A 72089-nucleotide genomic window follows, 5' to 3' on the forward strand; every position below is an offset into this window, starting at 1 on the left:
TAACATCTCTCCTTCTGCTTCCTTGCAGCCACTGATCCCAGCTCCACTTGCTTGCAGAAATGTTAGCCCATCTGGCTGCTACCAGCCACACCTGGCTGATCTTTTTCCTAGTCCTCCCAACTGACTCCTGTGTTAGGATCCTTCCATGGAAAAGCAAATGGTCACAAACACAATATCTCCTGCGCTTGGAAAAAGTGCCCGCTCCAGATGATTAGGCTATATCTCCATCCTGGTTCTATACGGATAAGTACGGTCTTGCTGCCCTCAAGGACTGGGGAGGTCTGGAACACTGAAATCACACAAAAGAAACAAAGGGCACAACGACCTAGTGCATTATCCTAAGACCAAATGTTTATTAAAGTAAAAATGTACAAGTACAAAATGGCTATTGTTTAAAAGCTCATCACAAAATCCCGCATGGTTCAATCCATGATTCATTAACTCATGTGACAGAAAATGAAGGTCCAATAGGCTGACTGGTTTCGAGGACTAGCCTCTTCCTCAGGCTCAGGATTCTTCCAGGCCTGCTCTCCCGATCTCCCAGCCCAACCCAGAGTGGGGTTTGGTAACACTGTATTGCTCTGGTCATTGTATGTAAAAAGAAAATTGTAAAAAAAGAAAATAAATGTGATAAAGAAGAAAATAAATATTCAAGAAAAAGGAAAGAAAATATATACAATTTTTTTTTTTTTTTACATAAACCAGTCAGTGTCCCTGATCATCACCACACCAGTTATATGATGGTACTGTAATGCACTAGTGACAATATGTAAAAAATAAATAAATAAATAAAATTGGGAAAAAACATGTTTTTTAACTTCTTCATTTTCCAAAAAATTGTGACAAAAAATTACAACTTCAAAACAAACTTGCCATGCCTCTTACTAAATACCTTGGACTGCCGTTTCAAAACTGGGTCATTTGGGGGATATTTTTACTTCCTTGGCATTTTCAGGCCTCAAGAAATGAGGCTGTCAGTACGTCAGGATTGATCGATTTTCAGATACATATACCATAGTTTGTGGACTCTATAACTTTTCTACAGACTAAATAATATACACTGATTTGGATTATTTTCACCAAAGAAATGTAGCAGAATACATTTTGGCCTAAATTTATGAAGAAAGAATATTTATTTGCAAAATGTTATAACAGAAGCAGAAAAAACATGCTTCTTTAAAGTTGTAGGTCTTTTTTCCTTTATTTAGCAAAAAAAAAAAACCCACTGAAAGAAAGCTCTATTTTTGTGAAAAAAATTATAAACATTTCATAGGGGTACAGTGTTGCATGATAGTGCTGATTGTCATTCAAAGTGTTACAGCGCTGAAAGCTAAAAATTGGCCTGGGCAGGAAGGGTGTAAAAGTGTCTGATATTTAAGTAGTTAAAGTTGAACTATAGGCAAACTTTTTTCATTTTGGATAGAGTAAGGAAGGGTTTTAACCCCTCAGCTTCTCTTTTGCCATCTGTGACCCTTTGGGGAGATTTACCTTCACTTCCTGTCCGATAGCCAAAACAAGAAGTGAGAGGAAATCCCCGTAAATTAAGGGAATCCATTGGGGGCCCCCCAGGTCACCAGGACTAGTGTTCCCATTGCAAGATTTCCCCTCTATTCCTGTTCTGTGAACAACCCAAAATTTGGGATTCTCCTTAACTTTAACTTTCAATTATAATGGTAAATAGAACAAATAGAGAGGGGGGCACAGCCAGTAATAAAAATATGACAGGTGTTCTAACCCATTTCTGCTCTAAAACGAAAAAAAGTTTTGCCTTTAGTTATACTTTAAGCTATTTTGTCTATTGGTCAAATGTTATTTAAGCCTTCTGGTTGAATGTTCTTAAGGCTTCTTTAGGATTGAATTGCCCTGCTAAAGGCAATAGAAACTCAAATTCTAAAGAAGTAGTTTCCCCAGGGGTTTTAATGCAGCAAAAAATGGATCAAACAAATACCTACATACTGTACTTATACAAATTCAAAATGTTATTGTTACAAAAGTTAAAGCCAACAGTTGTTTAAAACATGAGCTCTGGTAGCATAATAACCCCAATCAGACACAAAGATGATGATAACCCTAGTGAGGGCAGGTGTTGACTCTAATATAGGGAATTTCCTCAAGCAGGCATGTGGTCGTTTTGGTGCTTGTAAGGCCCATAATGGTACACTTTTTTGGCTCTATCCTTAGACCAGCCATTCTCATCTCATTTCAATATGGAACCTTCAAAGACAAATTGTCCACATTTCTAAGATGTGCCTTGCCTCTTTCCCCTTCGTGACACACAAATGCGTTGTCACCTGCAAGTCTAAATGGTGAACCTCACTGTCCTGGTGGTCAGAATGACTGAGGAATAATCCTGCTTTTCATTTAAAATTGCTCTGGTTTCAACTTTGCCCCCCATTGACTAAAGATAACCTAACCCCCTGAGGAAGATTACAATTTTTATAATCAAAGCACATTGGGGTATTGTTGGCAGGATCAGTTTTGAGGAAGTTCCCTATATTAGAGTCAACACTTGCCCTCACTAGGAATATCATCATCTTTGTGTCTGATTGGGGTTATTATGCTACCAGAGCTTATATTTTATTTCAAATGATTTATTGAGATTTTCAAAGTATGATACAGAGATATAGGACAACAAATAATACAATCTATGACATGCAATGTACATTCAAGAAGACCGAGCAGTCTAGAATAATAACAATCATTAGGAACCACTAAGAGAAGGGTATTGAGGGGAAGGGGGAACAGGGGCTGGGGGAAGTACAAGTGACACAAACAATCTAGTTGTGAAACCATTTGTTGGTTGAATCTACTCTGCCTGTTAAGCATTTGGAGGAGGTTGATGACTGTACCTACCCTGCCACCCCGGATGGGAACATACTGTGGCAGAGTAGGAGCCATCCACCATATCGTTGTCAAGCATTTTGTTTCTATCAAGTTTTGTTTTTGGGGTAAGACAGATATGAAGGCAGAGCCCAGATAAGATTAGGATTGTATTAAAGGAGACCATGAAATTGTTGACCGTCTCAGCCATTGTAATCTAAAAGGGGAATATGGAGAAGAATGAGCAATTAGGGTGTATAGTGACCTTTTGTCTGGTGTGTCTGAGGGCGGGTTTAAACTTTACTCTATAACTTGACTTGAGGGGTGAGCCGCTAACGCAGTCTAGCACTTGAGGTTGTGGATTTTTCATGCCCCCCCAAGTAATGCGGTTGTGAAATCAGGGTGTTTCCCTTTTAAACCCTTTGTTTCCAAGGGTTAAGCTCTCATTAACTATTATCACTTTGGGAGTTTAGCAATTTGTGACCTTCCATTGAGTCTACGAAGTTCATCCAGCATGCCCAAACTTTATAAAATTTGCCTGGAGTCTCTTTGGCTTCATGCACCATGTCTTCCATTTCAGAGAAGCCATTCCGCTATAGTGGGGGTGGGGGGGTGAGGTATTGTCTCTTCAGTGAGAGGGAATGCACATTTTAGCTGGATTTATTAAGTGAAGGGTCAGGTATCTTTTATAGGCTGACTGGGGTATAGATGTATGGTGGATTAGGTATTGTGCAGGCGAGTATTCAGGTAAATAGGTGGTGTGATGTGAGGCGATGAACCTCTTTCCAGAATGGCTGTATTAGCGGGCAGTTCCACCACACTTGAAGTACGGAGCCTATTTCAGAATTGGATCTCCAGCAAGTGGGCGAAATCTCAGGGTAGAGTTTGTGTAATCTATCAGGTGTTCTGTACCATCTGGAGTATACTTTAAATTCATTTTCTTGTGCAGAGACGTTTGTCCACCCTTTGTGTATATGTGTGTATACCGGTTCTCATTCCTCTGCTGAGAGGTTTGGAGCTAAGTCTCGTTCCCATTGCTGACCGGTTTTATTTATTTTGAGGTTACAGTTGGAGAACATTTGAGTATATATGTCGGAAATCAGATGATTTTGAGGTTCGAATCTGCAGCATAATGATTCGAAATAGGACCAATCTCTGTACCACGTGGAAGGGGATCTAGAGCTGAGCAGAAAGTGTTTAATTTGTAAGTAAGAATAGAATGGAATGGATCGGCCTGGGAGTCGGGAGGACACGACGCTATACGGGATAATCTTGCCTTTTTCATAGAAATCTTCGGCAGGGCTGGAGATATTGGAGTCTGGGTAGAATGTAGTGGAGTTGGAGAGGTGTAGGGGAACTCCGGGTTTCTATCAATAGGGGTTAGTGGGCCAGGGGAGGAAGAAATGTTCAGTTTCTTACAAGTTGCCTGAAAGACCTGTAATGTGGGGTCTATTAGAGGATGATTGGTGCTATATTTCGGGATCATGTTCGGCCTGATCCATGGAAGGTGGCGAACCGGGATCTAGGAGAACGAGTCCTCCACAGAGCTCATATTTTAAATGATTGTTGGTTTCAACTTTTGTAACAATAAAATGTTGAATTATTCCAAGTATGTTAGTATTTGTTTGATCCATTTTTTGCTGCATTAAAACCCCTTTACTTCTTTTGCGTATTATTTGGGGTGAGCAGCAACGTAATCTCTATGTAATCTATATAATCTCTTATCTCAGTATAGAAACTAACATTTTATACATATTACAAACATTACGGGTATTATTCCTAAATCCTGCATGAATGCTGAGACTTTCGCAAAGCAAATTTTTAATATTTAAACTCCCAAGACTTTAGCTGAGATCCAGATGAAATGGAATATCTTGAATGTTTTAGCTTTCAGTTATCACCATCCGTTTACATCTAAATGATTTGTTATCGATGTTCAGAAGTCTAATTAGGCACTTATTGTCTCCAACTAAATATGTTGTTCTATTAAAAAGTTTGGCAGTTAAGCAAACTATTCAGCCAGGCCAGTCCTATGTGAACTTTCTCACAGTTTTCTCCATCCAAATTTAACAAGTGAAGAAAAAAGCACTGTAATGAATGACAGAAGGCTAAAACTGAAAGAACGTGTAGAAGAATTAGAGATGCAGATTCTGTGTTCTCCTCAATTCTCATTCGGAGTTCTTTTGAGCCTCCATCCTCTGCTTCTACTGCTCCATTCAGATGTCAAATGCAGCAGTTGTAAGAGGCTGAATGGGACTCCCTGGTGGGAATTGGATGGCCTTTTAACCTGAAGGCTCAAGCTGTTCCTCTTTAGTGCTTTTTTTTTTTCTTTCACCATTGCAACTTCTCAGCAGATGTTTTGTTAGAGTGAAGGAATGAACTTTCTTCCACCTGGTCCCAGCCGTGGCTGGAGAGTGAAATCATTGCTCCGGCCTCTGTTAGGCAGCTCCTTTCAAGGAAAATGGTTTCCCAGGCACATGTTTATAGGAAACAAATGGAAAGAATAACAAAAAACTAACTTTTTAATGATTTTTTTTCCTCCCCCTTAAAAAATGTCATTCCAGTCCCCAACTGTGGAATTCTCAGCAGGAAAAATCCACATAAAACAAAGAGGCCTAGACTGTTTGACCAAGGTGGAAAGTGATGGGAAATGCTAATCCACGGTATCCCTAGGTAGGGTTAAGCTAGGCATCCCCTGCATATTAAGCAGGGGGTAGGTGAAACACGTTGCCACTAATGTGGCAGAGCAAGCATTTATTGAATTTTGCTAACAAACTATATTGTTTGACCAACTGGAGCACCACCATATATTATCTTTAACAGATAGTAGTGTTTTGAAGACACTAGGGATGCACTGATACCATTTTTTCAACACTGAGTACGAGTACCAATACTTTTTGTAAAGTACTCGCCGATACCAATTACCGATACCTTTTGCCTAGGAAGTGTAGGTAGAGGGGTGGTTTGGAAGGTGAAGAGGGAAGGGAGTAATTGGTGAGAGCAGGCTAGTTGAGGGTAGTTTGGGATAGGGGTTGTGGGATGGGAGGGCTGAAGTGGTTGGGATGGAAAAGGCTGTGATCAATGGGGGGGGGGGGGGAGAGGGGGACGTGAGGGTCATTGGAAGATTTCTGGATGGCCAAAAGCGACCTCTGGATAAATTGGGGTGGTAGAGGATAGAACATGAGGGCTGGGCTATATATTGGTGGCTGTGGATATGGTGTATGGTCAGCCAGTTATCCATTTGCAGCAGTGGATAAGAGTAGGAGAGTAGGAGGGCAGAAGTGACAGCTGGCAGAGTGAAGGAGGGAAGGAGGAGACTGAGAACCTAAAACATTACTGCCAGCACTGTTCCTCCCCACAAACAGCTCTGCACACTGTACCCCCTCCTACACCTGCACGCCTATGCCACCCATGTGTCCTCTGCCACCACTGCACTTCCCCTTTCTACCACTGCCATCAATACTCCTCTTGCATACCTCTGTACCCCTAACAAATCCTTGTCACTCCTGTACCCCAGCAACATGTCTTTCCACAATACATGTCGCTTTTACTGCCTGCAATTACTTTGAGACTTACAGTTAAGAGATCATCTTTCTATAGTTAGACCACCGAAAACAAACTGTGCTGCTGGGAAGAGGGCGGAAGCAGGGTGTGGTTTTATGCAGGCTCCTTGCAGGGATTGGAGCCTGTCTACAGACCTGCTCGCTGTCTCGCCACAGATCAAATTCGATCCTTAGTGTCCGGTCACCATGGTGACCAGGAGAAACAGCAAGAACGGCACATTACTGAAAATCAGGACCCAGCCCACCGGGACACAGACATCCCGGGACAATGGACTAAGGCTAGGCTGATGTGTGCAAGATGAGGGAAAGGGATGAGCAGCTACAACGAAGATCTGACCAAGCTGATGTCACTTCCGGTATCGGTTTCTGGTATCGGTGAATTTTCACGAGTATCAATACCCCCGAAAATGTAAAAGTATCAGCACTGATACCGATACAGGTATCGGTATCGGTGCATCCCTAGAAGACACCTATACTTGCACAAGGGAAGGTACTGGCACAGTTTTCTAGATGCAACCAAGTAGACAATCAGTTTTCTAGAAATTGGTAACATGAGTGTAGCATGAAGTATATAATGCTGCATGGCATAGCAATTATAGTGGTTTCTGGCATAGCAATCATAGTGGTTCCTATTGAATTGATAACCTGCATTCTCAACCACCTTACTCAACCTTTTCAACATAGAGGAACCCTTGAAATAACTTTCTGGCCTTGAGAAAGCCCTGCTAAAAATGTATATATCTACAACTCATGATACATTAGTGATACATTAGTGTGATGGTCATTGGGAAGAATGCTTCTTGCACTTGTGGTTATTGGGAATAATTACCCCCTTACAGATAGTTGAAAAGAACAATTGTGTCAATAGGAACTTATCTAAGAGGCAGAAATTGCTTATTGTTAAGGGACCCCTTGTAACCTCTGGAGAAACCTTCAGGCTCCATGGAACCTTGGTTGAGAAACCCTGCTCCAAAACATCCCTTTGAAACCTTTCTACCCCAGAGGAACCATCAAAATACTTTTTAGGTCTCAAGGAACCCTGTTAAAGTGGAATTCTAGGCTCTAACTAAGCTTAAAACTGATCCCATCCTCCTTCTTACACTGATAATAACTACCCTGTAGAAGAAAAATGCTTATACCTACCTATTGTCAGGGCACTCCAGTCCCATCATTTGATTGGCTCTCAGTGGCTGGCTTCAGGAGAGAGTAGGGAGTAAGACAGCAAACCACGGATGCCCCATAGTAAGCCTATGAGTGATGCTTTCCCAGCATTCTTAGGCATTGCCAGTATCTCTCTCCTCTCCTGTGAAGCTAGTGGCTGGGGTAAGTATAGGCATAGAATAGGAGTTAGGAGGCGTGGGAGCAGTTTTAGGCTTAGATAGTTAGAGCCTGGAATTTCACTTTAGTTCTTCGGGGTTCTGTGGAAAGAAGGCCCTTACATTGGTGGTCTGAATGCCACCCTTTCTAACAGTTAAAATGATTAGTAATGTCATGCCACTGGATCTGTCATGGAATAATTAAATTAGAACTATGTAGGCACCATCAGATGGGAGATCAGTCAGAGTCAGCTTAAGGAACCCTTAGCAACCTCTCTATCTGCTCTACAATGTTGCACCACCCTGCAAAATGTTTGCCTCCATTGTATAGACCAGTATTTCTCAACCTTTTTTCAGTCAAGGCACCCTTTAAAATGATGGACAGTCTTGAGGTGCCCCACTCTAAAATGTAAAAAACTATTGTGATAGTTTTACATAATGCAGCAACATCAATACACAGAGAACATCCAACATTAAAGGTGATTTATTCTTACAAATCAAAAACACTTTTGCAAACCGGTACTGACTAGTTTTCCAATGTTTCTCTTCTCCCTCAGTTTTTCTCCATCACTTAGCTAATGAGACCCCAAAGCTGATGGAGAGAGGCAAGGGAGGCTCAAACAAGGATAATATACAAGCAACTGACATCCTCCTTATCAACTTATAATGTCATTGGTCGTTAGGAGGTTGGTAGCTGGAAGGTTGTAATGGTGTACAATGAAAACCAGTGGCTTTGTGTACTTTAACGGCAGGCTTCATCCACCCACCAGCTTGTAAACAATTTTGGGGCAATTTTTAGGCATTTTGCCAAGGCACCCCTGAAGAAACCTGAAGGTACCTGGGCACCCTGATTGAAGAAGGCTAGTCTTGACTACAGGTACATTATCAAGAATTATAAATAATGTATATACAGGCTGTTCCTTACAAAGCATCATAGTGCATTCCTGCCCATTTCCTTACTGTACTATGACTTAAAGGATCCATAGGAATGAATGGTTCCCCATGAAAACACAAAGTAACGTGCTCTGCAACTTTATACCTCAATCTACCTGGCTATCTCCTACTCTATCTCTCTCTTCTCTTCAGGGGTGCCTATTACGCATTCAACTAACTGAACTTTTATCACTTTCATCAGCTCCTCCCCCACAGATATACCCTTCTGTACCACTTGCCCTACCCTATTAGATTGTAAACTCTTATGAAGTCCTCTTGACCCCCTTCAGGGCCAGGAGTTGGGAGTATACGGCATAGAAGTGGCCAAAGGATTGGTGGAAGTGCAGGGTGATGGGGTTGGGCCTGAGCTCAATAAAATGACTGCCCCCAGGGAATTCTGGGCCTTTTTTGAGGAGCACGTGGCCTAGAAGAGCTGCCCACCCTCCTGCCCCCCATTTTTGGATGGTCTATCACAGCTTTAGCAAATTTTTCTTTTACCTTCCCAGCATTTAAAGTTGCTGTAATGGGCTATGCCCTTGATGGGAAATTGAAATTAGGCTGTCTGTCCAGCACTTATGGTAAGGACAGGCCCCCCCTTTGGAATTTGACTTCCTAATATTAAAGCGTGCTCACAGTACAACTGAGACTGGCACTGGTTTAACTGGTTTAAAGTGTTTACATGTTCTCTGTTAAAAAATGAAATAAAGCTGTGGCCTTGCCCCTTTTCCAACGTAACAGTTGTAAGTGTGGTTTCTTATACGGGGGCAAGGAGTTGTGCTTATGTTAATAGTAGATGGTTTTATGCCTAGGCCTATGTGCCTCAGCAGTCACGAGCAGAGCCCTCTTAAAGTGATTGTAAGGTTTTTTTTTAAAATAACAAACACGTCATACTTACCTCCACTGTGCAGTTCGTTTTGCACAGGGTGGCCCCGATCCTCGTCTTCTGGGGTCCCCCAGCGCTCTCCCGGGAGGGGGTTAGCTTGCGGGCGCGCTCCCAAGTCCAGCATTCAGCGTCCATAGACGCCGAATGTAGAACTCAGCCCTGCCCGCCGGCGCCTGCATCATTGGATTTGATTGACAGCAGTGGGAGCCAATGGCTGCACTGCTATCCATCTATCCTATCAGGACACGAGACACTGGCCGGAGCTGGTGTGCTCGTTCCCGCCGTGCAAATTTCGGGGCTCAGGTAAGTATAAGGGGGGCTTGGGGGCGCTGCTGCTGTAAAGAAGGTTTTTCTCCTTAATGCATAGAGTGCATTGAGGTGAAAATCAGCGAAGGGTTTACAACCCCTTTAACCCACTTGTATTTTATTGTATTGTAACTGTACTGTCTCCCTTTAGATTGTAAAGTGCTGTGCAAACTGTTGGAGCTATAAAAATCCTGTACAATGATAATAATAATATGCTCTTGTACTGCACATTTTTTTTTATCTAAATATTCCAAAAAGACACAATGAAAATTCATGTCCAAATAATACAAATCAGCATTTGACAAAAGTGTACCTGAAGGAAAAAAAACAAGAAATTGACCAGCAGTAGTTATAGCTACTTGGTGCACATAGAGAAACTGAGAGGTGCCTCCGATTACATATGCAACTATGGGAACTCCTACCATTATCTTTATTGTTTCAAATACAAGTAGATTACAACTCCAGGAACAACACGTATCACTTTCAAATCTAAAAATCGAAAGTTTCGTCCTTGTAGAGTGATAATGGTCATGTTCTGTACAAGCTGGCATGTTAAATGTCTTCAAAGAAATGTACTTCTTTTATTATTGGTAAATGTATCTGGGAAGCTGGATATGGAATGAGAAGGGCTTTCTCTATTGAACATAGAACAATGTGCTGAGAATCTAACTAATAGGGCTATCAGCAGTGCTGGTGTTTAACTACTTCAATACCGGGCACTTACACCCCCTTCCTGCCCACGCCAATTTTCAGCTTTCAGCGCTGTCGCTGTTTAAATGACAATTGTGCGGTCATGCTACACTATACCCAAACAGAATTTTTATTATTTTGTTCCCACAAATAGAGCTTTCTTTTGGTGGTATTTGATCACCTCTGCGTTTTTTTTTTTGCTAAACAAATAAAAAAAGTTTTTCTTTTGCTTCTGTTATAAAATTTTGTAAATAAGTACGTTTTCTCCTTCACTGATGGGCACTGATAAGGCGGCACTGATGAGGTGGCACCAATGAGGTGGCACTGACAGGCACTGACAATGGGCACTGATAGGCGGCACTGATAGGCACTGGTAGGTGGCACTGATATGCAGCATTGATGGGCATTGATGGACGGCACTGATGGGCACTCATGGGTGGCACTGGTGGGCACTGATAGGTGACACTGATGGGCACTGAAAGGCTGCACTGATGGGTACTTATGGGTGGCACTGATAGGCGGCACTGCTGGGCACTGATGGGTACTGATACGTGGCACTGATGGGCACTGATATGTGGCACTGATAGATGGCATTGTTAGGCATCACTGATGGCACTGGCATGCATTGGGGATGGGCACTGATTGGCAGCTGCCTGGGCACTGATTGGCAGCTGCTTGGGCACTGATTGTCATTTCCCTGGTGGTCTAGGGTGGCATACCTGGTGGTCCAGTGTGGTGGCCATCCCTGGTGATCTGGCGGCATTCTGGCGGTCCTGGGCGGGCATCCGAGAGGGGGCTGCACTGATAAACAATCAGCACAGACCCCCCCTGTCAGGAGAGCAGCCGATCGACTCTCCTCTACTTTCGTCTCTCAGACGTGAGTGAGGAAAAGCCCATCAACGGCTCTTCCTGTTTACATCGTGATCAGGGTAACTCCACTTTCGTGGGGAAAAAAAATAGCAAAAAAATAAAATAAAAAAATATAGTGTATACAATTGTGACTCAAGTCATATTGTAATTGAATGTTATTAAAAATTACCTTTCCTTTTTAACCACTTCTGGAGCGCCCCACACGACCCTCCTGCTTCACGTACCTGTATGTGATTTCGTGCACTGGGTCTGGGGTGCGCGCACCGCCAGCGACCCGCTTCTGCTGTGGTTGGACACAGCATGAGCCAATCAGCGGGTCCGGCATGTACCCGCAACCGCGATCGCTCGTGACAGAGAAAGAACCGGGATCTGTGTGTATAAACACACAAATCCCGGTTCTCTCAGGGGAGAGGCGACAGATCGTGTGTTCATATTAAGTATGAACCCCGATCGGTCTCCTCCCCTAGTCAGTCCCATCCCCCCACAGTTAGAACACACACACTAGGGAACACAGTTAACACCCCCTAGTGTTAACCCCTTCCCTACCAGTGTCAATTATATAGTAATTAGTGCATTTTTATAGCAATGCCAATGGTCCCAAAAATGTGTCAAAAGAGTCCAATTTGTCTGCCGCAATATCACAGTCCCGCTAAAAATCACAGATCACCGCCATTACTAGAAAAAAAAAATAATAATAAAAATGCCATAAAACTATCCCCTATTTTGTAGACAATAACTTTTCAGCAAACCAATCAATATACGCTTGAGATGCTAATTAATAGTCCTGTAAGCCTCCAGGTGGTTGACCAAATCAGGTCTCCAAAGTAGTATATCTTACAAATGATCAGCTGCTAACGTTACGCATGTCTCATATACCATGCAAGATAATCAAATTTAAAACGCTGCGCTATCAAAATGATAAATATAAATATATAATTAATAAAGTGGTATTGTGCTCTCTCGTGACATGTATAAAATGTCCAAAATACTATACATTAATGTGCAATAAACTTCAATAAATACATGAATTAATAAGAGTGCTTCAATAAGCCTGTGAAAAATATATATAAATATTCCAAAATATTTGTGCAATATTCAAACAAATAATAAATAAATATTTCAAGAAAAAAATCATCCATGTGATTCAGTGTTGCATCCATGCAATGCAGTGCTGTATCTCTGTAATTCAGTGATAGTGCAATGTTCAAACAATATTAAATAAAAAATTCCAAAGAAATATCATCCATGGGATTCAGTGCTACATCCATGTAATTCAGTGTTGCATCTGTGCGATTCGGTGCTGTGTAGCTTAGTGCGATGATCAAATTAACAGTCCATAAACATTCCAAAATCCATCCATGTGTTTCAGTGAACACAAACTAAAGTGCTGTGTGCTCATATAAGTGCTCCCCCCCAGGTGGTAGCCAATCACCTTAGGGCGTGTGACCTTGCGATTAAGCTTGGTCAAAATGCGCCTTAGAACTTCTATGGGTTTGGTATTATATGCTGGATCCTGGATAGGTTACACTTGTGCCTCTGTTCCTCACAGCAGTTCAGTTTATACCTCGGTATATTAATATAAAGTGAACTTCATGGTGCAGTATGTATTACCATTATTTAAAATCACAATAAAAACCCACAGTTTAGGCCGATATGTATTCTTCTACAAAAAAAAATTGCAATAAGTGTATATTGATTGGTTTGCGCAAACCTTAAAGCATCTACAAAATAGGGGATAGTTTTATGGCATTTTTAATATTAATTTATTTTTTATTAGTAATGGCGGTGGTCTGCGATTTTTATCGTGACTGCAACATTATGGTGGACACATCGGACACTTTTGACACTATTTTGGGACCATTGGCATTTATACAGCGATCAGTGCTAAAAAAAGGAACTGATTACTGCGTAAATGACACTGGCAGGGAAGGGGTTAACCACTAGGGGGCGATGAAGGGGTTAAGTGTGTCCTAGGAAGGGATTCTTACTGTGGGGGGAGGGGCTACCTAGGACATGACAGCCATCACTGCTCCCGATCATAGAGAGCAGTAGATCTCTGTCATTACACAAGGCAGAATGGGGAAATGCTTTGTTTACATAGGCACTTACCCGTTCTACCTTTCCACACCGCAATCGCGGGCTGCCGGAGAACATCAAGTTCCCGGGACCCGCGGGTACGCCCCCTCAGCATGCAGCAGGCGCTTGCCAGAAAGGTGGCAATTTTAAAGGGACGTACTTGTACGCCCATTTGCCTGCCTGTGCCATTCTGCCGACGTACATCTGTATGCGGCGGTCAGCAAGTGGTTAAAATCTTCTCATACTGTTGATAAGGTTGGAAATAATAGGTTGGAGTTCTACTTAAGTTGTTTTTCATTTTATGTATAATATGTGCGTGTCAGTTGTAAGACGTAGCTTAAGTCTTTCCAGATGTGTCCAGCGTCATGTATGTTGAAATTATACTGCTTGTTACCTTATATGGAAATTTGCTGAAATATGCGATCCTGTAACCAGTCTATAAAAAGCCCCAATAAAGAGCCGACAAGTTCAGTTGATAGTACGGGACCTTTAAGGCTCGGATCTGATATACAGAAATCTATATTCTGTGTCTTATTTCTTTGATAGCTAAATTTGGCAAAGCAATATAAACTAGAAGCAGTTAAGTTGAAAACTGCACTTATCATTTCTGGCGCCCGGAAGTAGGGACACACCGATGAAACTTCAAGAGGTGGATGAATTGGACTGACGGAACAAAAGCACAGGCATTCCGGGAACCACAGATTGAAAAACCTGGCCAGGTAAGAAAAAGCTTTATTTTTCTTATATTCTGTGCTCCCCTGATTTGTGCCTATCCGTTCTGTCAGTTATGGTTCTCCTGGTTTTAAAACACCAGCCTCTGTAGTGGTGAGTCTAGAATTACTGCATATTGTGGTTTATATTGCTGGAATTAATTGTTGTTTTGTTTTCTGTCTGTCTTGTTGAGAAAGTGAATGAGCCTTGCCTAGGTTGGTATGAATTGAAAGAATATCATCCCAATGAGCAGTAGAATGCGTCCTTAACCTCGCAAGAGGACTTTGGGGGTCTGCCGCTTAAGTTTGATATTCAATTTAATTCATAAACCATAGACGGGTTGAAAGTATAAGCCCTGTCTGCTCCATAAAGCAGGGATAAGAGTGTATGAGAGGGATTCCCAGATACAGGGGGAATGAGGTCTCCATAAGCCCGGAGATCTAGTCGGTTACCTGGTCACTTAAAGGAATGCTTGTATATGTTGTAGCTGTCAGTCTGGTCATAATATTTGTCAGTTGGCTAGCATATAAAGTAATTCGATTTCAGAAATCTCATCCTGGAGAGGTTTTTAGTATTCTGGCACCCTAGGAGGAAGGCAACGAGGAACTAGTGTAGCTTTTTTAGCATTTTGTATTGTACACTAAGTGTCCCACACGCTACCTAGGCACGGACTGTCAGAATGGGCCAGCAGAACACGAAACCCCGTCAGGGAATTGTGGCGCATTATACGGTACCACAGATAATTAAAAACATCTATGGGAAAGATGAAGCGCGGGACTTAAAGGATGTCCTTCGTAAATTTAAGGTGAAAGGAGCAGCGGGTTTAGACCCGGATGTATGGAGTGAAATAAAAAGGGACAGACAAGGAGAGGTGTTAGAGAAGCAATGGATGCGTCAGGTTCAATGCTTAATTAAGGTCTCAAATAGAGCGAAAGAAGAGGGGTGGAAATATAATCCAGATTGTGATGGTTGGGATATGAAAGATAGAAGAACAAAAAATGTTGAAATTTTAAATAATCTTAGTTCAACCATCCCACCCCCATATACTGACATAGAGCAAAATTCGCATAAGCCAGGGTTATATCCTGTACTTGAGGGGAGAGGATGGGTTTGTCAGGTTTGTGGAACACAGAATCCAGAATGGGCAATAGAATGTGTGCATTGTGGGGCACAAAAACCTCATTCAGAAACTGTAGCCCCCGTACGCACTGATACACGCATTGTACAGGTAAATAATCCAGAATTTGGACAAGCAGCCCATCCAAACGCCCCACCTACTATTACTCGTAGGATGCAAATAAGGACTTGGAAGCCTTGGTCAGCAGACACTCTTATGGCATTAATACAGAGCGCCCCAGACCCGGTAGCAAAGCCAGCTGCTTTCTGTAGATTTGTGACACAGTTAATGAATACACATGAAGCAACCTGGCAGGATGGGGAGGATTTATGCAGACACAAAATGACTCTGACCCTGTTTAACCAGTTTATGACTGAAATAGGTCCGCACCGACCTGCAGACCGAGCTGACGGGGATGGCAATCTAGAGGCAGGACATGTCAGACACATAGACTCAAGGGCCCCTTTTATTGTTAGATTAGAAGCTTTCTGTCAGACAAAACAACAGGAGAGGGGGTCCATATCACCCATGAAACAAATGCCAGGACAGACTGTATCAGAATTTTACTTATCTATGGAAAGTATGATGGCAGATGAGGGATTGGATTTGGCTCTGCCAGTCACGATCCGAGCCTTCAATAGACAGTTTATGGAAGGATTAAATCCACAGATAAGTGAAAGACTGAAAGCCTGCACACCAGAATGGAGGGCAATTAGAGATAGAGGGTCGTTGTTACAGAAGGCACAAGGCATAGAGGCGGACTTGGCAGAAACCAAAGGGAGGAAACATCATGCAATCAATGCGATTGTGGGTCCCCAAGAGCAAGGTAGAGGTTCCTCTCGCAAACCCCTTATCTGTTACTACTGTAACAAGATTGGTCACATCAGACGCCACTGCAGGAAAAGAATAAGGGATGAAGGAGATGAAGGTGTTGATTCTCCAGTTAATCAGAGAAGAAACCAGCCCAGGGGCAACAACAATAATGGTGACATAAGGCGACAGGGAGATGATCCACGGGCATGACTCGCCCCGGTTTTAGAAAGATCCAAAACAAAGATGCTTAAGACCACTATAACGGTTGGTAATAAGAAAATTTCTTGTTTAGTTGACACAGGAGCTTCACGCTCGTTACTTTCTGATTCTGAACTACTCCCTGAGCAAGAATCACCTGACACTATATTGATAACTGGATATGATGGCATTTTAGCCGACGCCCCGCTGACAAAACCTCTAAAAGTTAAAATAGGGAACCACATGTTCCTTTCACGTTTTCTGGTATCTAGAGGAGCCCCCACTAATTTGCTAGGAGCTGACATTTTGCAGAAAATAGGAGCTAACATTACCTATCACCCAGATGGTACTGTCACCTTAGCTATAGGGGATAATCAAGAACACATGGAGATGTGTAACCTGATACAATACCTGGAGGAGGAATCGGAACTGTCCGGTCCATCTCCTCCAGATTTGGATCAGATCTTGTCATCCCTTCCGGAAGAACTATGGGAGAAACATCCAGCTGATGTTGGACTTTTGCCCATACCTCCGGTTACCCTACAGCTGATTCCAGGAGCAGTGCTTCCCCAACAAAAACAGTATCCACTCAGTGCACCCCAAGAGGCAGCCATAGAAATGCAGGTCCAATCCTTGTTAAAAAGTGGAGCTCTAAAAGAGGTAAAATCACCGGCGAATACTCCTTTGTATCCGGTTAAAAAGAAAACAGTAGCCGGTAGTCCGGTTAAGTACAGAATGGTCCAAGACCTCAGAGCAGTCAACAAAATACTAGCCCCGATGACACCTTTAGTACCCAATCCACATACGTTATTGTCACAAATACCATCAACCAGTATGTACTTTATGGTTATAGATTTGGCCAACGCTTTCTTTTCCGTCCCGCTTGCGGAAGAATGCCAACCATGGTTCGCATTTTCCCTCAAAAATCGACAACTAACCTGGACACGCCTACCTCAGGGTATGGCGCATTCACCTACCTTGTATTCGCAAGCATTGCAAACGGTGTTGGGAGAATGGGTACCACCAGATTCCTGTGTGTTGTTACAATATGTGGATGATTTATTGTTATGTTGCCCAGACAAGGAAACTTGTTTGGCTATCACCCTTAATTTGTTGCGATTTTTGGCAGAAAAAGGTTGCAAGGTTAATAAGAAAAAGTTGCAAGTGTGTCAGAAAAAAGTTATCTTTTTGGGACATTGTATATCACAGGGTACAAGACATCTCACTGAGGAGAGGGTTCAAGTGATAAAGGGAATGTTACCCCCACAGAATTTCAAACAATTGCATATGTTTTTAGGTATTGTGTCATATTGTAGACAATGGATACCACATGCTAGCGCTTTGATGCAGCCATTATACGATTGTTTGAAAATTGTACCGTATATGCTTACAGAAGTAGCTTATGAGTCGTTTGTCACTTTGAAAAGGTTGTTGATTTCTGCCCTGGCTATTGATATTCCAGATTACACCAAGATATTTTATTTGTACATTGCTGAAATCACTGGACACGCCACAGGTGTTTTGACACAGGCACATGTAAAACAAAGACCCGTTGCTTACTTTTCAGCAGCATTAGATCCAGTGTCCAGAGGTTCACCGTCCTGTGTACGGGCGGTAGCAGCGGTGTCGATAATCCTAGATAAGTCATCAGAGATTGTTCTAGACAATCCGGTTGTAGTGCATACCACACATGACATACATGCAATCTTGTCTCAAGTACAGCCCAAACACATTTCCATGGCTAGGCAATTAAGGTTACAGTGTACTTTACTCTTACCTCCAAATGTCACTTTTCAGCGCTGTACAACCTTAAATTTGGCCACCTTTTTGCCTCTTCAGTCACCAGATTTGGCAAGGGGGAATAATAGTGCTAATAAGGAAGGAGATGAGGAAACTGACACCCTTCTGTTTAAAGAGATAGATGAGCACGATTGTTTTCAGCTCATGGAACAGGAAACAATGGGATTCCCACATGTTACAGATACACCGATTTTAAATGCTGAGCACACTTTGTACATAGATGGCAGCAGGTTTGCTGATGACAAGGGTAAATATCACACAGGGTATGCCGTAGTGACTGATACACAGGTGATTGACGCACAGCCCTTACCAGCCCACATGTCAGCACAAGAAGCAGAATTAAAAGCTTTAGAACAAGCCCTAGAATACTTAAAAGGACGAGAAGGGAATATTTACACTGACTCTGCCTACGTTTATGGCGTAGCACACGATTATGGCCATATATGGAAGGCTAGAGGTTATCTGACAGCAGCAGGTACACCTGTAAAACATGGAGAAGGGATTAAGAGAGTTCTGAACAATCTTTAAAAAGTTAAACGAGTGGCAATCATGAAGATAGTGGCACACACGAGCGCAAAAACAATTGAGGAAAAAGGAAATGCATTTGCAGATTTGACTGCAAAACAGGCAGCTCTAGGGGAAGGAAGCCCTGAGACCTTAGCAGCGGTAGAGGTGAGTATCCCAGAACCAACATGGCAGCAGCTGAGTAAATTACAGGAGCAAGCAGGGGAGAGCGAGAAAGATAAGTGGGTCAGGATGGGAGCAGCACCAGACCTTGACAATGTATGGAGGGAAGGAGGCAAAGTATGCCTGCCTGCCTCTCTGTACCCAGCAATGGCAGCGGCAGTTCACCTACCCACACACGTCAGTTCCAATTCCATGTATAGGATTGTGAACCAAGGATGGCTCGCCCCTGGATTCAGTAGTACTGCAAGAAACTACTGTGCAGCCTGCCAAATCTGTCTCCTGAATAACCCAGGATAGAGAGTAAAAACCCCACGGAAACACCAGGTTCGGGCCCAATACCCCTTCCAGAGACTGCAAATTGACTACATACAAATGCCTAAGAGCGGCCCCTTTGAATTTGTCCTCGTGTGTATCGATTTATTCTCGGGTTGGCCCGAAAGCTATCCAGTAAAATCAGCCACAGCAAAAGCCACAGCCAAGAAACTGATCACTGAGTTAATACCTAGGTTTGGTCTTCCTGAAACTATAGAATCAGATAGGGGGACACACTTTACAGGAGAAATCATGCAGAATGTGATGACCATGTTAGGAGTTCAACAAAGTTTCCACACCCCTTATCATCCACAGAGTTCAGGATCAGTGGAAAGAGTAAATGGGACAATAAAGTTGAAAATACAAAAAGCCATGCAAGAGTTAAACAAGCCATGGCCAGAATGCCTGCCTTTGGCTTTGTTCTCTATAAGATACACTCCAACAGGGAAAACAGGATTATCCCCATATGAAATACTTTTTGGGAATGCACCTAGATTAGGTCTGTACTTTCCACAGAGTATGCAATTGCAATGTGATAGTTTGACTGCATATGTGATACAATTACAACAACGTCTAACTAAGATCCACAAAAGTGTGTATTCTTCTCTTCCAGACCCTAACTCAATAGCAGGTACACATACACTGCTACCAGGAGATTATGTATATGTTAAGAAACACACAAGAAAGACATTGGAACCTAGATTTGAAGGTCCTTATCAAGTGCTTTTGACCACAGCCACTTCAGTGAAATTGGAAGGAAAAGCAGCCTGGATCCACGCATCACACTGCAAAAAGAGTCTTGAACCAAGAGAAACAGAATGAAGATCCTTCTAACTATGATAATAGTGCTTGAATGTTTTCAAATGTTTGTTTATACATGGACTCCGGGTATCAATGTAACAGTTCATGAAAATAGTACTGATCTTAGATGGGTAAATCAGGATAAGAGTATAACACAATATCATTACTACGAATGGTATTTTGTACTAGTAAGGAAATGGGAAGCACAACAGGAGGATATATACAATGGCAACATTATGGTTTCAATATAAAAATAGAAGACGCTCTACCCACCATCTTCGAATCCTCTGTATTAACTCCTATTCCTAGATCTTGCATAAATGTTTCGGTATCACAACAGAAAACAAAAATCAAATTTAATGTAACTTTTCCCCAGCTACCAGAATGTAGGTATCGCCGAGAATGGTATGATACAGTTCTGGGAGCTGCAGGAACTGGAATGGGAATAATGAATGGGATACAGATGGAAATGATACAAAATAAGTGGAACCGTGCAGGAAGTCACATAGCTGATAGTTTAATAATTACAAGCAAATGGTTACCTACAACATTCGAAACACAAATTAGCCAGGTACAATTAACTAAATATCTCAATATTATGGTTAATCACACAGCACTAGCCAGTCTGGAGTTGTGGAAAGAAAATCAGGAGTTTATAAACATTACTCAATGTGCTTTTTCTACACTATCTTATCACATTCAAATCGCACTTGGATGAACTATTTTAAGGGTTTAAATTTAGAAAGTACATGGTTTGAAGTACCAGGAAAAGAAGTTGAATGTGAGGAAAGATGGTGTGCTGGAAGGTTTGATGTATACAAAGTGGAGGAGGTCCAGGTAATGTGTAAGTTAATAGTGATGCCACTCCTGATAGGAAAGGATCTACCTGAATTTTGGTATCCTGAGATTTATGGACACTATGTAGATACACAAAACATGACTCATGATCTAAGTCTATGTGCTAAAACTAATAAGGGAATAGTCTGTGGAAGAAGTTCTCCAGTCTATGAACCTTGCTTATTGAAACATCAATCTAACATATGTAAGTTTCAGAGACTACCAGTAGGTGTAGGAAACAGATTTATGGAGATAGGAACACAACATATTTGTTTAGTCACAAATGATCAGGAAACTATGGAAAGTTTAAATAAAACGGCCCCTTTTTCAGGATGCGTAAAGAATGTTAAAATGCTTAAATGACAAAATGACACTTTCCTTTTTGAACCAGATGCACATAGAATATTTAATCTAGAATGGACGGTAGATAATCTTACTGATACTACTCCTTTTATAATATCATTAGAGCCCTTACAGCAAATCTTAAATGAGTCCGAAATACTTAGAAAACACATAGAGACACAAGAACATACCCTTCAAAATAATCTAATATCTGCGGTTATAGATAAAGGGAAATTAATACATTTATCCTCACAAATAAGAGATGAAACAACACATCATTGGTATGATGTATTTGCTGGATGGTCACCCACTGCTACGGCAATTTTTAATTGGATGCTCAATCCGATACTTATTCTAATTTTAGTTTTTGTACTGCTTACCGTGATAAACTGTTGCTTATATAGGAAGATTAAGGCACGAACAGATAGAATGGAAAGAGAAAGGTATTAGGAACTCCAATGACAAAAAGGGTAACTTGACATCACCCCTTTTCTATTCTCTTTGCTTATAAGATGCTGGTATGGATTTGAGGGATGAGGGTAAATAAAGAAGACTTATCCTCCTCTGACAACCCGCGGTCAGGGATAGCACTCTTTGAAGTATCGGCTGTTCACTTGTTTGCAAGGACCCAGAATCGTGGAGGGGATGATGTCAAAGGGGGAAATTGATAAGGTTGGAAATAATAGGTTGGAGTTCTACTTAAGTTGTTTTTCATTTTATGTATAATATGTGCGTGTCAGTTGTAAGACGTAGCTTAAGTCTTTCCAGATGTGTCCAGCGTCATGTATGTTGAAATTATACTGCTTGTTACCTTATATGGAAATTTGCTGAAATATGCGATCCTGTAACCAGTCTATAAAAAGCCCCAATAAAGAGCCGACAAGTTCAGTTGATAGTACGGGACCTTTAAGGCTCGGAGTTGATATACAGAAACTTTCTGATTCTGTGTCTTACTTCTTTAATAGAGCTAAATTTGGCAAAGCAATATAAACTAGAAGCAGTTAAGTTGAAAACTGCACTTATCACTGTATAATGCCTTCATCTTGCTATATACATGGTCATCGTCCCACCTCACTGTTGGATAGTGTGGTTGAATCTCTCGGATTTAGCTTACACTGGTATGGAGAAAGTTGTGATCCACCGTCTCTGTGGTCAGACCAAACAGTTAGTTCAGAGACATCTATAAATAGACATGAGAAAAAAATTAATTAAATAGCGAGTAGGACACTCTCTTATTTTACATAAGCACTTTATTCAGACAATCACCAGGGAATTAATGATAAAAGATCTGTTATGCTGTTAGTATGTTAGATTTGTTTGTGCGTCATTACTGGAAATGACTCCATCTCCCTCCCTTAATATGTGGCGTTCTGCAGCCTTCTAATAGTCCCTCCCTATGTTCTCACCCCCACGCACACCTGGTTGTGGTCGGGCAGTAATGTGCCTACACAAAGAAATAATACGTCCTGTTATGACCCTCCAATTACTCTGGCCATGTTCGATGTCAACAACATTAAGGCCCTTTGCCCTACACACAGGATCAAGTCTGTGAACTGAACGTCTGGTGTGTTACAAAGACTTGTTGTTGGAATACAGTACCACAGTTGTTGAGCTGAAGAGCCAAATTTTCCCCCAGGAGAGCACGGTTACGACACTAGATGTGGTTTTAAGACTCGCTTCTGTTGTTTTCACAGTTTTTTTTTTTTTTTTTTCAACTTATTTTAATTTTCAGCATGGCGGTTTCAAATTAGCATCTCATAATTGAATTCCAGACTTTGACAGCTGCTCATTTTAAGAGTTTGAATCAGGTGAGTCTGAGCACAAGCCCCAATGGTGCGAAAATATACCCTTGTAGTTAATCCTTAGCCGTTGTGTATAAAGCTCCTTCAAAGAGGAAATCGTAGTTTCAACCAATAGAGACATTTGAAAGTAAGACTAATATTTAAGTTGCAAAGGGCATTTTAATTTCAAATATAAATTAGAAATGCAGAAAGAGAAATACAGCTTACTAAGATCAGTATGGAAGAACAAATAAATTAGGTAGCGATCTCGCCCATTGTAAACAGCCAAATGCTAGCTTTCTCTAACCTATATGATTGTTTGCAATAAGCAACACCGTGATGTTCCTCTCTTCCAGGAGTTTTATGTCACCTAAAATTCAGATTGATCTTAACCACTTGCCCCCCAGAAGATTTACCCCCCTTCATGAACAGGCTATTTCTTGTGATACGGCACTGCGTTACTTTAACTGACAATTGCGCTGTACCCAAATAAGTTATGTACTTTTTTCCCCACAAATAGAGCTTTCTTTTGGTGGTATTTGATCACCTCTGTGAATTTTATTTGTAGCACCCTGGAGTTTAGGCAGGGCTGCACCTCACAAATTTACTTGCCAGGAGTAGTTATCCTGGTTGATTGATAGACATCTATTGATTTCTCCCTAAGTTTGGCCTTCTTGCACTTCTATCTTCTACCACTAGGTGGCCGGGTACTTGGTGGTACTAGATATGAGAAGGGCAAGGCAGGGTCAGGTTATGGGTATATGGGGTATCTCAGCCAATGGGTAGGGGTTTTCTTGGATTCCTTGGCCTGCTGGGAGAGCCTATATATTTGGGTGGAGTCAGATGATCTATGTTCTGTGCCACCTGGACGGCTGTCTGGGTGGATATGTGTTGTATTGCCTGGGTTGCTAGGCTGGAGATGGGGCCTATCCCGCGCACATCTGGCTGCTGGGCTGTCTGAAGGCCCATCCAGAAGCAAGAGAGCAGCGTAGGGCTGGGACTGTGGCTTGCAGTCCAACCAGAAGTGACGGTTCTGCTGGCTGGAGAACCTTTCGTGGTTGGAGGTTGAGGGGAAGCTGTCGCCAGTAAGGGATTATCCGCCTTATTACCAGGGACCACAGTGAGTAACCGAAGCAAAGTGAACATTCTCACCAACCGGGGTCGGTGAAGAATCAGGAACCTTCACTGGGAATCAAGCCAGGGACCCAGCCAGCAGAGGTGACACTTGCAGAGCAGCCTTGTGTGTCAAGCCAGCGGCCGAGCAGGCCAGTGGGGTGAAGCTTCAGAAGTATCAGGAGTGCCAAGCTTGGGACCTGGGAGAGAAGTGGAGGGTGACGCTTGAGGAAGATATCACCGTGAAGATTGGAGGAGCTTAAGGGATTCAGTGGCAGTGAATAATTGGGTCTAGTGAGAAACCAGGAGCTCAGTGGGCTAAAGAACTATAAGGAGTGATTGTAGTGAAAGAGAAAGGAACTGTTACGTTTGTGTTAGGAACTGTTAAAGACTGTTGCCATTCCTGCACATGTAAATGTGGCGTCTTGCTGGATGCCTTTCCCTGCATGGCTGTCCTGCCATTGAAGTCTCGGAGTCTGCCAATTGATCTTGTAACTACCTAAGGGTGTCCTGGCCCAAACCCTCTCTCCCTCAAAAAAGATTGTTAAAGGAAATAAACTTTCTTTTGCATTCAAGAAGTGTCTGGCGCCCAATAACTTTAATAACCCTGCATCCCCCATGCCTCAAAACCCACTACATACAGAAGGATGTCAGCTATCTCTGGCCCTGGAGATCCTCATTAGACCAAAGGAGGCCTGGGACCTTGCTACATATTTTTTGCGCTATAAACAACAAAAGATCAAAAATTTTGAAAATAAGAATACAGTATTTTTTATGTTCTGATATAAAACATATCAAATAAAAACATTTTAAAAATTTAATTTCTTCATCAATTTAGGCCAATATGTATTCTGCTACATATTTTTGGTAAAAAAATCCCATTAAGCCTATATTGATTGGTTTGCACAAAAGTTATAGCGTCTACAAACTATGGGATATTTTTATTTATTTATTTTTCTGTAATGGAGGCGCTCAGCGACTTCCCAGGTAGCAAGGATAACTTGCCACAAATTTGTGGCAGTGTTGAATTGTAAGTCTGTTAACTTGCTGCACATTTTCACTGGCAAGTTGTACACTTGCAGAGCACTTGAAGCACAAGTTCTAGTTGACACTTTTCCAATTTGTAGTAAAGTTGAAGTGGTGAGTCTACAGAAAGAGCTCTGCAAGTCACAGTGCCCTCCTGTGGTGGGATGACTATTGTACAACATAACTGAACCAGAGCTTGCAGAATATTCGCAAAGAAAGTTGATCTGGAGTCATGCAATGCAGACTTGCTGCAATTGTACAACAAACTTATGAAGCCTGGCAAGTCTAGCAATAGGTTAGAAAGTCATTTTAAGACTTGGAGCACAATTGCTTGCTATCTGGGTTATAGCGAGACTGCGATATTCTGGTGGACAAATCAGACACTAACTGACACTTTTGACATTTTTTTGGGGACCTAATGACACTGGCTGGGAAGGGGTGAAGCATCAGGGACAATCAAAGGGTTAAATGTGTTCCTAGCCAGTGTTTGTGTACTGTGGGGGAGGTGCTTTTACTAAGGGAAGGCATGGATTCGTGTCCCTGCATTGCAGGAACACAGGATCAATGCCTTCCCTACTGACAGAACTGCGATCTACCTATGTAAACATGTGCCTGCGTACTGAACAATCAGCGGGTGCCAGCGGATATCGAGTCTGCGGTACCAGCCTCTGGGCTCCCACTGTGTGTGATCACAACGGGAGTGAGCCGCCGGAAGCGCACAAGTGCACCCCAGACCCGGATGTGTCAGATCATGTACTAAGCATGCCGTGCCACTTTGCCACCATATATCTAAGTTATACAATCGGTAAGTGGTTTAACACCAAAGGCTATAGAGTAAAACCCCTTCACACTGGGACGATTTTCAGGTGCTTTAGCGCTAGAAATAGCCTCTGCTAACCGCCTCAAAACCACCTCCTATTCATTCCAGTGCGTCTTTTCACACCGCGGCGGTGCGCTTGCAGAACGTTCCAAAAGGCCTGCAAGCAGCTTCTTTGGGGCCGGTTGGAAGCGTTGTATTTAGCGCTCCAAAAACACCCTGCCCATTGCAATGAATGGGCAGCACTTTCAAAGCGCCTTAAAAACTCTTTGAAAGCGCCGCAAAATGGGAGTTTTTAACTCTTTTCTGGGTTAAAAGGGCCCCGCTAGTGGCTGAAAATCGGCACAAAAGTGCCACTTAAAAGGAGCGGTGCTTTAGCGCTAATGGTGGGCCCTTCCAGTGTGAAATCAGCCTTAGTAAAAACATTAAACAGCCATTTAACACATGTACCTTGGTAAATGCATAGCACCATGTTTGATATCTCCCCACAATCTGGTTGTCCAGCAATCAGCACTGGGAACTGCTGACCATGAGTGCAGATGGATTAGAACACCTGTTAGGTCCTTATTACTACCTCTGCCCCCATTAGAAAAATTCACCCTCTTTATTTGTCCTGTTTACTGTTATCATCAAAAGTAAAAAGAAAAGAAAATCACAAATTTTGGGTTGTCCCCTGAACAGGAATAGAGGGGAAATCTTCTAATGGGGACACTAGTTACCTGGGGGCCCCCAATGCATTCCCTTAATTTGCAGAGATTTGCTTTCACTTCCCATTTTGGCTATGGGACAGGAAGTGAAGGTAAATCTCCCCAATGAGATCATTATGTCATTCAGTCAGGAAATGTTTCTCAGTCAGGCTTGTAGATAGCATGGGAAACGGGGTACCGTTTCCCATGCTATCTACAAGCCTGACTGAGAAACATTTCCTCCCGGTGCTGTCAAACATGTAGATAGCATGGGGGGGGGGGGGGGGGGGGGGGGCGGGCTGATCGACACCATTAGTTGCATGGTGTCTTTTGTAAATGGGTGTAAAGCTGGCCATACATGGACTGAAATTCAGCCAGCTCAGCAGGGACTGGCCAAATTTGGATCCATGTATGGACAGGTTGATTGTATGCAAGTCAATCTATTGATAAATGTGATTGTAAGATACTAAAGCGCTGACGTGGATACCTTCAGTATGGATACTAGGTAATTAACAAGAGATGACCAAATAATATAGCTGCAATAAATATGTGATTTGATCAGTGAATAGTTTAAGTGATTAATTGCGCTGATATTATCCTCTTATTACTACACCTAAGTGAGTGCTTAAACCAGTGATTGGCTAAATCAATCCTACTAACCAGTAATTTGTCATATATAAACACCTCAAAATAATCTGAAAAATCTTAAAAAATCACTGAAAATAGATACAGTTATCACAATAACTGTATCTATTTTCAGTGATTTTTTAAGATTTTTCAGATTATTTTGAGGTGTTTATATATGACAAATTACTGGTTAGTAGGATTGATTTAGCCAATCACTGGTTTAAGCACTCACTTAGGTGTAGTAATAAGAGGATAATATCAGCGCAATTAATCACTTAAAGTGGGGTTCCACCCAAAAAAACAAAAATACCTGAAAAATTCTAAAAAAAACAAAACAAAAAAACATTTGGATATTTTTTTTTTTTTACTTACCTCTAAATGCCTGTTGCTAGGTGGTCCCTCGTAGTCTGCCTCTTCCTTTGCCTGGGCTGGTGACATCACTTCCCCCTCGGCACAGGAAGGGCTCGGCTCTGCTTCCTCCCTCCTGTCAATCATCTGGGACCCATTACAGGTCCCAGGTGATTGAGCGGCCAATCACGGCGCGCGGCGCCGCTCGCGCATGTGCAGTGGGTGCCAGGCTGTGAAGCCACAGCCCGGCGCCCACAGTTGAAATGCCGGCGCCGACGAGCGGAGGGGGGGGCGAGCGGGGCTTTGATCCCCCGCATCGCTGGACCCAGGGACAGGTATCTATACAAAAATGTTTTGCCTTTTATACCTATTTTAAACTGAATGGGTTGTTTTACAAGGTGATCGTTTAAAATCACTGTAATATACTTAGCAGTAATTCCATTACACTTACATGATAAGACATTCATCAAAATACATTTCTAATATGGTGCTAATCTGACAGTGCTTTCCTGGAAATGAAATGAAAGGCACACTGATTTTCCAAATGAAAGACTGTCCGGTGTGTGTGTGTGTGTGTGTGTATGTGTGGGGGGGCGGTCAGCACAAGTCTTATCAATGGAAGAGAGCAGGCTGAGTTCCCAGCATAGCTAGAGAACTGACCACACTGTGCTCTCCTGCTTAGAGTGGTCAGTTTTTGATAGGAAAGCAGAGGGTCTGGCAGGAACACCAGGCATGTCACATAATGGAAGCAATACAAAGGGAGTAGGATACATTTCCATATAAGTACATGGTACAGCAGGCACATACTGTATCAGGAATATAACATTTTGGGTTTATTATTATTATTTTTATTATACGGAATTTATATAGTGCCAACAGTTTGCGCAGCAATTTACATATTCTTTAAAACCGTTTGTAGCAGGTGACTCACAGTCAAAACTTGCAATACACTAGGAGGACTAAGGTAATTATTCTGTTAATATATTCCCTCCTGTATCCAATTTGTAATCAATATACTTGTTATCAATTGTTCAATCAATAAAAAAATTTTGACAAGGAAAATGATACAATGTACTTTTGTCATACTGTGAAATTAATTTTACTTTCTGCTAACCCTGTCTATTCTTCCTGGGTTTTGTAATATTTCTTTTTCATTTGAGGACTGACCAGGAGTAGATTTCCTTCACATTCAGTCCCAATCAGGCCGTCTATGAGAAGGTGTCTCACTGAGGAAGACGGGGAGTGAGATGGAGACATCCTCATTATGATTAGTCTTGAACCATAGACAGATTCAGAGTACACTTTATAAGAAGGGAATTCTCTTTTCCAGGCAGACTGTCTTGCAAATTCGAATAATCTCTTTTATAGTGAATATATCTGACAGCTGTTGAAAAGTTGTCATTATTACTGACTAGGAATGACATTCACAGTCTACATTGCTATGTGATCCTCACAGGTGATGCACAAGTTGGTCCAGATTAGGCCGTATATGATGATGGCCCTTGATACTGATGGTAGACGGGAACAATGGAAAGTAAAATATAGGCTGGACATTCTGCAGTGGCTGAATCGGTAGCAACTTGTGCAGTAGGTACCTAATAAAAGGACAAGTCCTAATACAGTGGAACCTCGGTTTGCGAGTAACGCGGTTAACGTGCGTTTCTCAAAACGAGCACCGTATTTCTAAAAATCCTAACTCGGTTTGCGAGTGTTGTCTCACAAAACGAGCAGGATTCAGGCCAAAAGCGGTGTGCAGTACCGCTTTTAGCCTGAGGTGGGGGGGCGCCGGAGCCGAACAGCGCCGTTCGTCGGCGTTCGGAAATGCACGGAAAGACCCGAGGACAGTTCGGCTGACCTCGGCAAACCTCGGAAAGGCTCGTGAACAGAGTCTTTCTGAGGTTTGCCGAGGTCAGCCGAAGAGTGCTCGGGCCTTTTCGGCTGTTTCCGAGGCTCTCCGGCGCCACCCGCCTCTGGCCGCATGCGGTATTGCATCCCATTGAAGTCAATGCGGAACAAATTATTTTCGTTTCCATTGACTTCTATGGGGAAACTCGCGAGTACTTTGGATTACGAGCATTCTCCTGGAACCGATTATGCTCGTAATCCGAGGTTCCACTGTATATGTAATTATATCCTAAGACCTAGACTACCATACAAATGATATGAAGCCCTTTGATTAATGTATACGCGTATATGTGTGCAAAAATTGTGAATTAAATAATACTGAAATAGCTGCTGCTAAAACACCAATATGTACTCCCACAAATAGCGCTGTCTAGGTACTTCCCAGGATAACAGCGGTGCTGCTCCTTTAAGACTCCTCAATACTCAATGCGGCCAGATAGATGGAATTCTCAATGTGACAAGCATAAATTAACCACTTCAGCCCCGGAAGATTTGGCTGCTGAATGACCGGGCCATTTTTTGCGATTCGGCACTGCGTCGCTTTAACTGACAATTGCACGGTCCTGCAATTGACGTCCTTTTTTTCTCACAAATAGAGCTTTCTTTTGCTGGTATTTGATCACCTCTGTGGTTTTTATTTTTTGCGTTATAAACAGAAAAAGAGCAACAATTTTGAAAAAAACACAATATTTTGTACTTTTTGCTATAATAAATATCCCCATTTTTTTTTTAAAAAAGCTATTTTTTTCTCAGTTTAGGCCGACATGTATTCTTCTACATATTTTTGGTAAAAAAAATTGCAATAAGCATATATTGATTGGTTTACACAAAAGTTATAGCGTCTACAAAATAGGGGATAGATTTATAGCATTTTTATTATTATTATTTTTTTTTACAAGTAATGGCGGCAATCTGCGATTTTTATCGGGATTGCAACATTATAGCGGACACATCAGACACTTTTGACACATTTTTGGGACCATTGTCATTTATACAGCGATCAGTGCTATAAAAATGCACTGATTACTGTAAAAATGTCACTGGCTGGGAAGGGGTTAACACTAGAGGACGATCAAGGGGTTAACTGTGTTCCCTGTGTGTGTTTCTAACTGTAGGGGGAGGGGACTGACTAGAGGAGATGACGGATCGTGGTTCCCAGCTGTTAGGAACTCACAATCTGTCTCTCCTCACAGAACAGAACAGGGATTTTCTGTGTTTACACACACACGTCTCTGTTCTGCCTCTCGTGCCGGCAATCGCTTGTGGCTAGCGGTCATCGTGACTGTCGGGCACGAGCATCGACACCCCCCGCAGTGCAGCGGGCGCATGCGCACGCCTGCTATCCCGATCCAGCGAGCCAACGTATAGCTATGACGGCTTGCGGGATCGTGACGACTTGCCGCTGCATAATGACGACGGCTGGTCGGCAAGTGGTTAAAGTGTTATTAAACCCCGGACCCTGCATTCACTATATCTGTTCTCCCGCAGTACACAGAATATGGAAATGCAACTATTTTAGTAACTATAAGCTGCTAAATACCTTTTCTCATCAGCAGTATATAGCAGTCTTATGAATTCTATCAGTGTCTGGTTAAAGCTTGTAGGAGGATTTTTCATTCTCCTCTGATTGTCCTATAAGGCTGCAGGACTCCCGACCCTCTGACCGGACAGTGCTGATTTGCCCTGTGCTGATCACATGCACCCTCCCAAAAAAAAAAAAAAAAAAATTCTAGCAATAAACACCAAACTGAGCATGTGCAGAGTACCCCCAAGGCTCTGTTCTGTGAAGAGATGTATTGGGGACTTTAGAAGAAGGGGAGGATCAGAGAAGACAGGATCAAACAGCCTTTTTACACAATGCAGAGGATTAACCCCTTAGGTTCCACAGTGAGTATAACAAGCATGCTTTACTGCATATACAGACTGATCTTACTGTTGTGGGTTTAGTAACACTTTAAGGGCTCTCATAATATAGTAAAACTTGAACCATCGATCTACCGGTGACTGGAACGTAACGCATAGGATGTGAACAGAGACAGCACGGACAGGAAGTGACGTGTGAGGAAGTCCGGTATCTGGTTATGGAATGGTTTTAAAGGCGTTTTTTGACATGTTAAATGTGAGTGTATTACGTTTAATAAATTAAATGGTTTTACACTACACTATAAGAGTCCTTCATTTAGGCTTGTCACATTGAGAATACCATCTATCTGGCCGCATGGAGTATTGAAGAGTCTTAAAGAAGCAGTACCCCTGGATCAGCATATAAAAGTATTATTCTCTGGTAGTCTATAGTCAAAGTTTCACTGGTTATGGTTCACATACTTTTTCAAATCCGTTTCCTTTCTATTTTTGTTTTATTATTTTTACTATTTTTTTATTTTCATATTTATTTCTATTTTACTCTAATTTTATTTTCACGTATATTATCAATCCAACCAGACAGTAAACTATAAGAGCCCTTCATTTAGGCTTGTCACATTGAGAATACCATCTATCTGGCCGCATGGAGTATTGAAGAGTCTTAAAGAAGCAGTACCCCTGTTATACCTGGGAAGTACCTATCATTGTTCTAAAGGGAGACCCCAGTGGATGATGGTGGAAGTAGTCCCAACTGGAGGGCTTAGACATCTGGGCATCTGATAATATAAGCTGTATACCCCCAAAGTGGAGATTGGAGTTCTGGTAACCTGGAGGGAGCATGTGGTGTTCTTCTTTTTTATTATTGAATTCACATAATGTGAGATACACTAATGGAAGCACTTTAAGTAAAGATATTTATGGAAGATTTTGGTGTATATTTTGGTGTATATGGACTCATTTATTAAAGATTATATATGAGTGGTGTATTTATTTTTCACAAATTAATTCATTATTTTGTGGAATTTTCGCATTTATTTATTGTATACGCAACGCTACACCACATTATTTATAATAAAGTCCTAATACAGCACAGAACCAGATCAAATGTCCATCCTTATGGGTTGAGACAAAGAGCATCTTCTGCTGATAGGTGACTGAGAAAACTTAGCGTCCCTGAAGGCATTATCATGGTGCTGTCAGGGCAGCACTGTTTGATGGCATCAGAGGCAGCCTGTGACCCTGGTCCTTGTCAAGGTTTTAAAGAGCTGTCAAAAGTGCATATAATATCTGTGGGACCATACAGATGTATAAGGGGCTTCTAAATCTCAAGGAATTATTTATACAAGATGTGGGTTGGGTGGGTGCTTAGCTGCCTTCCTATCGTCACAAAGACCTTGACACTGTTCACTTCTAGGGCAGTTGAGAAGCAGAAGGCATTTTTCATGATACCCTAACTATGCTCCTGATTTGTGAAATCTAAGGTTTGTTGAGTTGGATGGATGGGTGGTAATATGCCCTTGTGTGGTCACACACAACTGGACACTGCTCACGTTTAGGGCAGTTGAGAAGCAGGATGCATTCTTCATGATACCCTAACTATGCTCCTGGTTTGTAATAACCAAGTGGTGTTGGGTAGCAAGCTCAACCTTAATTCCCTGCCTGATTGATGCTGTGCTAAGTAGAATTCTTCCTCCATTTCCCCCCAAAGCCAGAGCCATTTAAACTTCAAAGGGAAAAGAGTGCCTGCTTTCTGACCCAGTTGCATAATATAAGCTATTTGAGAGTTTATAGGATCTCATAGGTTCTATCTATCTATCTATCTATCTATCTATCTATCTATCTATCTATCTATCTATCTATCTATCTATCGCAATATATGCATTTGGGCAGTATTTGAATAGTGGCGCCTTAATGACTATGTCAACCAATGACCTGTGTGCATGCAAGGGCCACCATATTCAAAGCAGAGATACAACTGTTAACTGAAGTCATCCCAACTATAACCAATGGGAAGGGTCGTCTCTGAGGAACAGCAGGGCAAAGGGGGTTGCGTGTCCCCTCAGGGACAGTATAGTGTTGGCCTCTTGTGTTTGGGTCCTTTGATTGCAGGCCAAAGAGTTCTGCCCAAAGTGAAAAAAATATTTTTGTATGCTGTTTGCATACTTCACCTATATACCTCTTCATAAGCAAAAAACAGAAAAAAGAAAAAAAAAAGACTTTTAAGGTTGCCACTATAAACCCTGATTAGGAAAGAAAGGGTTTCACCTAAAAATATTTAATTTATTAGAATTACATATAAAACACATGACTAAAGAAATACATAAACATGTCTGTATAAACTACTGTCCCGCATAAAAAAAATGGAACAGGGAACTGAAAAAAACCCCACATGGCTGGCCCTGTAATGATGACACTGTGTTCCAAGACGATTCCTTCTGGCTGGGGGCCAAACAGATGGAGTCACAAATAGCAGCACCAATGGATCACTACGCGTTTCGCCGATAGCTTCTTCAGGGAGACCTATTGGTGCTAAGGGTACATTATAATTAAAATTGGGTTCATGTACTTACTGTATATAATCATAAATATTTATTATAATAATACATAATACATTGTCAGAAATCGTTAATCAGGTAATAGATACAATACATTCTAGTAATTTATATATAGTCTAGAAATGACAGTATGCGTGGCATTGCAAAACAAGAAAAGATATAAAAACAAACAAAACACAAAATTCGAAAAACAAAACCAAAAACAGAAAAAAAAAATACAGAGAAAAATACATATATGTAACTAAAATAATAGATGAAACATATATAAAATGCTGGTGACCATAAAAAAGGTATCCAAAAAAGGGTTATGTATGCGGGATTCGATCCATGCACCATCTCAGAAAGATAAAGAGATACACAGAAAAAATATTAAATAAATGAAAAAAAAAAAGAATTAGCAAGAAAAGCGGCTCCAATAGGTATATTGACAGCCTGTATTGAGGGGCCTGTTCTGTTACACCTCTTCATAACCTATGGAACATATCAGTTTAAATATCATAATTTGTTCTGTTTTTACTGGTAAATTGTTCTAAGAACAAGTTGTAAGCTTCTATTTGCCTTCTGGAGCCTGTCTGTTATTATATTACAACAATACTTGAATCCGCTGCATTGCTAAGAGGCCTTGTAAGGTCAGTCTTAATGAATTTGTAGCCTCATGTTAGCTAAGTAAACAACTTATACACATATGGCTCTTGGGTCTCAAAATAGTACTAGAGTTAGCGACAATGCCAATAAATAAATATGTGTTATTATTCCATCGCACTTGACAAAGCTAGGTCACATACACTAATCTGAGCTGGTGTTATATGCCAGGTATGCTTCTTATTCCCAATGCATCCCTGGGGTGCTGATGAAAATGGTAGAGTTGAGTGATGAGCCCCATGGTGTGTAAATGAGATGAAATAAATATTGATCACTCATAAATTCAAAAAGCAAACCCCAGCATGTGCGCAACTGGAGACAAATGTGTTCTCCTAAAATTTACTGTAAATACACAAATACACTAAGCTGTCTCTAGGCCACCAAGTAGAGAGATTCATGGAAGAGGAAACAAACCAACACATCCAAACTAGAGTGGGAAATTCTGGGCCTTTTGGCTCATCAACAATTTGAAAGTGATATCATGCCAATATATACTGTAGAAATATTTCATTCTACTACTACTATTACATTCTACTAGTAGCTGAAATAATTAAAATTCTCAAACTGGTCATTGCTGTGCTGTGTAGTAGAAAATGCAATAAACATACTATTATACTATGTTTTTAATGTGTCAAAAATAGGCAGAATTGTATCCACTTGCCGCCCCTCCAACAGTACATTTACTGTGGGCTGGCAGCGCGGGCAGGCGAATGCGTGTGGCTCATGCTAACCCATGCTGGCACTGGCTACAGCGGGATTTGGTCAGCAGGTCCCAGTCAATGATTTATGGCTGAGACCTGCTGATCAGCTGTGGCCAATCACAGAACAGAGTCCTTTGTTTACAAGCACACAGGGTTCTGTACACAGATTAGGGGATAAGATTAGTGGATTAGCGGATAAGCATCTTGTATTATATGTGTTTGTAAAACAGAGGAGAGTAAACACAACTAATATAAAACATCAGCTTAAAAATATAAAAACACAAATAAATAGTTAAATGATTTTTTTTTTTTTACATAAATATTCTTTTTTATAATAACATTAACCACTTTAATACTGGCCACTTTCACCCCCTTCCTGCCTAGGCCATTTTTTTGCTTTCAGCGCTGTTTGCAATTTGAATGACAATTGCACAGTCATACAGCACTGTACCCAAATACATTTTTAATCATTTTCTTCACACAAATAGAGCTTTCTTTTGGTGGTATTTAATCACTACTGTTTTTTTTTATTTTTTACAAGAAAAATTCTGAAAAAATAAAAAAGTTTTTCTTAGTTTCTGTCAGTAAATTTTGGAAATAAGTAATTTTTCTCCTTCACTGATGTGCGCTGATGAGGTGGCACTGATGGGCACTTATAGGCTGCACTGATGGACACTGATGAGGTGGCACTGATTAGAAGACACTGATGAGGAGGCACTATTATGCTGCACTGATAGGCACTGATAATTGAACTGATATGCAGCACTGATGAGCACTGATAGGAGGCACTGATGGGCACTGATAGGCAGCATGGACAGGCAGCACTAATGGGCACTAATGGGCAGCACTGATGGGCATTGATGGGCAGCACTGATGAGCAGAAACTGGTGGGCACTAAAAGACAGCACTGACTGGCACCAGTAATTGGCATTGATTTGTGTCACTGATGGGCACTGATTTGTGTCAGATGGGCACTCATGGGCACTGATTGGTGGAACTCATGGGCGTTGATTAGTGGCACTCATGGGCACTGAATGGCACTTCTGGAGCTTTACTGTAATCAGGGCACTGATGATCAGTGCCCTGATTACCTGCCCTGTTCTCCCCTGCGAGGAGATGCCGCTGATCATCACTCCTCGCCACACACTCTGTCAGTGGGAGGCGAGGAGGGCTGATTACCGGCACTTCCGTATTTACATGTGACCGGCTGTGATTTGACACAGCCGATCGCATGGTTAGAGAGCCACATCAGCAGCTCTTTACAGAGATCAGAGTCGCGCCGTGTCCTATCAACATGGCACGGCACGGGCATGGCCGTTCTGGTGCATGATCATATGACGTCCACGCAGAACAAGAGCTGCACTGTACCTCCGTCATCTGATGGTGGGCATGCGGCAAGTGGTTAAAGGGGTTGTAAACCCTCTTTTTTTTTTAAATAAAAATAACAAACATGCCTATATTTACCCGCTCTGTGCAAATGTTTTGCACAGAGCAGCCCCGATCCTTTTCTTCTGGGGTGCCCGCCAACACTCCAGGCCCCTCCTCTTCATCAGGTGCCCTCACAGAAAGCCGCTTTCCATGGGGGCATCCGTGCGGGCTCGCTCCAGAGTCCTGCTGCTGTGTCCATTGACACTCACCACCGTCACCTGCCACCGGATGCAGCGTATCACTTGTCACTGTCACCTGCCACCAGATGCAGCGTATCACTTGTCATTGTTGCCTGCCGCCAGATGCAGCGTATCACTTGTCATTGTTGCCTGCCGCCAGATGCAGCGTATCACTTGTCATTGTTGCCTGCCGCCAGATGCAGCTTCCCACTGAAGCCTGCCAGCACAAACACCAGATGTAGCTTGTTACTTTAGGGCCAATTTGTAAGTGCACTGCAGTGAAAACACTTACATGTATTGTCTTGCAGCCTCTCCCCAGCAGTACGGCTCTGGGCATCCAGCATTCAAGAGTGGGCAAACCGGAACATGTGCAGTAGCTATAGCTGTCGGAAGGCAGAACAGCTGTGATGCGAGGTGGGGAGAGATGATGTCATCTCTCTGCTCACCCGCCGCACCTCTTTCAGTGCAGCCGTCGCAGCCAGGCTGCAAACAGGGCATGGGCCTGGTCCCGGTCCGCAGCCTGGGGTTGGGGACCCCTACCCTACATCACTTCAGGTCCTGTGGAACACACGCCGGCTCTGGTGGATGCAGGCAGCGGTGCAAGGTTCTGAGACACAGTGAGCTGTTTGGGTTGGTGCCTTTCCTAAGGCACTTCTGCATTTGAGTGAAGAAATATATGTTTTTTAATATATTATTTTCAATAAACCTATTACACTATATACACTTTCTAATCTTTGGGGCTCTCCTATTTTATATATCCATCTTATGAGAATGGCTGATGAGTATTAGAAGAAGACCGGATGATGGCTTCCTGATACCCTGGATTTGAGTTATAAGGGCTTGTTGGCTGTTGGTTGGCCTTCTTGTTCTGGGGAGTGCAGTGTTTGTTGGCACATGGTGGAGCACTTTTTGGGGTGTTGAAGAACAAATAGTCACCTGTATTTCTCTCAACTTCTTAGGGAAACGGTGATTTGGTATATTTATACGAATGCATACGTAAGTCGCGCGCGCATATGTAAACTATATTCGAACCACACATGTAAGGTATCGCCGTGAACGTTACAGCGAGAGCAATAAATCTAGTGCTAGACCTCCTCTGTAACTAAACAGGTAACCTGTAAAGGCGTTAAAACCACCACTTTTAGGGATTTTTAAGTTGCGTAGCTTGTCGTCATTTCACGAGTGTGTGCAATTTTGAAGCATGATATGTTAGATATCTATTTACTCGGCATAACATCATCTTTCACATTATACAAAACAATTGGGGTAACTATTGTTTTTTTTTTTTTTTTATTCAATAAAGTGTTTTTTTTCCCCAAAAAATTGCGTTTGCAAAACCGCTGCGCAAATACCGTGTGACATACAAAATGGCAATGATCGTCATTTTTTTCCCTAGGGCCTCTGCTAAAATAAAAATATATAATGCTTCTAGCAAAAAGTACTGATTTCAACTTTTAAACAAAAAGTGCCAGAAAAAGCCTGGTCGAAATATATGGTGGATATACAGTATATATATATATATATATATATATATATATATATATATATATATATATATATATATATATATATATATATATATATATATATTCATTCATTTGTTGGCGCCCTCTGTTTTTTCTTTTTCTTGAATTTGACACATCTCTTTTATATTGATCCTGATTGAAATAGGTATTGTTCGTATTATTGTCTTGATTTAGACACACAGATGGGCAGTTATCTGTGACTCTATTGTATCCTGTACCATGTCAGTGCTTGTATTACTGATATAGGTTCATTTGTTACACACCTACATACTGGTCCACCCTCTGGTAATGTGATGCTTCTTACAGTAGGCCTATTGTTGGGTGGCAAGCTTTTTTTTTTTGTTTGTGTATCCCAACGGCGTTGTTTTATGTTTGCATAAAAAATACTTTGTAATTATGATCTCATGCCATGTTAATAAAATAATAAATAAAAGGAAACACAATCTTTTGTAGGTAAAAACACATAAATGATTGTAATTCACCTGAATGTCAACATAAAGTATATTTGAATTTATAATATATATTTAAAGGATTTATGTAAGAAAGAGTTAAATCCATGCACACTTACAAATAAATCCATTAGTCTTTTTTTCCACCGTTTTAGGCTTTAAGATGTTCATTGTACAATTTCAGATATTCTTCTTTGTGTGTACCATTATTATTTGAATTCATCTGGAAAGAAAGCCTCCTCTTCCCCAGGTTTGGATTATTCAGCCTTATGAAGCTATTTCACAGCTCAGTAAGTTGAAATCCTCTCTGAAATAGTCGAATGAGTAAAACGTTTGAAGTCTTTCCTGTACTCAACTGAACCTACCATGATTTCTGCCGGGTCCATTGTGTGAATCAGGATGGAGTTCCACTTTTGTTTTAAATGTCAAATGAAAAGAGCTTCCGCTTTGCAATATTTTATATTGATGATGGTATAGGCACAGCAGGCAATCAGAGTAGTTAGAGCTTGAAAGGCAAGGGAACCTCAATTTGAATAGGAAGAGGAAAATCAGAATAAAGCTGTCTGCTTTCACATACAAGGTATGAAGTGTAGTCATATGAGATGAATTGCTCTAAATTTTAGGCAAAAACTGTATTTACTAAAATGTGACATGAGCTAATGTAAACTTATGATAAACATCCATTCGTATGAATATATCTAATTCTTCAAATTCTCTGCACATGCGTAAATGCTTAAAGTGGAAGGCAAGTCAAAACCTAACTAAGCTTAAATCTACTTCCACACCCATTCTAAGCCTATTCTATCTATCCTGCAAAAGGAAAGATGTCTATACCTACCTATTCTAAAGTCACTCTGGTACAGAGAGATTGCTGACAACAGCTGCAGAGCCTGGGCGATGATGTCACTCATAGGCTTACTATGGGTCATCCATTGTCAGCTGTCCCTCCTCTACACTGAAGCTGGCACTGGGACCCGATCATGTGACCATACCGGAGCGACTTCAGAATAGTTAGGTAAAGGCGTCTTTCCATTTTTTATATATCTTTCCTTTTATAGAGTACATAGAATAGGCTTAGAATGGGGGTGGGAGTACATACCCTGTTTCCCCGAAAATAAGACCTAGCGTGATTGTCGGTGATGGCTGTAATATAAGCCCTACCCCCAAATAAGCCCTAGTTAAAGTCCTTGTAGGTCTTATTTTCAGGGTAGGGCTTATTTTCGGGGAAACAGGGTAGTTACATGGACATATACATAGTTACATAGTAGGTGAGGTTGGAAAAAGACACAAATCCATCAAGTCCAACCTATGTGTGTGATTATATGTCAGTATTACTTTGTATATCCCTGTATCCTGTATAGTTTTTGAAACTATCGATGCTCCCCACTGAGACCACCGCCTGTGGAAGGGCATTCCACATCCTTCCCTCTCTTACATTAAAGAACCCTCTATGCAGTTTAAGGTTAAACCTTTCTTTCTTTTAGTTTTAAGGAATGGCCACGTGCCTTATTAAACTTCCTTCCGCGGAAAAGTTTTACCCCTAATTTGGGGTCACCACTAGGGATGAGCCCGATGTTTGAGTCGAACGTAAGAGGCGGATCTTTTTTATTTATTTTTCAGTCCGTCGGCGGAGCCATAGAAGAAGATGAATGGACTTCGTGGGACAATTTTATTTTTTTATTTTTTAATAAAGGACTTGTCCCAAGGTGTGTCTTGTTTTTTTAAAACATTTTGACACTTTTTTGTGAAATGGTAAGGGTACAACCTACCCGTTACCATTTCAAACAGGGGGGGAACTGGGGGTACCCTTGTTAAAGGGGGCTCCCAGATTCCGATGAGCCCCCCACCCGCAGACCCCCACAACCACCGGGCAAGGGCTGTGGGGGTGAGGCCCATGTCCCCATCAACATGGGGACAAGGTGCTTTGGGGGGCTACCCCAAAGCTCCCTCCCCATGTTGAGGGCATGTGGCCTGGTACGGTTCAGGAGGGGGGGCGCTCTGTTGTCCCCCTCTCTTTTCCTGTGGCCTGCCAGGTTGCGTGCTCGGATAAGGGTCTGGTATGGATTTTTGGGGGGACCCTCACACCATTTTTTAAAAAATGCTGGCCCGTGGTTCCCCTTAAAATCAGGTCTGGTATGGATTTTGAGGGGGGCCCTACGCCGTTTTTTAAAAAAAAATTAGAGCAGGGTTGCCCTTAATATCCATACCAGACCTGAAGAGCCTGGTATGGAATTTGGGGGGACCCCCACGCAATTTTTTTAAAATTTTGGTTTGGGGTTCCCCTTAATATTCATCCCAGACCCAAAGGGCCTGGTTATGGATTGGGGGGGATCCCGTGCTGTTTTTTTCAATGACTTTTATCTGTATTGCCAGGACCCGACAATTCTATATAGCCCTGAGTAGTTTTAAATGACTTTTTTTCCTTTAGAAACGTCATTTTGTGCAGGGACTGTTCTAAACACGGGAAAAATGCGCCATTTACAGGCATACTATAGACACCCCCAGGTACAAAATTTCACTTTTATTGTTTCACTTTAAGCATTATTAAAATCACTGCTCCAGAAAAAACAGCAGTTTTTAACTCTTTTTTTTGCATTGATACATGTCCACTGGGGCAGGACCCAGGTCCCCAAACACTTTTTATGACAATAACTTGCATATTAACCCTTAAAATTAGCACTTTTGATTTTTCATGTTCGTGTCCCACAGACTTTAACGGTGTTCGCATGTTCAAACAAATTTTTTGCCTGTTTGCATGTTCTGCTGCGAACCGGGGGGTGTTCGGCTCATCCCTAGTCACCACTATGGTATTTTTCATATCCTCTCTCAAGCGTCTCTTCTCCAGAGAGGATAAGTAAGTTCAGTGCTTGTAACCTTTCTTCATAACTAATATCCTCCAGTCTCCTTATAAGCTTTGTTGCCCTTCTCTGTACCCACTCCATTTCCAGTACATCCTTCCTGAGGACTGGTGCCCAGAACTGGACAGCATACTCCAGGTGAGGCCGGACCAGATATCGTTCGCAAATACAGATATTGAAGTGATTGGTCCCAGCACAGAACCCTGTGGGACCCCACTTTCCACCCCTAACCATTCTGAGTACTCCCGATTTATCACCACCCTCTGAACTCGCCCTTGTAGCCAGTTTTCAATCCACATACTCACCTTATGGTCCATGCCAATGGACCTTATTTTGTACAGTAAACATTTATGGGGAAATGTGTCAAATGCTTTTGCAAAATCCAGATACACCACGTCTATGGGCCTTCCTTTATCTAGATGGCAGCTCACTTCCTCATAGAAGGTTAATAGATTGGTTTGGCAAGAATGATTCTTCATGAATCCATGCTGATTAATGCTAATGATACCATTTTCATTACTAAAATGTTGTATATAGTCCTTTATCATCCCCTCCAAGAGCTTGCATACTATTGATGTTAGGCTAACATTGGTGCTACATTGGCTTTTCCCCAATCAGTTAGTACCATTCCAATCACGAAACTGTCAGTAAAAATTAGGAACAATGGTCTGACAATTACTTGACTGAGTTCCCTAATTACCCTCGGGTGCAAGCCATCTGGTCCCAGTGACTTATTAATGTTAAGTTTTCCAAGTCTATTTCTAATTCTGCCCTCTGTTAGCCATGAGGGTGCTTCCTGATATGTATCATGAGAATAAACACTGCAGTTTTGGTTACTGAAGTCCCCCGATTCCCTGAGGAGAAGAATAAATTCAATACCTTCGTCATCTCTCCATCCTTAGTAACCAGATTCCCTTCATCATTCTTTATGGTGCCAATATGGTCTGTCCTCCCTCTTTTACTGTTTATATACTTAAATCATTTCTTGGGAGTAGATTTAAGCTTTTACTTGCCTTTCACTTTAAAGAGAGAATGTAGAGGAATGAAGTGTAATTTGGACAGCAGCACACAAAACTTCAATTAGTACTGTCTATGACAGCTTTTCTCAACCTCTTAATCCCAGAGGAACCCTTGAAAAACATTTCAGGTATCAGGGTACCCTTACAAAAACCAATTCATTGGTGGTCAGTGTGAAAATGCCCCTAAACTGGTGGCTGGTGGGAAGAATGAGCCCACCTATGGTGATGGCCAGAGTGCTACCTTTACAGACAGCTACAAAATATCATTGGTGTCATGCAATTGGCTCTGCCAAGTAGCATTGACCCCACACCTGTGGAGGCACCATCAAATGAGAGTGTAATCAAACATAACTCAAGGAACCCTTAATAACCCCGGTTGAGAATTTCTCAACCTCTTTCAGGTTTTAGGGCACCCTTCCAAAAACCAATTTGTCAGTGGTCAGTGTGAAAATGCCCCTTACATTGGTGGCTAGTGGGAAGAATGAGCCCCCCCTATGGTGGTGGTCAGAATGCCATCCTTACAGACAGTTAAAAAGATCATTGGTGTCATGCAACTGGCTCTGCCAAGTGGCATTGACCTCTGACCTGTGGGGACGTCATCAAATGGGAGTTTAACAAGACACAATAAGGAAGCCTTAGTAACCTCTGAAGGAATCCTAGGGTTCCACGGAAACCCTGGTTGAGAATGGATGGTCTATAAACAAAATACATTTTAGATCCTCTATCAAGAGTATCACACTTCTGCCTTCTTACACACTCCCAAACCCAATATATCAAACCGTTGCTGGAGGTGTCACAAACAAACGGGGAAACTTGATCACATATTTTAGACTTGTCCAAACATTCAACAATTTTGGTAACAAGTGGAATCTCTCATCTACACCCTCCTACAGATCAAAATTCCATCAGACCCATCCATGTACTTGCTGGGTCTTCCCCCACAGGCAGTAACTAAGGATGCCAATAGGTTACTCCTTGTACTTACTGCAGCCATATTCCTCATTGCTTCACATTGGAGATGGACACAGGGACCGACAACACCCAATTTATCCCCTTGCATTTGAGAAGTCAAACTGATGGAGGCCCTTAAAGTGAGAATGAATAATACCCTCAAGACTTTTGAACAGGTCTGGATCTGCCTTGATGCCACTTTGTAGATTATATAGGGAGATCTTTTCTTGCAGTCGAACCTGGAAGTTGGGCAACTGATTCTTTCAGTCTCTACAAGTTGTTATGGGGTGGCAGAGAGGACATGGCAACTGTTGAAAAAAAAATGTCATATTTGTTCTAAAAATCAGTTTTCCTCTGGTAGTCAGGCCCGGATTTACTCCCTTTGCCGCCCCAAGGCCGGGTCCTTCAATGCCGCCCCCCCCACACACATACACACACACACCACGTCCTTTATCGATGACTTCTACAATAGATCAATTAAAAACATATCTCCATACACGAGAACACTGAAAATAACTGGCTTTAATTGTACAGACTAAAAATACTTCAGGGTAAGCGCGCGAGGGGTAAGGATTTTTCGCAGGCAAATTTTCAAGGCAATGGCTGGTGTTAGTGCTTCAATCATCCCCAGCACCATGGTTGTTATGGTGTCAGGATGATTGAAACGCATTATTTCTATCATTACATTGTAATATAAACTGAAATAGTTCAACTCACCATAATGCAGAATCATTGGGAGCCCTGAGCGTGTCACTTGCCACCATCTCTTGTCACTTGCCACTATGCCTGCCACCAGATGGGGATGTCACTTGCCACGCTGCCTGCCACCAGATGGGGATGTCACTTGCCATGCTGCCTGCCACCAGATGGGGATGTCACTTGCCACCATGCCTGCCACCAGATGGGGATGTCACTTGCCACGCTGCCTGCCACCAGATGGGGATGTCACTTGCCACGCTGCCTGCCACCAGATGGGGATGTCACTTGCCACACTGCCTGCCACCAGATGGGGATGTCACTTGCCACCATGCCTGCCACCAGATGGGGATGTCACTTGCCACCATGCCTGCCACCAGATGGGGATGTCACTTGCCACGCTGCCTGCCACCAGATGGGGATGTCACTTGCCACGCTGCCTGCCACCAGATGGGGATGTCACTTGCCACGCTGCCTGCCACCAGATGGGGATGTCACTTGCCACTATGCCTGCCACCAGATGGGAATGTCACTTGCCACGCTGCCTGCCACCAGATGGGGATGTCACTTGCCACGCTGCCTGCCACCAGATGGCGATGTCACTTGCCACCATGCCTGCCACCAGATGGGAATGTCACTTGCCACCATGCCTGCCACCAGATGGGGATGTCACTTGCTACGCTGCCTGCCACCAGATGGGGATGTCACTTGCTACGCTGCCTGCCACCAGATGGGGATGTCACTTGCCACGCTGCCTGCCACCAGATGGGGATGTCACTTGCTACGCTGCCTGCCACCAGATGGGGATGTCACTTGCCACTATGACTGCCACCAGATGGGAATGTCACTTGCCACGCTGCCTGCCACCAGATGGGGATGTCACTTGCCACGCTGCCTGCCACCAGATGGGGATGTCACTTGCCACCATGCCTGCCACCAGATGGGAATGTCACTTGCCACCATGCCTGCCACCAGATGGGGATGTCACTTGCTACGCTGCCTGCCACCAGATGGGGATGTCACTTGCTACGCTGCCTGCCACCAGATAGGGATGTAACTTGCTACGCTGCCTGCCACCAGATGGGGATGTCACTTGCCACCATGCCTGCCACCAGATGGGGATGTCACTTGCCACGCTGCCTGCCACCAGATGGGGATGTCACTTGCCACCATGCCTGCCACCAGATGGGAATGTCACTTGCCACCATGCCTGCCACGAGATGGGGATGTCACTTGCCACCATGCCTGCCACCAGATGGGGATGTCACTTGCCACCATGCCTGCCACCAGATGGGGATGTCACTTGCCACCAGATTGGGATGTCCCTTGCCATGCTGCCTGCCATCAAAAGGAGGAGGGCGGAACAGCGGTGCGGGCAATGAGAGATGTCATCTCTCTCCCCCGCCGCCGCACAGCTGACATTACTAGCTACTCTCGATGTTTTCAAAAATGGCGCCGGGCGGCGCAATCACGCTACTGCGCATGCGCTGCCCGGCCGAGCGCTTACGAGCTTTCCCGAGCCCGGCCGGTGTCTTGCCGAGAATGTTCCCTCGGCGGATAAGTTCCCCCCCTGTCGCAGTACATACTACTCTCAGCCGCCGGAGATAGCCGAAGCTCAAATGCTTCAATCAGCTGTACACGGCGCCTGCGCTCTGGGTCCAGGTTCCTTCCCCACCATCCAAGTGGACCTAGAGGGGGAATCTAAAGGTGCCGAGCGCAGCGAGGCCGTGCCCGAAGCGTGGCGAGCGAAGCGAGCCCGCGAGGGGCCCTCTTACAGGCGCCGTGTACAGCTGATTTTCAGCTGTTCTGCTTCGGCTATTTCCGCCGATACCTACTGCGCAGGCGCAGTAGAGGGGGGAACTTATACGCCGAGCGGAACTTTCTCGGCAGAGCTTCGGAACGGCGCATGCGCAGTTGCATGGTCGGCTCACGGCCATCTTTTCTATGGGCACTGGTGCCCATAATAGCTTTAATGGGCAGCATAAAAGGGGGGGCGGCCGCGAAGTCGCTGCAGGAGCGGCGCCGCCCCTACACCACTGCCGCCCCGAGGCCTGGCCTCGGTGGCCTTGTGGTAAATCCGGCCCTGCTGGTAGTGAAAGTTTGCTTTGGTCACTGAGGTTTAGAAGAGCAGGTGTCCTTTCTTTGCACAGATTCAGCAACCAGTACTTGTTTAGTTTTGGCTGACCAGAAGGCAGAGGCTCCACTCTTTTAGGACACGGCACAGGCTCAGCAAAGCAGCAGAATCCAAAGGGGAAGCTCAGTCTCTGCATACGTGACCCATTTAGATTGCCTGGCTTCAACTTGTAGGTGCTCATTTACAGTGGGCATCAACCCCAAGGAGTATCTTTAGGAGCCCTAAAATGTGCTCTTGCAACTCTCTACCTCTGAACAGCCAACAGGTTGTAAATAGAGGTGCAATATATACTGCACACCTGCCATTTCACTGTAGACTAACTGCAATTAAAATATGCAGCCCCTGTAATTTCGAAACATGTACATAGTCATAAAACACAAACAGAAAGACAAGTTTGCGTGGAAACAATATAAATATATGTTTTTGAATTGTGAGACCACCCAGATGAAACCCACATAAACACAAGAGGAGCATACAAAATTTAAGAAGTTACCTGCACAGAACTGCACATCACAATGGCTCATACTTAAAGCGTTTACTACCCTAAAAAGAATAAAATAATGTATCCTGTTCCCTTAAAACATGAAGAGCTTGTGCTGTGTAATTTGGCCCCCTGTATCACCTAAAAAAACCTGGCTGATGCTGCCTGGTTCTGTCCTCCCCCCTGTAAACTGACCTCAGTTTATGTATCATGGCTGCTGATCCCTGACACTGTGGTCAGTTTACGTGCCTCCGTCAACTGCAGCTCTCCTCTCTGCTCTCCCCCATCCTCTCCCTGGCCATCAGCTCCTTCCACTCCCCAGCCCTCCCCTCCTGCTGCTATCATAACTATAGTATAAGCATGCCATCCCCTCTGTTATATAACAATATGTGTCCCAGTGTCTGAACTGTATAAAAAAAGATGCCGATTTCTACCTTATATCAGAGCGTCTCTTGGTGCTTACATGACTGCTCAGATCTCTCTCCTTTCTCCTTCTCTCCTGATGTCAGCGTTCTCAGCTTCTCAGCTCCTCCCTCTATAGCTGTCAGCCTGGCAGAGGAAAAAGGTGAGGAGTCACGTGAGCACCGCCAGACGCTCTAATATAGGTAGAAATCGGCATCTTTATATAGCACAGACACTGGGACACATAATGGTTTTTAATTGAGGGGATTGTATGTTTTTTCTATAGTGGCCTAAAGCCGCGTACACACAAGCGGACTTTTCAGCATCAAAGGTCCGACGGACTTTCAAACGACCAGACTTGCCCACACACGAATGGACTAAAGTTCGTTCAAAAGTCCGTTGGACTGAACATGATGACGTATGAAGGGACTAGAATAAGGAAGTTCATAGCCAGTAGCCAATAGCTGCCCTAGCGTCCTTTTTTGTCCGTCGGACTAGCATACAGACGAGCTGATTTTTCGACCGGAATCGAGTCTGTTGAAAAGATTTTCAACATGTTCCAAATCTAAAGTCCGTCTGATTTTCGACAGAAAAAGTCCGCTGAAGGTCCAATGAAGCCCACACACGGTCGGATTGTCCGACGGATTCGTTCCGTCGGACCAGTCCAGTCGAAAAGTCCGCCAGTGTGTACCCGGCTTAACACTTTAAGCTGGCCATACACTGTGCAAATTTCATCCAGTCCTTGATGTACTGTCCAAAATTCACTTTGTTGGTTGCCCTCCCAGCCCCCCCATCCAACATCCTTTGTTTTAAAAATAAAAGGAACTGGTGGGGAAATTGTCAGCTGAACAGCAGCTGCTTCCAATCAAATGCAGTGTTGTTCAGGTATTCTGACAGCAGCTGTCACAATACAACAGCCCGACAGAGTTGATTCGTCCATCCACACTGTAAGGCAGGCCATGCATTATGCAATTTATTTTCCTTCAACCATAGGAAAGAAAATTGCTTGCTGACTATGCTGATGGGGGGAGTGTGCTATTGTATTCTGACAGTATGAGGTTTCCCAGCCATCAAAATATAATGATCACTGTTGGCAGATATATCGAATGAAAAAAAAAAAAAAAACAACAGGCTGCACAGATCGACTTTAGTACAACCAGCCTGCCTGTAGGTGAATCAAAATGTGTCCAGTTCCTGTTAAACAGGCTGAATTTCTAACCATCTATGGCCGGCTCCAGTGTAGCTGGAGGAATCTGTTTGATTGTTTTTGTTCAGCTCGCAGGCCAAAAAACAAAACTACCAGTGTATGGCCAGCCTTATCTACTGTGGTACTGCAGACGAATAAATCCTTATCAGGTAAAATACTCAAAGCTGTTCTCAAGCCAAAATCAAACCTCTGAATATTTTTTTTCCTCTTTATACATGCACATTGTGTTAATTCAATTGTTATTAACTTCCAAAAGAATGGGATGGGTGTTGGCCTATTTCTGGAAAATATAGAGAATCCACCCAAAGTTTTCAGTTGATGCTAACTGTACTCCACTATCCATCCAATAGTGAAAAACATTTGCACTGTATGAGATGACCTTTATACATAATGTAGATATTTGCACACCAAGGATCAGCACAAGGTGGCGTCCAAACGGTTTAGTTTATTGTATGATCACAACACGAAGAGGTGCAACGTTTCGGAGTCACGCAAGATCCCTTCGTCACATGCCTGACGAAGGGGTCCTGCGTGACTCCGAAACGCTGTGCCTCTTTGTGTTGTGATCATACAATAAACTAAACCGTTTGGACGCCACCTTGTGCTGATCCTTGGTGTGCTGGCAAGTATCTACATTGTGACTTGAACCAGTATCCAGCTGGTTGTTGCTGCAGCACCCAAACCTTTAGAGCTTATACCAGGAACGTGTGCGATGGGAATATGAAAGATGACCTTTATACATGGATACCTTAGAGAAGCATGTATTTATTATTCTTTGCCCCTAACGTTTTATAGATTGTATTTCACCAATTGAGTTTGTCACTGCCACCGTGGATCCTAAAATTGCCACACCACATGGGAGTCTACTGTTTGAAGGATCAGACTTTAGCATGAGCTTCTCCTTGTCCCCTGAACACATCTATTATTCCGTGTCTGGTGATCTGATGGTTTCCATGAGGCCAAGCAAAAATTTGCACTACAGAAAGAATATATAAACTAGACAAGTGCATACAGCTAGGCTCTTGGTTGGAATGAGACCTAGGACCTTGTTCCTACAAAGAAACAATTCTAACCATTATAATACTCAGACTGCTGTGCTCGTCTGTACAGTGTAATTTTCTAAATTGTAAGGCACTTAAATGAATGGCATAAATACCTACAGTATCTCACAAAAGTAAGTACACCCCCCTTATTTCGGTAAATATTTTATTCTATCTTTTCATGTGACAACACTGAAGAAATGACACTTTGCTACAATGTAAAGTAGTGAGTGTACAGCTTGTATAACAGTGTAAATTTGCTGTCCCCTCAAAATAACTCAACACACAGCCATTAATGTCTAAACCGCTGGCAACAAAAGTGAGTACGCCCTTAAGTGAAAATGTCTAAATTGGGCCCAATTATCCATTTTCCCTCCCCGGTGTCATGTGACTCATTACTGGTACAAGGTCTCAGGTGTGAATGTGGAGCAGGTGTGTTAAATTTGGTGTTATCGCTCTCACTCTCTCATACTGATCACTGGAAGTTCAACATGGTACCTCATGGCAAAGAAATCTCTGAGGATCTGAAAAAAATAATTGTTGCATAAAGATGGCCTAGGCCAGTGATGGCGAACCTTGGCACCCCAGATGTTTTGGAACTACATTTCCCATGCTCATGCACTCTGCAGTGTAGTTGATCATCATGGGAAATGTAGTTTCAAAACATCTGGGGTGCCAAGGTTCGCCATCACTGGCCTAGGCTATAAGAGGATTGCCAAGACCCTGAAACTGAGCTTCAACATGGTGGCCAAGACTATATAGCGGTTTAACTCCTCACCTGGTTGCCACCACACACGCTTGACACCATCTGAACAAGTGATTGGTCGGGGGGGTGGTGTGTTGGCCGAACAGATTAACCAGCACAGGGATGCTGTGTGTCTGCATGGTGTCCTGTACCTCTGAATGGCCACCCAAAGGATGAAAACTGACCACGCACAGCAATCAGATAGAAGCACATCAAAATGATAAAGACTATTATTTATAAACTGCACATATGTGAGCAAACACATAGAGAAAAATTAAACATTTAGGGTAACACGCTTTAAATGTTTTGTACATTTTTCAAATCATTTTTTTTTAAACTTGATTGATTTCATCACCGTGAATCGAATAAAAATGTTAAAGTATAATTTTACGGAAGCTATACCTACCATAATTTGTGAAATGTCCCCTTTGTTATTTTTTGTCAGTCACTTCAATAAAAAAAGCAGAAAAACATTGAACTTTTTTTAAAAAAGCACAGTAGTGTAACATAAAGTATGTCTTGTAATGTGATTGTAACTCCAAAACGTCTTCTCCCTTAACGTCTCGGTATCACTTTACTTAGCCTGAGGCTGGTTCCAGCACTACCTACTATAGAAGTATAATTAAATTGTAACTAGACTTTGTATTAGGTTTGACATTTACAATGATACTACTGGGGGCAAAGTCATAGGTGAATCATAGCAATTGCTGAGAAAACAAAAATGCTCATTTTTCCTGTGTTGCTAGTCAGGGTGCATTGACAAAGTAAAGAAATAGCCTTTAGCTATGAAGGGATCCCTATAAATATGTGGTCTGTAGTCATAACAGGACAGCACATAGTACTAACCATCCGCTATGCACAGCTACTGTGTATGTGCTGTATATAAAGGACTTTTACTAAAGACAAATAGGCTGTTGACTTTTCAAGGACATTTTCTCTTTGCATGGGTGTTTTCCATTAGCTTACAGTAAGGTCCATAAATATTGGGACAGCAACACAATTCTAATCTTTTTGGCTCTATACACCACCACAATGGATTTGAAATAAAACAAACACAATGTGCTTTAACTGTAGACTTTCAGCTTTAATTTGAGGGTATTTATATCCAAATCAGGTGAACGGTGTAGGAATTACAACAGTTTGTATATGTGCCTCCCACTTTTTAAGGGACCAAAAGTAATGGGACAGATTAACAATCATCCATCAAACTTTCACTTTTTAATATTTGGTTGCAAATTCTTTGCAGTCAATTACAGCCTGAAGTCTGGAACGCATAGACATCACCAGACGCTGGGTTTCATTCCTGGTGATGCTCTGCCAGGCCTCTACTGCAACTGTCTTCAGTTCCTGCTTGTTCTTGGGGCATTTTCCCTTCAGTTTTGTCTTCACAAGTGAAATGCATGCTCAATCGGATTCAGGTCAGGTGATTGACTTGGCCATTGCATAACATTCCACTTCTTTCCCTTAAAAAACTCTTCGGTTGCTTTCGCAGTATGCTTCGGGTCATTGTCCATCTGCACTGTGAAGCGCCGTCCTATGAGTCCCTGAAACATTTTGCTGAATATGAGCAGATAATATTGCCTGAAACACTTCAGAATTCATCCTGCTGCTTTTGTCAGCAGTCACATCATCAATAAATACAAGAGAACCAGTTCCATTGGCAGCCATACATGCCCACGCCATGACACTACCACCACCATGCTTCACTGATGAGGTGGTATGCTTTGGATCATGAGCAGTTCCTTTTCTTCTCCATACTCTTCTCTTCCCATCACTCTGGTACAAGTTGATCTTGGTCTCATCTGTCCATAGGATGTTGTTCCAGAAATGTGAAGGCTTTTTAAGATGTTTGGCAAACTCTAATCCGGCCTTCCTGTTTTTGAGGCTCACCAATGGTTTACAACTTGTGGTGAACACTCTGTATTCACTCTGGTGAAGTCTTCTCTTGATTGTTGACTTTGACACACATACACCTACCTCCTGGAGAGTGTTCTTGATCTGGCCAACTGTTGTGAAGGGTGTTTTCTTCACCAGGGAAATAATTCTTCGGTAATCCACCACAGTTGTTTTCCGTGGTCTTCCGGGTCTTTTGGTGTTGCTGAGCTCACCGGTGCGTTCTTTCTTTTTAAGGATGTTCCAAACAGTCGATTTGGCCACACCTAATGTTTTTGCTATCTCTCTGATGGGTTTGTTTTGTTTTTTCAGCCTAATGATGGCTTGCTTCACTGATAGTGACAGCTCTTTGGATCTCATATTGAGAGTTGACAGCAACAGATTCCAAATGCAAATAGCACATTTGAAATGAACTCTGGACCTTTTATCTGCTCCTTGTAAATGGGATAATGAGGGAATAACACACACCTGGCCATGGAACAGCTGAGCAGCCAATTGTCCCATTACTTTTGTTCACCTGACTTGGATGTAAACACCCTCAAATTTCTATTGTGAAAAAAAAACACCCTCAAATTAAAGCTGAAAGTCTGCAGTTAAAGCACATCTTGTCCGTTTCATTTCAAATCCATTGTGGTGGTGTATAGAGCCAAAAAGATTAGAATTGTGTCGATGTCCCAATATTTATGGACCTGACTGTGCTTAATGAAATAAAGCTGTGCTGTCTTCCATTATCCAATCATGTTTTTCCTTGCATGTGATTGGGTATTCTTTATTAAATGAATTGTCACTACATTCACTAAGCTAAGATAAATCTCCGTACAAAGTAAACAGCCTACTTGCATTTAGTAAATTGATTTGGTTTCTATAATTGCCTATGTTTAAGGCAAGCTATAGTGTATTTTCAAACAGTACATTTATTGTAAGATTTAAAGTGTACTGCACGTTTGTGAGAAAAAAAACAATCCCCTGTAGGTGATCTACGTACATTCAAAAGATTTTAACAAACTTTGTAGCAGATTCCTACCTTTTTTCTGTTCTGAAGAAATAGCTGTTTGTTCCACTATGTCCTTGCAAGATTCCTGAATGGGAGGGTCTGGTTCATTATAACCACCTGCTGCACTTTTAGTGTTCTGATGAGAAAAGCTACAGTGTCTGCATCCCTTCAGTAGTAATTAACCGGCTGCTTTCACACTGAGGCGGTTTTCAGGCGTTTTAGTACTAGAAATAGCCTCTAACTAACTCCTGAAAACCGCCTCCCCATTCATTTCAGTGTGACTTTTCACACTGGGGTGGTGCGCTTGTGGGACGTTCTGAAAAGTCCTGCAAGCAGCAAATTTGGGGCGGTTTGGGAGCGCTGTATACACCACTCCCAAAACGCCCAGCCATTGAAATGAATGGTCAGTGCTGCCAAAGCGCCTGCAAATTGCTGCGGCAGCGCCTCAACACGGGCGCTTTTAACCCTTTCTTCAGCCGATAGCGGGGGGTTAAAAGCTCCCTACTAGCAGCCAAAAAGCACCGCTAACAACGGTAAAGCACTACTAAAACTAGCGGGGCTTTACTGCCCACCCACTGTGCTTTCAGTGTGAAAGTAGCCTTAGGGAATATCTCACCAAAAATAAATCTTGTTGCAGAGGATGCCTAAAATTTTACTTGCATCTTTCTGCAGATGGGAGAAAATCAATTAGCCAATCACAAAAGCAAGAAGTTATATTTCTGGGGGGGGGGGGGGGTCTGCACACCAATAAAATAAATAATTTCATAATAGCAGTGTTTAACCACTTCCGCCCTTCATTACTACCTTCCGGAAGGTTTTACCCCCTTCATTACCAGGCCATTTTTTGCGATACGGCACTGCGTTACATTAACTGACAATTGCGCTGTCATGCAAAGCTGTACCCAAATAAAATTGACGTCCTTTTTTTCCCAGAGAGTTTTCTTTTGTTGGTATTTGATCACCTCTGCGATTTTAATTTTGTGCGCTATAAAAAAAAAATAAAACGAACAATTTTGAAAAAAAACAATATTTTTTACTTTCTGCTATAAAACATATCCAATAAAAAATTTAAAAAATCGAATTTCTTCATCAGTTTAGGCAAATATGTATTCTGCTACATTTTTTTTTTTAAAAATCCCAATAAGCGTATATATTGATTGGTTTGCGCAAAAGTTATAGCTTCTACTAATTATGGGATATTTTTATGGAATTTTATAGATTCTTTTTTTTTACTAGCAATGGCGGTGATCAGCAAATGGGAATGCGACATTGCGGTGGACAAATCAGACACTAAGTGACACTTTTGACACTTTTTTGGGGACCAGTGACACTAATACAGTGACCAGTGCTAAATAAAATGCACTGTCACTGTACTAATGAGACTGGCAGGGAAGGGGTTAACATCAGGGCAATCAAAGGGTTAAATGTGTCCCTAGGGGTCCTTTCTAAGTGTGAGGGATGTGCTTTAACTGTAAGAAGACAGAGATCCATGTTTCTGCTTAGCAGAAACACAGGATCTGTCTTTTCCTGTCAACAGAATGATCTGCCTTGTTTACATAGGCAGACTGCTGTTCTGTCTGGCTCGGGAACGATCGGCGGGTCCCGGTGGACATCAGGTCCACGAGGCCCGCTGATTGGCTCCTGCTGTGTCCAATCACAGTGGGAACGGATCGCCGGCGGCACGAGTGCACACCAGACCATGAAGAAAAAATCAGATACAGGTACATGATTTTGCGCTAAAGGGACGCACCGCTGCAGTATATGTACGTGGGGCGGTCCCTAAGCAGTTAAAAAATAATTCCAGTTTGGGCTTTTTTTTACAAAGTTGCTTTGGCCCACCTGGGATCAATGTAACTATGTATGTATCATACGTGTGGGATCCCTCGAGAAGCTGGAAATCACTGGAAATCACTGTAGTAGGCACTGATACTCCAGTGATCTCCACTTGATTCTGGGTCCTGTGCCAATCGGCTGCCCGGCTGCATTCTGAACACAGGAGGTCGGCCACTTGGCACGGGTGCCATTCAGAGATTACTTTTTATTGAAAAATTGACAAGAGCTCATATTTTAAACGTTCATGTGCATATGTCTTGTCAATTTTTCAATAAAAAACCTTTTATTAACACCACTCTTCAAATAATTGCAACTTTGCTGCAGGAAAAACCCTACTGGGGGAGATTTTCCCATCTTGTAACCCTTTCGGGGTGGCAGCATCTACTGTATATCACTCATGTTAATGTGTCTTTCCTATGATATATATCCCAAAGTTTGTAGACGCTGTAACTGTTGCGCACACCAATCAATATACACTTATTTGGGGTTTTTTTTTACCAAAAATATGTAGAATACATATTGGCCTAAGTTGATGAAGAAATTTGATATTTTAAATTGTATTTATTGGGAATGTTTTATAGCCGAAAGTAAAAAATTTTGTTTTTATTTCAAAACTGTCGGTTTTTTTTTGTATATAGCACAAAAAATAAAAACTGCTGAGGTGATCAAATACCACCAAAAGAAAGCTCTATTTGTGGGAAAAAGGGACATAAATTTTTTTGGGTACAATGTCGCACGACCGCGCAATTGCCAGTTAAAGCGACGCAGTGCTGAATCGCAAAAAGTGCTCTGGTCTTTGGGCAACAAAATGGTCCGGGGCTGAAGTGGTTAATTAAATACCCCCAATATGGATCTGCATCATTAGTAACATCACCAGTGACCAAAATCCATAGCCATCCAATAAAGCATCAACAAATTGCATTTTATAATCATAGAGTTCGCAGTGCCATATTGCAAAAAATGGCCTGGTCAGGAAGGGGGTAAAACCTCCCGGAGCTGAAGTGGTTAAACAGATTATTTCTGGGGGAGTAGGCAATCAGAGCACTTCGTCTTTATGTGGTTGATTTACTAGAAATAGAGAGTGCAAAATCTGGTTCAGCTCTGTTTAGAAACCAAACAGCTTCAAGTTTATTGTTTGTCACGTTAGATGCTGATTGGCTACCATGCACAGCTGCACCAGATTTTGCACTCTCTAGTTTTAGTAAATCAACCCCGTACATATGAAGTGTATGAAATTAAGAATTTGGATGTACCTCCCAGTGTCCTGGCAATGGACTCCTGAAGGGTGTGAAGGACACAACCATGTGAAGATAAAAACTACATGATCTAATTCATGCCTTCATTTTTCCAATTGGTAAAGCTGGACTTGTGAAGTCTTGGTGAAAAAGATGGATTTCGAAAAGGTGTGAGCTGGGAGGGCAAGGATGATATATTACTATTTTCTTGCCATTTTTCAAATGTTTTTAGTGTAATATTGATCAATCTGTGAGACCCAGCGTCTTGTCTTCCCCCTACATAATAAATCCTGTTTGGTCTGGATGGATCAGAGACAGCAGGTACTGGCTCTTGCTACTGGTACTTGCTAAGTTTTATGAGAATATTTTCAGGTCCAAATTAAAAAATGAAATTGTTCTAAAACTGTTGCAACTGGTTTAAACCTTCTGGGGCTTGAATATTATGCTCCGTACACACGATCGGACTTTCCGACAACTAAACCGTGGATTTTTGTTCCACAGGGTGTTGGCTCCAACTTGTCTTGCATACACACGGTCACACAAATGTTGGCCAACGATTACGAACGTGGGAACGCGGTGATGTACAAGACGTACGACAAGCCGAGAAATAGGAAGTTCAATAGCCAGTGCGGCTCCTTCTGCTTGATTCCGAGCATGCGTGAACTTTTGTGAGACGGACTTGTGTACACACGATCGGACTTTCCGACAAAAAGGTTTTGTTGGCAGAAAATTGGAGAACCTGCTAGCCAACATTTGTTGGCAGAAAGTCCAACAGCAAATGTTCGATGGAGCGTGCACACGGTCGGACTTTCAGCCAACAAGCTCACATTCAAGATTTCCCGTCGGAAAATCCGACCGTGTGTACGTGGGCATTACTGTTATGGTTGCACCAAAGAAATTGTGAGTCAAAGAGCTACGTTGTAGGTTAGGATCGGGAAGAGAGTTAAAGGCCTTTTTAAAATGAGGAGCTAAGATTTGGTATAATTTTTTTGTAATAGAGAGGGCCAGAAACCATTGGGGTCTGGGGATTTGCCCATTTTAAGTCTGGAGACTATATGGCTTACCAGATATTATTTTAATGAAATTTAAATATTAAAAAATACATTAACATGTTATAGCTTATATGAGATTTTTGTGATTGGGGTTACATAGACTTTAACATTTAATTTCTTCAGTTTATTCCTTTTCTCCACAAATTTTTCACTGCAGAACACTGCCAATAGAAAAGAAAAAGATGTAATTGCTCTAAGGAACTTACATATGTGGATATCTTCAGTTAAAACTTGTCTTAAATATGTCTTATAAAATCCATCATTACCTGATGTAATCCCAAAAATGGACTTATGTCCTATTTTATGCATTCTTGTGTGTTGCATTCACAAAATGTTGTTGTGAAAGTAATAGTTTTGTCTACACATACAATACATTTAACCATTCTATAATATTTCAAATTCATAATTAAGTTATTGATTTACTTTTCTGTTTTGTAAGTTTAGATGAAGCATCCTCCTAGGTAGGCGTTAGGATTAGATAAATTAGTATTAGTTGTGTTTTTGACAGGTAAATTTAATTGCCACACTGTAGCTGCATTTTTTTGGTAAAAGCATATTCTGCTCACTGTATCCAGTGAAGCTGTAATCTGCTAGTAAGGTCTTCTCAGTGTGTTCAGCTGCTGCTAGTCTGGCCTATAGCTTACTCTGTATCCAGTAAACTTGAGAAGTTTCTGGATAATAGGTGTGAAAGTATGCAGATAGCAGCATGAATATTGATACAGCCCTGGCCTATCCCAGAGAGGTAGGCTCTGATGGCATGCTGGGTAACTGTATATATTCTGGGAGCACACAGAGCTCTGGGTCTTTTCCCAGAGTGGATAAGTCCAGCTTGGGGGCATGCTGCCCTCCCAGGCAGAAGCTGCTGTTGGTGAGGTCTCAGGTGGTCGATCTGAGGGGAGGGGAGATATGCTAAGACCCAGCTGCGAAGGAGAAGCTGACTGAGGGGGAGTCTGCCAAAGATCTGTTGGGTATCACTGGAAGGTGTTGCTTGGAAGATTGGAAGGAGGCTACCATCTTTTCTTGGGCCTTGTGGGGACCTTGCGCTGTGGGTCTGTTAATTTGGACACCGGCTGGTGTCCTGAAGAGCTTTGTCCACATAATCTCCTACTTAAAGGGATTTTGCTCTTGTGGCTCTAATTATTACGTAAACTGAAGTCTACTGTTTGGTACAAGCCTGGACTTCACTAAAGCTTGCTCAGAAAGGAATACCAAGTCCTCAAGTTGTACATAGCCTGTTGTGTGCCTGGCTGTGGGCAGAAGCTTGGGAAGACCTGGACAGTAATCCTGTGGCTCCTACGGGAGTAGTGCTATATATGGAACCCATTTTATTAAAACACCATAAAAAGACTGACTCAAAGCTGTAGAAATAATAATATAAAGCATCCCAAGACATACCAAGATATTTTGGACAATTTCATGCTCCCAACTTTGTGGGAACAGTTTGGGGATCACCCCTTCCTGTTCCAACATGACTTCACTCCAGTGCACAAAATAAGGTCCAAAAAGACATGGATGAGTGAGTTTGGGGTGGAGGAACTTGACTGGCCTGCACAGGGTCCTGACCTTAACCCTACAGAACACCTTTGGGATGAATTAGAGCAGGGACTGTGAGCCAGGCCTTCTCGTCTAACATCAGTGCCTGACCTCCGAAATGCGCTTCTGGAAGAATGGTCAAACATTCCCATAGACACACTCCTAAACCTTGTGGACAGCCTTCCCAGAAGAGTTGAAGCTGTTATAGTGGCAAACGGTGGGCCAACTCAATATTGAACCCTTTGGATTAAGACTGGGATGCCAATAAAGTTAATTTGCGTGTGAAGGCAGGTGTCCCAATACTTTTGGTAATACAGTGTATCTGCACGCATATATTTAAAAGAATCAAATGTTTGCAGTTCACTAATCTGCCCGGTTTACAAACCATTTTTCTTACCATTAATTCCTCTACCAGTTTTGTCACCTAGTGGCATATTGTTTTCCGTGACCATATTATGCATTTTGAGTTCAAGGATACCTTGGGGTATCTTTTGCCCAGTTATTGACTATTACACTAACATAGTAACAGGCCTGATTTCATTTTATGATGATAGCTGCAATATGTGACACCAATTTCTAGGGAAGAACAAGTAAAAATATACTTATGTTGCTTGATTAAATATAATGTTAGCTGGCAGTAAAAAAAACATAAATGTTTCTTCTTAATATGAATGAATAAATGCAAAAAAAAAAAAAAAAGGAACTCTTGCCATATTTTATCATTTATATGCTAATACTATTACATATTATTTTTTTTTTTTTTTTTGCAGTGTATTGAAATATTTCATTATTAATGGACTAGGTTTTTTTTTTAATACACTGCTGCAAAGTGATTTATTTTTTACGTGTTCGTTTTTGTTCTTGAGGGGAGAAAAAAAATTAGAAACATGGATAATAAACTGCCTGTGAGTTCCATTAATTCTGTAGTGAGGTGTTTCAGAATTATGTACCTTTTCTGGCCACAAATATGTACCAGGAACCCTGGAATGGTTGTTGCAAGCAATTCAAATGGCTGAAAATTGTGTACCACACACTTAGGTTTAGATGTGGTTTGAAGAGCAATAAAGAAGGATTTAAGCTGGCTTGGAGTCAACCCGAGGTCTGTTTAACCAAGCCCAAGCGTGTGGGTTGGAACTCAGAACTCCACTCTGTTCACAGAAATAGGGTGCCCTCTAGTTCAGAGTAACTTATAAAGCATGGCTTGTCCCTTAATACGCACAAAAGTTGTTTATGCTGGAGATGCACAAATAATGCAAAATCCACTCCGCTGGCCAATTGCCCAATTTGCCGTTACCTTTTTATTTTTAAAGCAAAACTGTGGTCGGCATGACAAAAGAGCATTTGCCATAAAGTACAAATATGTACAGCATACTTGCACATTGTGGTATACTGACCCCTTTAGTTTGCCCTCCTTCAGTCCTGAAGGGTCCACTTTTCTTCTTGCCGCTCCGTCACCACCACTGTTTTGTTTTCAATTTCCCAAATCCGGCGTCTTGTTTTTTCAGCCATTGGTTGGCCACTGATGAGGACTCATGGTCCCTGGAATTACATTATCGTGGAACATGACTTCACTCTTGACATGCAACACTAGTAGGGGAAAGAATACAGTAGAGTTAGTTGGCAAATGAGACAAAGGGGTTGATTTACCGAATGCAAATAGAATTTTCAATTTGTGAAAGAAGTTGAACTTTGCAAGGAAAATTGCCCCAGAGCTTAGTGAATGAGGTTTTTTTTTTCTTTTAAATAACAAGCATGTTATACTTACCTCCGATGTGCAGCTCGTTTTGCACAGAGTGGCCCCGAACCTGCTCTTCTGGGGTCCCTCGGCGGCTGTCTCGGCTCCCCCCCTGCAAGGACTCAACGCTTTCATGCAAGCTCCCTCGCATGGTGTTGAGTGCTTGCGGGCACGCTCCCGTGATACAGCCGGCGGCCATAGCCACTCATTGTATCACTCGGCCCCGCCCCCCGGCATGCACGCGTCATTGGATGTGATTGACAGCAGCGCGAGCCAATGGCTGCGCTGCTTTCAATCCATCCACTCTAGCCAATCAACGGCCAGGCTGAGCAACGAAGAGGATGTCGGAGGTGTGCACGGGACTTTCGAGGGGTCAGGTAAGTAAAACGGGGGGGCTGGGGGGGGGCCAGTATTGTCAGATGTTTTTTCACCTTAATGCACAGAATGCATTAAGGTGAAAAAACTTTTACCTTTACAATCCCTTTAAGTTCTGCTGACTTCCATCATCCAGTCATGTAAAAGCAAAAATGCTGTTTGTTTTAAATTTTCCTTGCATGTTATTGGGTATTCATTTCAAAATTAATGTACAAGGCAAAACTTTTTTTTTTGTTTTGGATAGACTGGAGAGGGATTAGAACACCTGTCAGGTGTTAGAGCTGTGTGTGCCTCCATTAGGTAGATTCACCCTCTATTTATTCTGTTTACTATTATCTTTGAAAGTAAACGTAAAAGAAAATCCCAAATTTCGGGTTGTCCCCAGAAAAGTAATAGAGGGGAAATTTACCAATGGGGACACTAGTTATGGTGACCTGGGGGTCCCCAGGGGATTCCCTTAATATGCAGGGATTTCATCTCACTTCCTGTTTGGGCTTTGTGACAGGAGGTGAAGGGAAATCTCCCCAATGAGACACAGAGGGCAAAAAATAAACTGACAAGGGTTATTACCCTCCCTTATTCTATCCACAATAAAAAAAGTTTTTTCCTATAGTTATAATTTAGACTTTAACACTCACTAAGCACTGTGGTAAATTCCCTTGCAAAGTGCAACTTCTCTTGCAAAGTGAACAGTCTATTTGCCGTTAGTATATCAACTTTTGCCAAAAAAACTCTGTATCCTTTCCCCTAGATGGGGTTGATTTACTAAAACTAGAGAGTGCAAAATCTGGTGCAGCTGTGCATGGTAGCCAATCAGCTTCTAAATTCAGCTTGTTTAATTAAGCTTTGACAAAAAAACCTGGAAGCTGATTGGTTTCTATGCAGAGCTGCACTAGAGTTTGCACTCTCCAGTTTTGATAAATCAATCCTGATGTTTTTTCTTTTGTTTCACATTGCCATCTTGGTCCAAACAAACTGTTTAACCACTTTCCGCCCGCCATATAGCAGAATGACGGCGGCAAAGTGGTTTCAATATCCTGATTGGACGTCATATGACGTGATCAGGATATTAAGCTGCTGCGTGCCCCCGGGGGTGCGCATTGCGGTGATCGATGTTGTTGTGTGTCAGTCTAGGTAAAGAGTCTTTGACGGAGGCTCTTTACCACGTGATCAGCCGTGTCCAATCACGGCTGATCACGATGTAAATAGGAAGAGCCGGTGATCAGCTTTTCCTCACTCGCGTCTGACAAACGCGAGTAGAGGAGAGCCGATCGCCTGCTCTCCTGATGGGGGGGTCTGTGCTGATTGTTTATCAGCACAGCCCCCCCTCGGATCCCGCCCAGGACCACCATCATGCCGCCCAGGACCACCAGGATGGCCATCCATACTGGACCATCAGGTATGCCCCCCCTAGACCCCCAGCGAAATACTAATTTGTGCCCAGGCAGCTGCCAATCGATGCCCAGGCAGCTGCCAATCAGTGCCCACTCATAATGCCTATCACTGCCAGTGCCACCAGGGATGCCTGTCAGTGCCTCATATCAGTGCAGTGTATCAGTGCCCATCAGTGTCACATATCAATGCCCATCAGTGCCCATCAGTGCCCAGCAGCGCCGCCTATCAGTGCCCATCAGTGCCCAGCAGTGCCGCCTATCAGTGCCACCCATAAGAACCCATCTTTGCAGCCTTTCAGTGCCCATCAGTGTCACCTATCAGTGCCCATCAGTGCCACCCAGTGCCACCCATGAGTGCCCATCAGTGCCGCCTATCAATGCCCATCAGTGCTGCATATCAGTGCCACCCATCAGTGCCACCTACCAGTGCCTGTCAGTGCCGCCTTATCAGTGCCCATCAGTGAAAGAGAAAACTTACTTATTTACAAAAATTTATAACAGAAACAAAAGCAAAACTTTTATTTTTTTCAAAATTTTTGGTCTTTTTTTTATTTGTTTAGCAAAAAATAAAAACTGCAGAGGTGATCAAATACCACCAAAAGAAAACTCTATTTGTGGGAACAAAATGATAAAAATTTAGTTAGTGGGTACAGTGATGGATGACCGCGCAATTGCCATTCAAACTGCGACAGCACTGAAAGCCGAAAATTGGTCTGGGCAGGAATGTGTATAAGTGCCCTGTATTGAATGGGTTAACGTTCACTAAAATATGAACTTAGGCTTCAATTTCAAACCTTAACATCTCTTAAGAAATATGGATTTTTAAGTAGGTTAAGCTCCTTGGGCATTCTTTCCTTGTCAAAGAGGTTTATTGATTTTAACAAAAGACATAGAAACAGGCAGGAAAAGAAAAAGAAACCATCAGGTTTACGTGAACCCAATGTTTAATATTTGAAATTTCATGATATTTACCTATATAAACCCTACTGTAAAACAATGAGCTTACTTTATAGATCCTTGTAAACTTACTTTATGTATCTTTATAACATTGTATACTCAATAAACTTCTTTTGACAAGGAAAAAGAAACCATCAAGTACATGTGAATACAAGAGGGTAATTGGGCAACCAGTCTTAACAATCTATGAGCTACAAGCAAGAAACAAAGACGGGTGCTGGTAAGTAAAGTCAGCTGGGTAGTACTGCAAAGTTGGTACCTTAAACATACACTGGAGAAGCTGATGTAGGTGATTGCACATAAATATAGTAAAAATTTGTGTATTTACCAAAGATGGCGATAGGTATGGAAACCAAGAAGGACACAGAGGAGAGATAGAAGGAAAAAGAAAGAGAGAGGTTACATAGTTACATAGTAGGTGAGGTTGAAAAAAGACACAAGTCCATCAAGTCCAACCTTTGAATATATAGGTGATGGAGGCAGGTATAGAATGGATGGATCATTTACCAATAATACCCAAAGATTAGCCCTGCCTGGAAAATCAGGGGAGAGAAGGCAAGGGAACAAATGAAAGAGAGAGAAAACTCCTGGGGGGGGGGGGGGGGGGGGGGGGGTAGCGCAGTTCTAACTCTTGAGATAATGAGGGGTAAAGAAAAACATAAGGACTTACCAAGGCATTAATACAGTGTCATCGAAGTCTGGAGGAGTAAGCAATGCCACCAAACTTTCTCAAATTTGTGAATCTTATTATTTTCAATGGCTTGAATCTTAGCATGAATAAGAGCTTTATTGATCCTATGTTTTGCTTCAGCCACAACCAAGGACAGGGATTTAGCAATGGTTTGTTTAGCAGCTGTAACAAGCTATAAGAGGAGATTAAATTGATTATGGGTTAACTCATCTGGTTTTAGGTTTAGGAGAGCCATTGTTGGATCCCACTGGATGGCGGATGGTGGAGCTTTTGAAGCCATTGCAAAGATGGCTTTCCAGAATTTTTGGGCTACAGGGAAGTCCCACCACACATTGAGGTGTGTGCCTGGATCTAAACAGCTGTGAAAGCATCCGCTGAATAACATATTTTACAATCCTAGCTGGAACTATGTGTACCAACGGGCAAGGACCTTATAATTTGTTTCTATTGCTAGAACATTTGGCAAAGAAGATTTGTTAGCGGCCCAAATACCAGACCAATCTGCAATATCAAATGTGCGCCCCAAATCCTGCTCCCATTTAGTAACATATGATGGTGGTCCAGAATCAGGTTTAACACTCAATTGTTTGTAGAGAATCGATATGAGTCCTTTTATATGAGGGTCACTTTTACATATCCGTTTGAACTGTGACATCTGGGTCAGTAAGGAGCCAGTGTTAAGGTATGGCATGTAGAAGTTTTTAATTTGGAGATATCAGAATAATTCTGATTTAGGAAGGCCATAGGTTTCCCAAAATGTAAGTTTATGTAGTTTATGTAAGAACATGAGATTTGTATTGGACCATGGGCTAAAGGAATTAGGGGAATCCCAGGCTGGGTAAAATGAGGGGTTTCTGAGGAAAGAAAGAAGTGGGTTATGAGGTGATTGGAATCCATGGGTGGTTTTGAATCTGTACCAGATTGAAAAGAACGTTTTGTAATAGGGTTGACAATCGAGGCTCGATCAACTGCTTGTAGTTATTTGTACCCTCACTTTCATGACATCTTATGTCCTCATGGTGGGACAACAGTGAGTTCATGAAGATAAACCTGCAAATTAGAAACCACAAAAATGGCAAATATAAATAATGTAACATATTTTAAGAAAGTTTTATTCTGATGTTAACCTCACATGTTACTGCAAATGGTACATCATGTAATCTTATTTTATATTACTACATCTTTCTAACCCATCTGTGGTATTAATTACATTAGTTTAAATAAGACTTTTCGTATGTCTTCCTAAACTCTAGCAACTAAACATATGAGTAATAGGCTTTCAAAATACACTAATTTATAGAGATTCTTCATCTTTCAGTGACCTTCTCAAATCTTCACATGACATTTTAGCAAGGGTTATAGTTCATTCATTGGAGCTTCTGAAGCTTACATAATGCTGGTGACCATTAAACGTGTTTTCTGACTCAGTGCTACTGGAGAGTTTCAGAAATGTTGTAAATTAGTCACATAATGATATAATATGACAACTTGAAATAACAAGAGGTCCTAGATTATATAGATTAGATGCAATAGAGTTCATGTATAGACCTTTTAGGTTTCCAACAATGAAAATTGCGAAGTGGGCCCACCAGGCTGTGGATAATGGGTGAATGTAGCTAAGGCGGCGCCTTTCTTGGCTTGGTAAGGAACTAAAAGCAGGTAAGAGTAATTTTTGAGTAAGTCTGCTTTAAGTGAACCTGAACTCAAAGAGTGAAGATTTGTTAGGGAACCTATAAAAAGGTAAACCTGAAGTTTAATCTATTTGGGCTCCCCTTCCATGTCCCTCACTCCTCCCCATCAACATGCTATTGAATTTTTTTCATAAGACCTTTCTGTTTCCATTACATACTTTATTTTAAAACCCAGTGCCATCATCATAGAAAACATTACCGCACCATGCCCCAGTATTCCTCTCAAGAGCCCTCAGAAATGGGGTGGCTCTTAGTAAAAATTATGTAAACAATAAAATGCCTTGATGGTTAAATGTCAGTATGGAGGAATGGGAGTCCCTGAGTAATTTGCCTGCAATCTGATCTAGGTAATGCCCAAATGTGATGCTGAGACTTTTTGATTAAAAGAACAGAAACCTAATGGGTTATAGGGGTATGGCAGGTAAATTTGGGGGGTTCTCAGTAAATTTAGATACTGGATTCCCTCCAACCAGAAAATTAGATAAACTTTATCAGACTTGTTGCAGCTTCCAATCCAGTAAGAAGCTCACACTGAAATTAAAGTAAGCACTTTTAGTATAGGAGAGGATTCTGTGCAACTCTAAAACCCATTATAAGGCTGCAGTTCAACTTTAACTGTGCCTGAGCAGTACCCTGGAAAACCTACCATCTTGCCTTAGATCCTTTTGAAAACTAACAATGCACTTCCGAATATGTAATCATGCCTAGGCACGCCTGTAGTAAACAAGAAAAGGCACCAGCCTTACACATTACCTTTGCAATATCTTTTTATTCTAATATTAAAACGCATGTGTACTCACAAAGCCATACAATCTTAAGCATACCAGTATCCACAGTATCCTGGACAACCTGGACCACTGAGCGAGTCCCAACCACAAGAAGACCCTCAGAAATACTGACGCGTTTCGAGGGGGGGCCTGTGGCTTGGGCCTCATGTTATATTCAATGTGAGATCATTGAAGGAACTGCTGCTTCTTACTCCTAGTCTCACAAGATTTTGAGTGAAATTGTTGACGTCACTACTGTGCTACTTGCTGGAGAGAAAGCTGTACTCGAGAACTTTCAGTGCAAGGATATCCATGCTCCCTGCTTCATTTATTCTGTGATTCTTCCAACTCATGTGCTGCTTTTCAATTATTCCTCCACCAGTCATTAGACCTATTGTGTGGAAGAAAAGCCTTCTCTACCACCAAGAGGAGCGCGTTCACACAAATCATGGTAAGTCCGTAATATGGAAAAGATTAGCTGCCCAGAGCTTACAAGCATACTGTCAACTAGTCATTTGTCCTCTGATTGCCTTTTTGGGCACAACTTCAGGTTCAAGTTCAGGTCCTTTCTAAAGGAACAAAAACTTATAGTAACCAGGTGGGTTGTCAAAAAGCTCACTGGCAATTGCTTCATACTTGAAAACACATGATCATGTGGCAAATCGTGAGCTTCTGCCTCACCCCATAGGACTTCACTGACAGCTTTTCTTATCCTAAACAGAAAGAGCTTCTTTATTAGTTAGTAGGGATGAGCTTCGAGTTCGAGTCGAACTCATGTTCGACTCGAACATTGGCTGTTCGCAAGTTCACCGAACATCGAACAATTCGAATTTGCCGCGGAACACCCTTTAAAAGTCTATGGGAGAAATCAAAAGTGCTAATTTTAAAGGCTAATATGCAAGTTATTGTCATAAAAAGTGTTTGGGGACCTGGGTCCTGCCCCAGGGGACATGGATCAATGCAAAAAAAGTTTTAAAAACGGCCGTTTTTTCAGGAGCAGTGATTTTAATAATACTTAAAGTCAATCAATAAAAGTGTAATATCCCTTTAAATTTCGTACCTGGGGGGTGTCTATAGTGTGCCTGTAAAGGGGCGCATGTTTCCTGTGTTTAGAACAGTCTGACAGCAAAATGACATTTTGAAGGAAAAAACTCATTTAAAACTACCCGCGGCTATTGCATTGCCGACAATACACATAGAAGTTCATTGATAAAAACGGCATGGGAATTCCCCAAAGGGGAACCCCGAACCAAAATTAAAAAAAAAAAATGACGTGGGGGTCCCCCTAAATTCCATACCAGGCCCTTCAGGTCTGGTATGGATATTAAGGGGAACCCCGGCCAAAATTTAAAAAAAAAAATGACGTGGGGTTCCCCCTAAATTCCATACCAGACCCTTCAGGTCTGGTATGGATTTTAAGGGGAACCCCGTGCCAAAAAAAAAAAAAAAAACGGCGTGGGGTCCCCCCAAAAATCCATACCAGACCCTTATCCGAGCACGCAACCTGGCAGGCCGCAGGAAAAGAGGGGGGACAAGAGTGCGGCCCCCCCTCCCTCCTGAACCATACCAGGCCACATGCCCTCAACATTGGGAGGGTGCTTTGGGGTAGCCCCCCAAAACACCTTGTCCCCATGTTGATGAGGACAAGGGCCTCATCCCCACAACCCTGGCCGGTGGTTGTGGGGGTCTGCGGGCGGGGGGCTTATCGGAATCTGGAAGCCCCCTTTAACAAGGTGACCCCCAGATCCCGGCCCCCCCCTGTGTGAAATGGTAAGGGGGTACATAAGTACCCCTACCATTTCACGAAAAAAGTGTCAAAAATGTTAAAAATGACAAGAGACAGTTTTTGACAATTCCTTTATTTAAATGCTTCTTCTTTCTTCTATCTTGCTTCATCTTCTGGTTCTTCTGGCTCTTCTGGTTCTTCTGGTTCTTCCTCCGGCGTTCTCGTCCAGCATCTCCTCCGCGGCGTCTTCTGTCTTCTTCTCCTCGGGCCGCTCCACACCCATGGCATGGGGGGGAGGCTCCCGCTCTTCTCTTCTTCTCTTCTTCTTTTCTTCTTTTCTTCTCTTCTTCTCTTCTTCTTCATTTTCTTCTCCGGGCCGCTCTGCAATCCATGCTGGCATGGAGGGAGGCTCCCGCTGTGTGACGGCGCTCCTCGTCTGACAGTTCTTAAATAACGGGGGGGGCGGGGCCACCCGGTGACCCCGCCCCCCTCTGACGCACGGTGACTTGACGGGACTTCCCTGTGGCATTCCCCGTGACGTCACAGGGAAGTCCCGTCAAGTCACCGTGCGTCAGAGGGGGGCGGGGTCACCGGGTGGCCCCCCCCCCGTTATTTAAGAACTGTCAGACGAGGAGCGCCGTCACACAGCGGGAGCCTCCCTCCATGCCAGCATGGATTGCGGAGCGGCCCGGAGAAGAAAATGAAGAAGAAGAGAAGAAGAGAAGAAAAGAAGAAAAGAAGAAAAGAAGAAGAGAAGAAGAGAAGAGCGGGAGCCTCCCCCCCATGCCATGGGTGCGGAGCGGCCCGAGGAGAAGAAGACAGAAGACGCCGCGGAGGAGATGCTGGACGAGAACGCGGGAGGAAGAACCAGAAGAACCAGAAGAGCCAGAAGAACCAGAAGATGAAGGAAGATAGAAGAAAGAAGAAGCATTTAAATAAAGGAATTGTCAAAAACTGTCTCTTGTCATTTTTAACATTTTTGACACTTTTTTCGTGAAATGGTAGGGGTACTTATGTACCCCCTTACCATTTCACACAGGGGGGGGCCGGGATCTGGGGGTCACCTTGTTAAAGGGGGCTTCCAGATTCCGATAAGCCCCCCGCCCGCAGACCCCCACAACCACCGGCCAGGGTTGTGGGGATGAGGCCCTTGTCCTCATCAACATGGGGACAAGGTGTTTTGGGGGGCTACCCCAAAGCACCCTCCCAATGTTGAGGGCATGTGGCCTGGTACGGTTCAGGAGGGAGGGGGGGCCGCACTCTCGTCCCCCCCTCTTTTCCTGCGACCTGCCAGGTTGCGTGCTCGGATAAGGGTCTGGTATGGATTTTTGGGGGGACCCCACGCCGTTTTTTTTTTTTTTTTGGCGCGGGGTTCCCCTTAAAATCCATACCAGACCTGAAGGGTCTGGTATGGAATTTAGGGGGAACCCCACGTCATTTTTTTTTTTAAATTTTGGCCGGGGTTCCCCTTAATATCCATACCAGACCTGTAGGGCCTGGTATGGAATTTAGGGGGACCCCCACGTCATTTTTTTTTTTTAATTTTGGTTCGGGGTTCCCCTTTGGGGAATTCCCATGCCGTTTTTATCAATGAACTTCTATGTGTATTGTCGGCAATGCAATAGCCGCGGGTAGTTTTAAATGAGTTTTTTCCTTCAAAATGTCATTTTGCTGTCAGACTGTTCTAAACACAGGAAACATGCGCCCCTTTACAGGCACACTATAGACACCCCCCAGGTACGAAATTTAAAGGGATATTACACTTTTATTGTTTGACTTTAAGCATTATTAAAATCACTGCTCCTGAAAAAACGGCCGTTTTTAAAACTTTTTTTTGCATTGATCCATGTCCCCTGGGGCAGGACCCAGGTCCCCAAACACTTTTTATGACAATAACTTGCATATAAGCCTTGAAAATTAGCACTTTTGATTATTCATGTTCGTGTCCCATAGACTTTAACGGTGTTCGCATGTTCGAACGAACTTTTTTCCTGTTCGCATGTTCTGGTGCGAACCGAACAGGGGGGTGTTCGGCTCATCCCTATTAGTTAGAGATCCATGTCTTTACAAAAAAAATAGTAACAGTAGGTTGTATACAACGCCATTCATCAGGTATAAACTGTACCTCTGGGTGCCCTGAAATGCAACTGAAACATTACGCTGGTGACCATTAAAAAAGTATTCTGGTCGGACCTAATACTACTGGAAGGTTTCAGAAATGTTGTAAATTAGTCACATAAAAATACAGTATAATATGACTACTTCAAATAACAAGGATTTGGATTGGATGGATTGGACACAAGAGATTTCAATAATAAATCTTTTAGGTTTCCAACAATGATCTTTAGTTAAAAAAAAAAAAAAATCTTTTACTAGGAACTTCAGCGGGGAATGAGAATATAAACTTCAGCAGCTACAATAGCTGTAGCTGCTGACTTTGCAGAAAAAGATACTTTACCAGCCCCTGGAGTCTAGCGCTGTCTTCTACGCAGCCCAATTATACCTGGGCTTCTGCTCCTCCATGCCACCATCTTGGTTTCGGGAGTGTAATGTTTCAAAGCTGGTTCTCCTGCTGCACGTGCGCAAGTTGCAACTTACAGTGGGCATGGTCCTATAGCCTTGTGGGACGTGACATGATCTCAGGAGGCTACAGACAAGGAGAGGGTGGAGGGATAAAATGAGGCAACATCATCCTCCTCTAGGCAAGGATGAGGAACTGGAAGCGGTTACCTTTTTTGGGAAAAAATATCTGCCATTTCTGGGGCAGGAAATTAACTGGGTTAAAGGAAATGGACTGGGGCAGTGGTCTCTGAACTGTGGCCGGCTGGCTGAATGCGGCCCTTTGCTTGCTCTTATCTTGGGGCACCTGTTCAATGCACTGATATGAGGCACTTTTCCTCCAACTGGTATGAGGCAATGTTGCTCCCACTAATAACAATGATAGGACACTATTCCTCCCACTGATACCACCGATGGGGCACTATTTCTCCCACCGATACCACCAGTATGGCACAATTCCTTCCCCTGATACCAATGATGGGGCAGTATTCCTCCCACTGATACCACCAATGGGGCACTATTCCTTTCACTAATACCAATGATGGGGCACTTTTCCTCCCACTGATACTACTAAAGGGGCACTATTCCTTCCACTAATACCAATGATAGGTCACTATTCCTCCTCCTACTCACCACAGGCGGTATATAATTTTCTATACTCACACTGGCCACCAAACCTGAGACATTTTCTTCCCCCAATTGCCATAGTCCGGCCCCCCTATAGTATGAAGGACAGTAAAATGGCCCTTTGTTTAGAAAGTTTGGAGCCCCCTGGACTGGGGTAAAGGAAATGAAAGTAGGTGAAGAGCAATTTTTGGGTGAAAGTTCAGGTGAAGGGCCACTCAAAAAAGTGAAGGTTTGCTAAGCAACCCATAGAAAGGTCAAGCTGAAGTGTCATCTGTTTTGAACAGCTTCATGATTGGATAGATTTTGTTTTTTCCTTTTTTTTCATCAGCTTCAATAAAGAAAAAGTAATTGAGAAAATGCATGATCAGATAAGGGGTGCTTTGATTTAAAAAAAAAAAAAAAAAATCACAAATATAAAGGCAAGGCCACTGAAAATCCATAAAAGGGTAGACTTTCTTGCAGCAGTACACTAACATTAGCAAACGGAGGGCAACCTTTAAGCTTAAATTTTATACCCGTAGAAATCTTTCTATCTGTTATCCATGCTTTGGAGTAAAAAAAATCCTTATTATTTGAACACCTGACAGTAATTTACTTTTGAAACCCTCAGATTTTGTAAAAGAAATTCGTATTGATTCCAACTCTGAAATGAACCTTAGCACATTGACATTCTAAAAAAAACAAGATAACGTGACATGCTAAGCCTCCACATAAGGTTACCATGGAGTATGTGTACATACAATAGCACATATCCTCTGGCAGCTGGTTGAGCC

General features: G+C 42.5%; 1 long non-coding RNA gene across 1 annotated transcript; it reads left to right on the forward strand.

Annotated features, from left to right (window-relative positions):
* Nucleotides 1–13710: 13710 nt before the first annotated feature.
* Nucleotides 13711–21978, forward strand: LOC141131290 (uncharacterized). The gene is made up of 2 exons (XR_012242725.1): nt 13711–14176; nt 19709–21978. It is a non-coding gene; the product is annotated as an uncharacterized lncRNA (long non-coding RNA).
* The last annotated feature ends 50111 nt before the right edge of the window (nt 21979–72089 follow it).

The sequence above is a fragment of the Aquarana catesbeiana genome, linkage group LG03 (genome assembly GCF_042186555.1).
Source record: "Aquarana catesbeiana isolate 2022-GZ linkage group LG03, ASM4218655v1, whole genome shotgun sequence".
Lineage (NCBI taxonomy): Eukaryota > Metazoa > Chordata > Amphibia > Anura > Ranidae > Aquarana > Aquarana catesbeiana.